This window comes from Schistocerca americana, chromosome 1, assembly GCF_021461395.2.
Source record: "Schistocerca americana isolate TAMUIC-IGC-003095 chromosome 1, iqSchAmer2.1, whole genome shotgun sequence".
Taxonomy (NCBI): Eukaryota; Metazoa; Arthropoda; class Insecta; order Orthoptera; family Acrididae; genus Schistocerca; species Schistocerca americana.
Genome location: NC_060119.1, coordinates 466,215,919 through 466,288,007, shown reverse-complemented (window position 1 = coordinate 466,288,007; position 72,089 = coordinate 466,215,919). Strand labels below are relative to the sequence as shown.

The following is a 72,089-nucleotide window of genomic DNA, read 5'->3' as shown; positions in this document are numbered from 1 at the left end:
GGAATGACCCAGAGATATTTCAAAATATTCGTGACTTCCTGCAGAGAGGCAATGGAGTATTTCATCATAATTCGAGGACGCCACATGCAAAACCGTCTTTAATACGCACGGGTGTATAGTAAATCATAGCATGTGACGCACTGGAGCAGTTTCACTATCCTTGACTTCCGGTTCTGCACTACAAAATCTGCGAAGTTTTCGCAGATTGATGTGTGATTGTACTGTTCACAATATTGCAAAAATTTCTACCTAGAAACATGATTCTGCACACCATCAATCGCATATATATATACTGTGGACTTTGCCTTCGTCTTTGACGTAGATACTCGGATCTCACTCCACTCGGCGCCGTATCACTCCTCTCGTAATTTCCACATCATCAACTTATCCAGCTTTAACATTTTATTTGTACGATCCGTCTCCTTTTACCTGGTCATCGCTAATAAATTTTTTGATGTTATTAGCAAGTCGCTGCGGCTGTCTGCGAAGTCATTTTCCGCATTCATTTTCCGTGCTGGGGTTGGAACACTTGGTCAGAGTGCCTCTTACTTGGGCATACCGTATTTCTAAAGAGCATGGGGCTCTCACTGGGATAAGCGACATTTCGCAGGTGACATACAGGCGCACTAAGAATTTGTTTCCTGTCTAGTAGCGTATCACAGCATGCTCTAGTCTACGACAAGTGTTACTAAAGGAATAATTTTTAATACATGTTGAAAGGTTGAAAAACTGCGATTAATTATTTTATTATGACGATTTAATTTGCCTTTACCAGTCTCAAGGTACATTGCCCACCTTGAGACGAGGCCTATGTTATGTTGTAATGTGACAGTTCATTGTGAGTTGGCTAAGCGAAGGAATGTGGAACCAGGATACCTCGTTGTGGTGACAGACTGACTGCTTGAGGTTCAGGTTATGTTGGAATGTGACGCTTGATTGTGAGTTGGCGAAGCCAATGAATGTGAAAGCAAAAAGTTACATAAAGTGTCTCGGGCTCCTCATAAATGTCATACCTCTGCACAGTGCCACTCCGCACAGCTGTCGTTGCAAGATAACAACGTGCACTGCTTTGAGCTGGACCGTGACCGTACTATAAACACGTGACCAGTCCGTTTCCCACTAAGTCCGTGCCTGTCCTGCACTTTCTTAAATAATTCGTTGATTCGATATAACTGAATGTTCCCTAAAGGGAAGTAGGTTGCAAATGACATAAAATGCATTCAACAATGCTGTGGTCCTTTGTGAAGAGGTACTTTGGGACAAATGGAAAGAGGATACGAATAAGTGAATGGTGGCTGCCGTAACTGTTACGTAATTTATGTATCTGACCATACATTTTCCTGAAATTTATTTGCTTACTCGTTGCAGGTTCGAGATGAAGTGGAACAAACAGGGTTATCACTGCACTGTCCTGCTACCTGCAGCAGCAGATCCACTGTCGCCGCCAGTAAGTATAGTACTATGTCTACTCTCGTCACAAGCTATGTTTCTTTACGCTTTTACGCTCTATCCCCCAATTATGTGATCAATTTTCATTATTAGATGTGGATTCTTTTGGAATGTATACCGTCATCCCGACAAACGAACTAATCTTTATCGTGAAAACCTACCTTACTGTAACTACTGATTATGCAGTTTTCTTTCTAATATTTTTCCAATGTGGTCGCTTATTTATGATTGTTTGTCGTATTTCTAACTAAGAAAAAACCTGTTTTAATGGTAGTCAGCTGTTAATATAGTCAGTGGAAACAGTTTCCTGAGAGCTCTTCCACTCTAATGATTTCTACAGTGATTATCGTGTCACTCATTGTGGATACTCTGATGGAAAAATCTCAACACAAAAAAAAAATAATGTAGAGTAATGAAATTTCGGGAATGCATTTGTCTGGGTAATATATCTAAGTGATCAGTATTGCAGGATCACAGGTTAATGTAATCGCAAGGTAAGCCACTGCAAACCTGAAATGCTGGTTCATTATTAATAACCGATGTAACCGCCATAATACTGAATGCGAACATGCAAATGTGCATGGATTGTGTTGTACGGGTGCCGGATGTCAGTTTGTGTGTTGGAGTCCCATGCTTGTTGCACTTGGTCAATCAATACGGTGACACTTAATGCTGTTTGTGGATGACGCCGGAGTTATCGTCCGATGATGTGCAATCTGTGCTCGGTTGAAGACAGATTTGGTGATCGAGCAGGCCAAGGCAATATGTCGACACTTTGTAGAGCATGTTAGGTTACAACATCCGTATGTGGCCGAGCGTTATCCTGTTGGAAAACACTCCATGGAATGCTGTTCGTGAATGACAGCATAACAGGTCGACTCACGAAACTGACGTACAAATTTTCAGTCTGGGTACGTGGCAAAACCACGAGAATGTTCCTGGTGCCATACGAAATCGCACCCCAGATCATAACAACAGGTGTAGGTCGAGTGTATCTAGCAAGCAGACAGATTGATTGCAGGCCCTCAACTGGTCTCACTCCAACCGAAACATCGACATCACTGGCAGCATTGGTAGAACCAGCTGTCATCAGAAAACGCAACAGACCTCACCCTGCGCTTGACACCACTGAAGTTGCAAATGGCGATGGTTTGGGGTCAGTGGAACGCATACTACAGGGCATCCGATTCGAAGCTGTCCCTCAAATAACAGATTTGTAACAGTTCGTTGTGTCACTGTGGTGCCAACTGCTGCTGAAATTGGTGCTGCAGACACAGTACGATGCGTCAGAGCAAAAGCCAAACATTATGGTCTTCCCTCTCGGTAGTGCCACGTGGCCTTCCAGACTGCGGTCTTCCTGCAACTGTACATTCTCATTACCGCCGCTGCCAGCAATCATGTACAGTGGCTTCATTCCTGTCAGATCTTTCTGCAATATCGCAGAAGTAACATCCAGCTTTTCATAGCCCGCTTACACGACTCCATCCAAACTTAGTGAGGTATTGATTATGGCGCCTTTGTCGCCTTAAAGCCATTCTTGAAGAACATCGACTCACCACGTCCAATCTCAAAGGTAACTAACGCTCTCGACCGTTACAGAGTGTATTTAAAACAAACCTGATTTGCATCCTCATAGTGGCACTACTAGCGCCACTCTTATGCGACTGGCGTGAATTTGTATAACATCATCTTTTAGATGTAGAAACTCTCCTACCAACTTTCTTTTATGTTGCACAATTCCTTCTTGGTGTTGCGATTTTCTTCTGTCAGTGTATTTCCTCGCCATATGATAAGCCTGGCCAAACACGTGGGCTGAGAGTTTAGTTACAGTATTAAGCGTGTCTCTGTGAAGACAGGATTCTGCGTTTGATGCATCACAACACTGGAACTGAGCATGCATAAGGATGAAATTTTGTTCAACATATCGCACAGGCATCGAAATACTGTAGTATCAGTTTGGTAGTAGATGCAGGCCACGACTAGAATAAGCAAAACAGACTACATATAATAATGAACATAGTACTTACGTAGAGAAGAAAAGATGCTCCAAGATAGGAGAACGAGGAGGACATCAACGAACGAGCGAGATGTTTGACGTGTTAAAAAGGCGAATGCCATAACCATATCTCTAAACACCGCCAAAAAAATTTCCACTTCAAAAGTATCAGCGGCAGCCAACATTACAAACACAGTCTAGCGAATGAACAGTGTCGACTCAGATAAACCCAGTTAACAATTCTCGGCTGAAAATGGACATACTGGAAGCTTTCTAGTAATCCCCTATCCCCCCCCCCCCCCCAACTCCCTGCTTAAGACCAAAAGTACCAAGCTATATGTTCCACAGATCATTTGAACGATTTATGTGGAACGAGTCAGTTTACAGGATATGCAATCATGAGTAGTGTTAACATAATGAACGCATTATTTTTTATTTTAGTCCTGTTCACGCCACTAAACTTAAAAACGAATTTTGTTTTTCCAGGCTATCAGATTTTAAATATAAATTCGTCCTTGGAAAATAATAAATTGTGCTAAAAAATTGTTTCAGGTTAGATTTAAAAATTTGATTGCTTTGCTCCTGTCATATATTTATGATCTTGGGCAAATGACCAAAGATTTTTGTTGCTACATAGTAGAATCCTTTCTGATCCGTTGACAGCTTCAGTAATGTGTAAGGAAGGTCATTTTTTCGTCTAGTGTTGTAGGTACTGATATTACTACACTTGTCACATTGTGATATAGTTTCATTAGCAAATATATATGTATCTTGTGGCGGAGTTCAAATGCCCAACTCCTTGAAGAGGTAGCTACTGGAAGACCACACGTGACCACCCCATATTATTATTAGTGCTCGTCTTTGTGCAGTCAGTACTTCCTTTCTAAAAGATGAGTTACCCTACAATGAATTATTCCGCAAGACATTACTGAATGGAAATAGCCAAAATATGTCAGGAGACTGATTCTCTTGTTTCCAAGACCAGCAATTATACGAAGAGCAAAAGTAGCTGCACTTAACTGCTTGAGAAGCTCAGTAAAATGCTTCTTCCAGTTCAAGTTTTCAGCAACAAGTACACCTAAAATTTTGGATCCTTTCATCCTATTTACTGACTCCTGTTCATGTGCTACATAAATTGTTGGTATAGCTATATTTACTGTATGGAATTGAATATAATATATTTTCTTCAAATTTAGGTATAGTCCATTTTAAGAGAACCAATTAGTAATTCTTTGAAAAGCGTCATTAACAATCTCTTCTATTGTTTTCTGGGTAATGAGATTTATTGTAACACTAGTATGGCCTGCAAAAAGTACAAAATCTACTTGCTGAATCTTATGTGGAAAGTCACTGACATGCATAAAGAATAGGAGTGGACCCAAAATTAAACTGTGTGGGACTCCCTTTGTGATTTCTCATCAATCACTAAAATTTTCTACCTTTCCAACATTGTCTAAATTTTTCAGCACAGTTTTTTGCGTTCTGTTTGTAAAGTATGATACAAACCGTTCATGTGTAAAGCACTCAGCTCCACAAAACTTAATTTTTCTACGAGTATAACATGAACTATACAACCAAACGTCTTGAAAAGATCAGGAAAAATAGCAACACGGGATATTTTACTATTTAGTATTTGGCGGGTAATTTTGTAAGTAGCATTCTTAGTTGAGTAATCCTCCCGGAACTAAAGTATGTCATGGTAGTTAAAAGATTTTTCTCTGACTCATGGGAGCAAGTACAGTTCTCAAGATACTAAGATTGGACAGTCAGTGGGGGCTGCCTGATCAATTTTTTTAAAGCGGATTCTTGTATGTTTCCTGATGACCAACTACCAGTTGTCATCTACAATAGCAGCAACGCTTATAACAAGTCCGTCAGCAGCCAGACAATTTGTGATGACGAAACGACGGCGCAGGCGACGAGGACGCGGAGCGCTCGGGCACATCGCCTGGCAGGGCGGCGTCGACGTCTGCGTCTGCCGCTGCGGCCGGTGGCGGGCAGGGCGACTGCGGCGCTGCGGCGGCCTGCACTGCTGGGGAGGACCGCCGTCCACAGAGGTCAGACGAACCGCCATACTGCTGCTGGTGCAATCGCTCTTATTCTCTGGTTATTTCTTCACACAACAGAGTAGAGCGGACACATTCTGTGCACTTCAAAAAAAGGTCGGGAAACGGCCCTGTACCCTAATTCTGGGACTTGCTCCTCAGGTAAGCGAGCGCATACAGTGCGCATAAAATACTTGAGCAGACGGGAGGAGAACAAGGGTAGTGGTGGAGGTTCCGCTGCAAGCCGACACCGCGCAGTACAGGATGTTCGATACAACAGCTGAAGACTCGACACAAATCTACGCATTGCATTCAATAAGTAATGCAACACGTTTTTCTTCTCAGCTAATGCGGAATTTGTTGCGGGGCATGGTGGAATATTCCCGCTTCAGTCACTATACTTTCATGAAGTTCCGATACGGAGCAGCGCTTTACATAGCCTTCACAGTGGCGTCTGTAACGGAGGTGAGTTCCAATCAGAGAGGTGTCACTGAGCTTCTTCTGGCGGAAGAACAAAGCATCACAGATATTCGTAGGCGCTTGCACAATGTCTAAGGAGACCTGGCAGTGAACAAAAGCACAGTGAGTCGTTGGGCGAGGCGTCTGTCATCATTGCAACAAGGTCGTGCAAACCTCTCCTATCTCCAGCGTGCCGACCGGCCGCACACAGATGTGATTCCTGCAGTGCTGGAACGCGCGGACACTCTCTTATTTGGGGTGATCGATGGATCACGAACAAATATCTCGCTGCTTAACTGGACGTCTCTGTTGGTAGAGCTGACACTTTCGTCCTCCAGTTGGAGTACTCAGAGGTGTGTGCCCGCTGTGTTTATCGCCGTTGCAGTGTTACGTGGCTTTATGCTTAATTACAGACTTACTATTTTATCAGTTGATTTGTTTTCACCACGTAACGCCCGCTGTTTACATCCTTCTTCGTTGCTGAGCGATGTATCACTTTTCGCTCTGACGCCGCAACTCTTCCTTTCATATATCTTTACTACTTTTTATCTATATAAATGATGAACTATTGGTTTTGCCGTTTAACAACTTTTTAATAACTGTGGAAGTATTACCGGCATCGGGTCCACCTAATGTGTCACCCGCCTATACGTTTTATATGAGCCTTTCAAGACTCTATCGATATGTTTACAAAGAGAAAGCAGAATATCTCTTCCTTTGACGTTGTCCAACAACGACCTAGGAAGCTCGACCCCCTCGCGGCCCAGGCTCTTCCATCGCTCGCGGTAGTTTGCAGCATTCGTTTTATTCCTTGCCCACTCGCCGCTACGTCGAACTTTCGTGGTGATCGTTGGGCAACGTCTTCCACGTTATCTGCAACATAAATAAACTTTCTTCCCACGGTACTTATGAAAACCCAAAAACAAACTTAAAGAACATAATAATAATAACTATTCTTACAATTATTCGTATAAGTCTTGGTCGATTTAATGAGGGGTGGGACAGGCCTAAGCCTTGTGACAGCACACCGTCTAACAGAAGATAATAAAGAACAACGAAGGACCATTTGTGAGGAATTGCTTGTGCGCTACGAGTCTGATAATGATAATTTTTTGTCGAACATCGTCACAGGGGATGAAACATGGGTTCATAACTTCGAACTGGTAACAAAACGGCAATCCATGGAGAGGCGCCATACTATTGCTCTTCCGAAAAATGTTCAAAGCCACACCCACAGACAGTAAAGTCATGGTGACGGTGTCCTAGGACTCTGACGGGGTTATTCGGTTTGATGTCCTCCTTGATGTTGCAACGATCAGCTGGGAACTGTTTTCTGCTACTCTCAGGATTTTGAACAAACGACTTGAACATGTTCTTTGCCACAAAAATGCAAATGATCTCCTCCCCCATGACAATGCAAGGCCTCACACAAGTCTGCACACGTGAGAGGAGCTCACAATCCTACATTATTGGATTGTTCTCCCTCATCTATCTTCAGTTCGGATCTCGCATCTTCCAGCTTCCATCTGCGTGGCCCAACGAAAGTTGCGCTCCGCGAGAAACAGTAAGTGGATGATAGGGAGTTTATTGTTACAGCAAGACCTTGGCTCCGACGTTGACCAGTGGAGTGGTACCATGGAGCTTATAGAGGCCCTCCCAGTAAGGTGGTGCAATGCCGTCGCACTGAACGGAGATCACGTTCAAAAATAGGGTTTTGTGGCAAAAGAGTAGGGAATACTTTGGTGTATTGGAATCCTGTATAAAAACAACCTTCTTTTTAAAAAAAATTTGCATTACGTATTGAACGCCCCTCTTACATCTCACAGAACGCCTAAACTACAGCTAAGGAGTCTGCAAATGATAGTATTAATAGGTTATGGTAGTGTGACCAACAACTCGACAAATGAGGACACTCAAAATCGATAGTCTCTCACTAGAAAACATCAACAACACAGACAGCCGTTTCTAACAGAAGAAGCATGCTGCTAAGCAAGCGACAGCCAACTCAGGCATTCGCCCCTTCGGAACATAAGTGTAAACTCACCAAACGTTCAGGATGAGAATGCGTTTCTGCTCATGGGCCAAATTATTTCCTGCGCGCTATACATATCTCTGGACAGTCAGTGCTCTACAGTTTAGAATCAGACAGATGTATGCAAGAGTTTCCATTCTCGTTTCAAGTCTTTGTTCGAATACATTTCCCCTTACGTTTACATTTTTTGTCTGCAACTTGAGGAGAGCGAAAGAAGATGCTTGCATTCAGTTATTGGTTCTGGTTCAATAGCAAAAGTGGACAATAAAACCAAAGAAAGCCAATTATTCGTCCCTAAAAATTTTTACGATGGCAAAATGGTGAATGGCGACACTGCAATTAGCGAAGTGCGTTCTGTACAAAGCTCAAGTGTTGTGGCTAATTTAACCCTCTGAATCGTTTGCTATTGTAGGTCATTATCATATACTGTCTTTTCCTTAAGCACTTCTTCTTCATCCTTCTTTCAGTTACAGCATTTAAGATAATAATTTAACTTACCTAAAATTTTTAATAAGTATGTAATACTACTTTTTAGCTTAACATGGCTACACCACTACAATATATCTTACTGAAGTGTTGTGCGGAGTGGCCAAGAGCAATTCGCAGGTCTGTTTCTGCTTGCAGGATCTGAGTAGGGAAGAACGTAGTACCGCGAGGATAGTGTTCCTAGGCACACATGATGTTTTCTGGTCGGTATTTCACTCTAGTGACCTTCTTTAGAATCACATGAAGGAAAGCACACTAGAGAAAGCTATAACATTTTCCGGAGTTTTCTACTGTTTTTCTTGTTATGAGATATGCGGTTATGTTTTGTGAAATGCGTGAAAATATTAACTTTTATATATTTCAGTGTTGTAAAATATATTACAGCTTTGTTGACGGTAATATTAGTTCTTCGGTTACAGAGTTTTGTTGTTACTAAAATTCTTTATGTTTTAAGAACTGTTTCTATAACGTGTGGTCGGTTAAGCCACACTTCACCAGTCGAGCTCAAACCGGTACCATGAAATGGAAGAAGGTCTTTTTACCATGGAACACGTGGTATTTGCAAATGAACTGAGTTTCTCTAACGTCTAAACAATTTTCCTAGTCATCAAAATGGAATTTTGTGTTAGTCGCTAACCGCTTCTATTTGAAAATGTTTTCAATTTGTAAGTGGTTTTTGGTAACACTTCTTCTTAAGATATTTAGATTACTGATTATTGGCGTATAGTAGAACGAAAATGTTACATACAGAGTACTTGATACGCTATTTCAAGATTTTCTCGATTGTAACACTTTTAAATTTGTACAGACTATTTGTTCTTAGGTACATGATCATACCGTGCCCTGGAATAGTTTTTCACTATTTGAAAACACAACATTACTTTTCTGGAGAAATTTTATAATTTCACGTAAAGACTGCAGCACACATCAAGTGGACGCTACGATTTCAAAATGGGATAAGAAGATGTATTAAACTTTTATTACTGGTGTGGCTCCAGGCGAAAGTCTGGGAAGTGTTCCAAGATACAACACTGTCCCCTACTAGCGGTAAGCGGCATTGGGCAAGTCATAGAGGACGGGTGTCGAGCAGGTAAAGTCGCGGAGTTTCTGTGAATTGAAAGGGTCGGGAAATAGTACGCAGTGTTGCCGTTATTTCCTATAGACCACTGAGTCCATATGAAAACATTCCCAATGTCACGTTAGTCGCAACATCCACTTAAGTAGTCTTATAGAATGTTTAATTACAACCAAGCAGTAAGGAATCATGTAGCTTACATTTTTATTTACTTAATTATTCTTTTTTAGTTCAGTATACTGCTGACAGAGCAGTAGTTTCGAGGAAGATTAGAGTTTAGCATCGTGCCGTCGATGAAATCATTCCAAATGGAGCACAAAATTAGTCAGGACAAGGAAAGGGAAGGAAGCCAGCCTTGTCCTTTTCAGAGGAACCATCCAGGCTGTGATCGATTTCAGGAAACCACGTTACCATATGTCAGGACGGTTGGACAAGAATTTAAACCGGCACTCATTCTCAATACAAGTCCAGTTTACTAATCACTGAGCCGTGTTATTCAGTATCACTGATTTCACCCTAGTTTATATACATCGATGAAAAAAGCACAATAATAGTGAGCAGTGAGAACACTTGGGTGTCGTACGTAATGAGGAGCCATAGAGTAGAACACAGTTCACATTGTAAGAATCAACGAAACGTTGTTTCAGTGAAAGAATTGCTCTGCAATTTAGAAAAATGACAGCATAGGTGTTATAAAAGCATATCTGTCAAGACCTCGAGGCCTTTCTTCTGCAAATTAAGATCACTGTACTTGTTCAGTACGTGATGAGAGGGATGCAAAATACCTCAGTAATTAGAAAAATTAATCCCGCTATCAGGCCCCAAGGAATACACGATGCTGAGCAGCCTCGATGTCAACTTCTGCCATATGAGAGCATGATACAGTATGGACGCCTATGGGGCCAGCATACCGCTCACCTAGCTATTGTCAGCTTTCTAACTTTCGAACTGCTGTTCCTCATTAAAGCAACTTCTCAACTGGCCACGCGAGGCTGAGTGCACCGCGCTCCAGTCCTCCAACGAAGGAAAAATCTCAGACAGTACTGGGAACCGAATCCGTGTGCTCTGTATGGAATGGAGTGGAAACATCGAATAGAGGAAATGGGACAAGTGAGGTATTGGAGCATCCATCTCTGTAGCTAAAGTCGACTCAGAGGTAGACAGTTATAATCGTAATGGTTGAAGAAATTTTCATGATCGGTATTTGGCCCTCAAAGAGGAAGAGGTGTTAGCCTAACGTTGCTCATCAAGAGGCTTCGTGTAAATGTCCCGGATTAACTTCCGAACCCGTGTGCAGTGTCCCATGGAATGCAGTCACGTAATACTGTTAATGGTGATCCGTTTATCGGACGTGGCTGTTAAGCTCTGCAGTCGAGATAAACAGACTGTATGCTGGTACTTGATCTCCCCCTCTCTCTTCTCTTTCATTATCATCAATAAGACAAAAGACGGCACTGAACTCCACACGCACTCTTCAAAGTCACTTACGGTATGCCTCAAAAGTTTTTTGTAGAGATGATAAATTCCGAAAATAAATTCTTTACGGCAAAATTTAGATGAAAGAGCTTAATTACCAAATGTTTATGATGTGTACTTTATTGTCTTGCACATTTTATGCAATTCTAATCTTTACATCAACAATAAAACACAAATAAAAAACTACATAGACTCAATAGCATTTTGCTAAAACTACACATAAGATAAACAGTAATGAATTCTTGATCCATGATGTTCTTGACTTAATACTTGATTGCATAGTCATTTGTGTGTATTATTGCAGCACACCTGGACGGCAAAGAATCCTCGAGTTTGGCCAGTCGCGCCTGAAGAACTCTCTTCCATTACTCACACAATTCCTTGTAGAAATACTTCTTGTTGGTGCAGTTTTGTTGGCGAGCATGTCTATCCAGTTCGTCCCAAAGATGTTCTACGGGTTGGACCTTGATTTAGCCACTCGAATGCCTTTAGTTTGTTCTGCTTCAGAACTGACTTGACGTGGCCGTAAGTGTGCTTCTTAGCAAACTGCAGGCTGGCCTTCCTATTTTTCGCACTTATCATAGGTTTTCGAGAAGGTCGCCTCCATTCAGATCTATAGCTTCTAGGCCACGTTTAACTGTCAAAACATGGACCTTCAACCCGTGTTTTACTTGTAGACGATCACGTATTGTCCGGGCTCATTTTTTGTGATAAGTAATCGATTGCTTTCGGTTGATCCTGTTTCCTTTTTGGTTGCTGTTTCGGGGCCGACCACTTGGTGCATTGTTCTTTATCGTCCCCCTTTTTTTTCTCTGAAGCCAGGCTCGGACACTCACAAGCAGTTGCGGGATGCCAACCACCTTCACAACGAAGGACTGAGTTCGCTCCTGCCTCAGTGCTGTTAAGACAGCCTATCTGAAATTTGGTGAATATCTTTTACTTTTAGGCATATCTGAGCGTACATAAAAATATTAGAATTAGATTTGCCTTATATAGTTAGGTTTGTTGCAGTCTTTCTATTCTACAAAATACTTATGAACCACTTGGAAACGCTGTTTCCGTGCTTAGCTGTACTCAGCAATCAATACACGTAACTGCATCGAGGTCAAGCACTCTTCTGTCTGAAAAACTACAAAATACTTTTGAGCAATACTGTACTTGTATAGTGGGCAGATACACATAAGACATAACACTCAAATCTAATGATGGTGAGGTGTCTTTCTGTGCGAGGATGAAAAGCCTTTTCAAGTAGGTCTTCCAGTCAACAGTTTTCAATTTTATGGTTCCGTGCCTCAATCTCAACGGAACCGTTATGACGTCGCTTTGTTGTCTGTCTGTCTGCCTGTCCGTCCATCTGTTAAGAACCCTTTTCCTCACGAACTAATAGACGTCGAATCGAGAACAACTGCCAACATGAGTAACGAAGAAGTAAATGTTCTCGGAGTAGTGAAGCAACTTTAATCACTTAATAAAAGCAAGTCTTCTGGTTCAGACTGTATACCAATTAGGTTCCTTCCGGAGTATGCTGATACATTAGCTCCATACTTAACAATCATATACAACCGTACGCTCGACGGAAGATCCGTACCCAAAGACTGGAAAGTTGCACAGGTCACACCAATATTCAAGAAAGATAGTAGGAGTAATCCACTAAATCACAGGCCCATATAGTTAACGTCGATATGCAGCAGGATTTTAGAACATATATTGTGTTCGAACATTATGAATTACCTCGATGAAAACGGTCTATTGACACACAGTCAACATGGGTTTAGAAAACATCGTTCCTATGAAACACAACTAACTCTTTATTCACATGAAGTTTGAGTGCTATTGACAAGCGTATTTCTGGATTTCCGGAAGGCTTTTGACACTGTACCACACAAGCGACTCGTAGTGAATTTGTGTGCTTACGGAATATCGTCGTCAGTTATGTGACTGGATTTGTGATTTCCTGTAAGAGAGGTCATAGTTTGTAGTAACTGACGGAAAGTCATCGAGTAAAACAGAAGTGATTTCTGGCGTTCCCCAAGGTAGTGTTATAGGCCCTTTGCTGTTCCTTATCTATATTAACGAGTTTGGAGACAATCTGAGCATCCGTCTTCGGTTGTTTGCAGATGGCGCTGTCGTTTATCGACTAATAAAGTCATCAGAAGATCAAAACAAACTGCAAAACGATTTAGAAGAAATATCGGAATTGTGTGAAAAGTGGCAGTTGACCTTAAATAACGAAAAGTGTAAGGTCATCCAGATGAGTGCTAAAAGGAAGGCGTTAAACTTCGGTTACACGATAAACCAGTCAAATCTAATCAACTAAATACCTAGGTATTACAATAACGAACAACTTAAATTGGAAGGAACACAGAAAATGTTGTGGGGAAGGCTAACCAAAGGCTGCGTTTTATTGGCAGGACACTTAGAAAATGTAACAGACCTACTGCCTACACTACGCTTGTCCGTCCTCTTTTAGAATATTATTGCGCGGTGTGGGAGCCTTACCAGATAGGACTGACTGAGTACATCGAAAAAGTTCAAAGAAAGTCAGTACGTTTTGTATTATTGCGAAATATGGGAAAGTGTGTCATAGAAATGATACAGGATTTGGGATGGACATCATTAAAAGAAAGGCGTTTTTCGTTGCGACGGGATCTTGTCACGAAATTCCAATCACCAACTGTCTCCTCCGACCTTCATAGGGAGGAACGATCACCACAATAAAATAAGGGAAATCAGAGCTCGTGCGGAAAGATATAGGTGTTCATTCTTCCCGCGTGCTATACGAGATGGGAATAATAGGGAATTGTGAAGGCGGTTCGGCCAGGCACTTAAATGTGATTTGCAGAGTATCCATGTAGATGTAGATGTAGATGTATCAAGTTCAAATTTACGTCACATATTAAGGTCTTTGGTTTCTTGCCGGTATAAAAATTGTAAGCTTCTTAGTCAATGGTATCAAAAGATACGGCCATTTATGTCACGTATCTTCGTACTCGAAGAGTCTCATCAGAACCTGTAGGATACTTCCCATTGACCTAGATCCACGAAATTTGGAAACAAGCAAGGTTTCACTGTATAAGTAAAGAAAAGAATCCGAAAATTGTTCATTTATAATTACGTAACATGAAAAAAATAATTTTTGTCATTCCTTAACAGTCTGTCTGTTTCTCAGTCCGTCTATTAAAACCCTTTTTCTCTGCAATAGTTCGGGATATCAAGTTCAAATTTGTGTCACATACTAAGGCCTACGATCCCTTGCCGATATAAAAATTGTACACTTCTTAGTCAATTCAGTAAAAAGATAGGCCATTTATGTTATATATATTGATACTTGGAAAATCGCTCAAGAAAACTGATATGGTATTTCCCATTGACGTAGAATCATGCAATTTTGCTGGAAGTAAGATTTTACTCTACAAGTAAAGGCAAAAATCCAAAGTTGTTAACTTGTAATCACATCAGACTAAAAAAATGTTTCTTTTGTCATTTGTTATCCGACTTCAAACTTGAAATTAAAACATTCTCGAAAGCCTTGGAATCCCTAGGACCGATATTTTGCCAGTATCAGTGTCGATAACTGGCAAAAATCGTCGAGACTCTCGATTCCCGCAATGGATAAACTGTCTATGTACGTAGTTGAGTTTGTACAGAAACGCCAGTGCACTAGTCCTACCCGCACATGGCAAATTTTTTAGCTACTGGAGTCTCTGCCACCGGCCCCGGTGACCGAGCAGTTCTAGGCGCTACAGTCTGGAGCTGCGCGACCGCTACGGTCGCAGGTTCTAATCCTGGCTCGGGCATGGATGTGTGTGATGTCCTTAGGTTAGTTAGGTTTAAGTAGTCCTAAGTCTAGGGGACTGATGACCTCAGATGTTAAGTCCCCTAGTGCTTAGAGCCATTTGAACCATTTTTTGAGTCTCTGCCCCGAATCACGAGATACGACACTGTCCCCATCAACAAACTTCCCCGGCTGTGCAGCGACTTTGCCGTTGCGGAAAAGAAGATGGATGGCGGCACGGCTTCGGCTTCGGCTCAGAAGGTGGCGGCCGCCGGCGGTGACTCGGACGTGGCGGTGCTGGACGCGCTGGTGCACGCTCTGCTGCGCAGGTACCAGCGCAAGTGGGACCACGACCGCAGGCACGGATACCCCGGCATCTCCCGTGACGTCACCGGCGCCGACTACGCGCGCTTCACTGAGGTGATCCTCCGAGACTGCAATTATGTATGTACAGTTGCATTCCACAAACACCGTTTGAAGTCTAGCAGAGGGTTCTCAGAGTCACTGGAACACCATTCGCCTTCCTGTTCCATCCGAGAGTGGCACGCGAAAAGTACGAACGTCGCTACCACTTCGTATGAGGAAGAAATTCGCTAATTATATTGCTGTGGTGATTACACGAACTGCACAAGGTGGTATTCAAAAGCCGCGCGGGATTAGCCGAGCGGTCTGAGGCGCTGCAGTCATGGACTGTGCGGCTGGTGCCGGCTGAGGTTCGAATACTCCCTCGGGCATAGGCGTGTTTGTTTGTCCTTAGGATAATTGAGGTTAAGTACTGTGAAAGCTTTGGGACTGATGACCTTAGCAGTTAAGTCCCATAAGATTTCACACACATCTGAACATTTTTGGTATTCAAAATTTCCAGAAATATACACTGAAGAGTCAAGGAAACTGGTACACCTGCCTAATATCGTATAGGGCCCCCGCGAGCACGCAGAAGGCCGCAACACGACGTGGCATGGACTCGACTAATGTCGGAAGTAGTGCTGGAGGAAATTGACACCATGAATCCTGCAGGGCTGTCCATAAATCCGTAAGAGTACGAGGGGGTGGAGATCTCTTCTGAACAACAGTTCCAAGGCATCACAGATATGCTCAATAGCGTTCATGTATGGGGAGTTTGGTGGCCAGTGGATGTGTTGAAACTCAGAAGAGTGTCCCTGGAGCCACTCTGTAGCAATTCTGGACATGTGGGGTGTCGCATTGACCAGCTGGAAACGACTGAAAATACGCAAAGAGGGAGTCCAGGTATTAAGAAAAAAGTCCAGCTAAATCTAGGGGAGGTCGCGCTGAGAAATAATTGTTAACAAAAAAATCCGATACGTTATACCGTTTCCGAATTATTTAGCATTAAAGTTACAAATCAGGTCGCGTGTGCAAATTCAAACACGTGCACGTGCTAAAATGTTATGACGGAAGACATCTGTGGGTCTGTGAGTTACCACTTGTTCTGATTTTCATTACAGTTAAAATTTGTCTCTTCAGAAGTGATAAATTTAAGCTAGATGAGCAAAAGCTATGTTTGTTTGGCTTGAAGAAACCAAATGAAGAACACATGTGGAGATGGTATCTGTTCTTTCAGACATGTCGGAAAGAACAGATGGTATCTGTTCTTTCAGACATGTCCGAAAGAGCAGATACCATCGGTGACCATGCAGCGTTCTAGAAAGAAATGATAATTAAATCAAGACCCTACGCTGTCGACAGGCGTTGATATACATCAACTGGGACAGTTGAAAATGTGTGCCCCGACCGAGACTCGAACCCGGGATCTCCTGCTTACATGGCAGATGCTCTATGCATCATGAGTGTTAGGGAAACATATTATTAGGATAACATTAAATACAACAAAATATAACATATTCTGTCTTCTTCCTTTTTTTATTTGCTCTTTTGTCGATGCATGAGAACGTGGATAAGGGTGTTGCATCATGTGACAGGTAGGCATGGCGCACCCCAACTTTGAGGAGGGTCAAGGAAGACGCTGCGGAGATAACCGGCAAAAGTTTCTCTGTAAGATAGTTTTCGGGTGAGGGTGCTGTGTGCGGTCACAACTTTGTAGCAGAAGTCAAGGACTGTATGCGGACCACTCTGAAAGAGGTATTCTAAAGCCTGTCCTCGAAAGCAGATTAGGGTATGGTGCTTAGCAAGAGGGTAGTGAAATGTCTGGGGCAACAACAGGAAATCCGGGGTTACCGTCGTTGGCGGGGCACGGAGGTAAAAGCCCACGATTCGTTGGAGAAGGAACCATACGTTTTGTTTCAGGGGGCACGTAAGACGGTGCTCGTCGGTGTCTTCGAGCTGACAGTCAGGGCAGAGTGGGGAGGTGGCCAGTCCTATGCGATAAAGTCGACTATTAGTCGGGAATTTGCCATAGACTAAAACATACCAGAGTGCAGACACAGACGACGGTAAAAAGGGTGCATGCATACACCCCCAAACCGTTCGCCAGTTAATGTCAGGATGCTGTAGCACCATGGGGTCGCAAGGGTTTGACAGCATAAACAAACGATAATAATCTTTTGTACGTGGAGGACGGGTGACTGGAAGATCGGCCCGAACGTAGGTGAGTTCTATTAAACAATTGGCGACATGGTACAATAATGGAGAAATAGGTGCCACATTGATCGGAGGATCGAGAGAAGCCGGTCGGAGGATATCTAAATCCATCTGAGCCACCGGGGGCTCAGAAGAGAGTGCGACTGCAGGGATTTATCTCTGGCACGCTCCCCGTGAGACTCACATTCCCAACTTACAGTCCACACACTACAGTTATAGTTCCCGTACCCACTACACTCATTACTCGCGGCAAACAATCTGACCGAGTCCCTTAAGAGTTCGGGCAATGCGTGTGCATCCGCACAGAATAAGAAGGTCAATGGCTGGTTAGCCTTAACTATATATGGAGATGGTACCTGTTCTTTCGGACAGGTCTGCCATGTAAGCAGGAGATCCCGGGTTCGAGTCCCGGTCGGGTTACACATTTTCAACGTGGATCTATATCAACGCCTGTCTACAGCGTATGGTCTTGATTTAATTATCAAATGAAGAACACGCATGGCGACACTGTCTCTGGCAGGCTGCTTGAATGTGCGCGTACAACGACCTGATTGGATACCTTCAATGCCAAATAACCCGGAAATGGCGCAGCGTATCGAATGTGTTTCTTAAGAATTATTTGTCAGCACAACTCGCCCCTGCAACACCCTTGCAAACTGTTCACAGTGTTTCTGACCGACCTGCATAACGCTTTTCTGTTTTTGCGTGTGGCAACCGCAGATGCTGCAGGCGGCGGAGCGCGGCTGCCTGCGGCGGGTGTTCCGCAAGTGGCGCAGCGTGTGCGAGCAGGTGCGCAGGTGCGAGGACGCGGAGACGCGCGGCGCGGCCGTGGCGCTGCTGCAGCGGCTGCTGCACAGGCACACTGCGGCCGCAGGCCGGCCCGCCAGGCGCGCGCACCGCCAGCCGCGCCGCCCACTGGACCTGGACAAGTGCATCGCCGACTACATCGCCGACGGCGAGGTCTGCCGCGCCGCACAGTGGCCGCTACTTGTAGACTAGCTTACCTAGGCAGGGGGGGAACACCACCAACACCGACTCAAAGGAAGGCCTCGGCGCTTGTTGGTCACCTCACGTCAGCTAGGCACGGCGAACGCCAGGTCTGCTGCAGGCAGAAACTCCTGGGCGTGCTTATCACTACAAATCTCTTATTTTTGGACAAAATGTTTGGTATTGTTTTGGATTCTGCAGTTTTATTTAGATGAAAGATTTGCTTACTATCGTAAAGCTACAAATGAAGATCATAGTTCTGTATTACTGCATCCTGTCGAAACAAACGTAGATTAATAAGAGAAGATGCTTTGCCCCATTGCAAGCTTCGGAAATTTTACATTCAAGTAACTATATTTACTTGATCCATTTTGTTATCGAAACTTACCCCAACCCCCTTACAATTAACTCGTTTCTTTTATTTATTTATTTTCGTTTGACATCGTCACTGGAAATGTGAACTAATTTACATGTGTAAATGTCCAACTGTTGGCAGTCATTAGATTACAGTCATTTTCAACGAAAGGAATTCTAAACAGGAAACAAAATAGCTTCATACATCGAAAATATTGCTGAGTTTAAACTCCTCCAACATGTACAATCGCAAGATATTTCATTTAACATTCAGTGCTTCTCACCCCATAGTCAACCAAGATACCAAAAGAAGAGCAGCAATATGTTCTGTTTCTAGTAAAAGCAACCCAGCACAAACGTAACTTCCTCAGATTTACAAATAAGGTAAAGAAGCACGAATTCTGTTGCTGCTGGACCATGAAGTTGTTTGTGTGTCAATCCTTAAAACAGGTGGAAATTTAAGTTCAGGAGTACACTATTTGTTAAAAAGTGCAATGAATTGCACAATTAATTGATTGCAGAAATCTCTCAGAACAATGTGTGTTGGTGAACTACAGCCAGTAGTTTCACATTTTCTTGTGTCAGGGAGAGAGACACCACCATTATGAGTATGCCTGCAACAGACCTGGCGTTCGTCGTGCCTAGCTGACGTGACGTCACGAACAAGCGCCGGGGCCTTCCATTGAGTCGGTGTTGGCACTACACTGTGTGTCGCAGTAAGCACTGGAGACATGGTGGCTCAAATAAAAGCGGCTGCAAAAGCGTTTTCGACATTTAGTGACAATGTAATGTACACTACTCGCCATTAAAATTGCTACACCAAGAAGAAATGCAGATGATAAGCGGGTATTCATTGGACAAATATGTTATACCAGAACTGACATTTGATTAAATTTTCACGCAGTTTTAACGCATAGATCCTGATAAATCGGTACCCAGAACAACCACCTCTGCCCGTAATAACGGCCTTGATACGCCCGGGCATTGAGTCAAACAGAGCTTGGATGGCATGTACAGGTACAGCTGCCCATGCAGCTTCAACACGATACCACAGTTCATCAAGAGTAGTGGTTCAAATGGCTCTGAGCACTATGGGACTTAACTTCTGTGGTCATCAGTCCCCTAGAACTTAGAACTACTTAAACCTAACTAACCTAAGGACATTACACACATCCATGCCCGAGGCAGGATTCGAACCAGCGACCGTAGCAGTCCCGCGGTTCCGGACTGCGCGCCTAGAACCACTAGACCACCGCGACCGGCCAAGAGTAGTGACTGGCATATTGTGACGAGCCAGTTGCTCGGCCATCATTGCTAGATGTTTTCAATTGGTGAAAGATCTGGAAAATGTGCTGGCCAGGGCAGCAGTCCAACATTTTCTGTATCCAGAAAGGCCCGTACAAGACCTGCAACGTGCGGTCGTGCATTATCCTGGTGAAATGTAGGGTTTCGCAGGGATCGAATGAAGGGTAGAGCCACGGGTCGTAACACGTCTGAAATTTAACGCCCACTCTTCAAAGTGCCGTAAATGCAAACAAGAGGTGACTGAGACGTGTAACCAATGGCACCCCATACCATCACGCCGGGTGATAGGTCAGTATGGCGATGACGAATACTCCCTTCCAGTGTGCGTTCACAGCGAAGTCGCCAAACACTGATGCGACCATCATGATGATGTAAACAGGACCTGGATTCATCCAAAAAAATAACGTTTTGCCATTCGTGCACCCAGGTTCGTCGTTGAGTACACCATCGCAGGCGCTCCTGTCTGTGATGCAGCGTCAAGGGTAACCGCAACCATGACCTCCGAGCTGATAGTCCATGCTGCTGCAAACGTCTTCGAACTCTTCGTGCAGATGGTTGTTGTCTTTCAAACGTCCCCATCTGTTGACTCAGGGATCGAGACGTGGCTGCACGATCCGTTACAGCCATGCGGATAACACGCCAGTCATCTCGACTGCTAGTGATATGAGGCCGTTGGGATCCAGCACGGCGTTCCGTATTACCCTCCTGAACCCACCGAGTCCATATTCTGCTAACAGTCATTGGATCTCGACCAACGCGAGCAGCAATGTCGCGATACGATAATTTGCAATCGCGATAGGCTACAATCCGACCTTTATCAAAGTCGGAAACGTGATGGTACGCATTTCTCCTCCTTACACGAGGCATCACAACAATGTTTCACCAGGCAACACCGGTCAACTGCTGTTTGTGTATGAGAAATCGGTTGGAGACTTTCCTCATGTCAGCACGTTGTAGGTGTCGCTACCGGCGCCAACCTTGTGCGAATGCTCTGAAAAGCTAATCATTTGCATATCACAGCGTCTTCTTCCTGTCAGCTAAATTTCGCGTCTGTAACACGTCATCTTCGTGGTGTAGCAGTTTTAATGGCAGAAATAACTCACCATAAAACGTTCCGAAATGACTCCGAACATGAGAAAACATTACTCAGAACGACGCATAATCACTACAGGCGTATCACAGGGATCGTATTGGGCCCACTGTTGTGGTGATTCCGCGATTATGCTACAAACTTTTAGGGATGATGAAGAAGGATAAATCTGTCACTTTGGGGTAAGAAATACTGGTCTGGAAACGACGGAGTTGAAATTTACAAACAAATACAGTGGAATATGTACTCTGGTACTGTTGTTGCTAAGATGGTAGGGTAGGCAACAGATCCCACTTGTTATTCATCAATAGATGTGGTTCCAACAAGATGTAGCCCCACAGTGCTTCGGTCTGAGGGTTAGTGAACACCTGGATCAAACATTCCTTAAAAAGTGGACAGGCAGAAGCGGTCCTCTTTCGCGGCCAGCATGATCACCTGATCTCACCCCACTTGATTTCTTCTTATGTGACCGTATGGAAAGTCTTATGTGCGAGATGCCTGTCGAGACTGAAGAGGATCTCCTGGCAAGAATTATTGCTGCCTGCGACAATGTTCAACTGACACTGGGTATGTTACAATCGGTACGTCAGACTTTGTACGACGATGCGTTGCGTGCATTGACGGTAGAGGACGCCGTTTTCAATAACTGTTGTAACTGTAGCAGCTCGTGAAACATGTGCAGGTAGATGGAATTCACTGTTACTGTACCATACCCTTGGGATTTCTTGTCTCTCTGACATCAAGTTTCGTGCGACATCCGTCAGCAGGGAGATTATCTGATGGTATTGGGGAGCATTCAGAGTGAATCTGTATGTCATGATCAGGATTCGGAATTTGGTGTTGAACCTGCAGCGTGCAAGGTAGGAAGATATCTCATGCATGCAGAGTTCAGAAGAGTGCAGCAATGCAGACAGTGATGTAATCAGACAATGATGACAATGTCGATTCCACTACACTCCCTGTAAAGGAAACTTCATTGCTAACAGAATTAGTGTACGGGTTCAGGCGTAGCTATATGTTAGCAAAAATGAAAATGTTAGGTTTTCGTTATTAAGGTTTATTTTTACTCTAAGCATGATTTCATGGCATAGCAATTTTAGCAAAATTACATGGAGTATGGTAAAATATTGATACCGGGTGTACAAAACTGTGAAGCGAATTCCTAACTATTATAAGGTTCTTTAATGATAAGATGGTTGATGACCATGTCTGGTGGTCGATAGAAATACAAAGAAATTAAATACAATTGGGCTAGAGGTATCAATTACTCTAAAATGCACAATGAATATACCCAATATTGAATGGGAGCCGGTAAAGAACAATCAAAAGGAAGTACAGAGTTAAAACAATTTAATAACTTCAGGGTATAAAGCACTCTACAATGGCTGATCAATTCAGATGGTTCAAATGGCTCTAAGCACTATGGGACTTAACATCTGAGGTCATCAGTCCCCTAGAACTTAGAACTACTTAAACCTAACTAACCTCAGGACATCACACACGTCCATGTCCGAGGCAGGATTCGAACCTGCGACCGTAGCAGCAACGCGGTTCCGGACTGAAGCGCCTAGAACCGCTCGGTCACAGCGGCCGGCTGATCAATTCTTTTCATTAAAAAGGATATCTCGCGTTTCCGCTTCAATTACACCCAACAGTCATGTATATGTTTGACTACAGGTCATGGTTTAATGTACAAAAATTAGGAGAGACAGAGACAACAGCAGTTCTGAGTATCAATTGAATATCAATTGCTCGCGTAGCACGAGCATGCATGTTTAACCTCTCGTCGGCGGTGGCAGTGGCTGCTGTCGGCGCGAGCTGTGAACCTGAGGGTCTATTCTAAATCACTCTCAACTGTTAAACACCAGTGAGATACATTTCCTATGTCTTTGGTGAAGCTAAGAGTCCTAGTTATTCCCTAACTAAGTTAATTGGCATGGTACTCGCTATTTGGCTGGAATAGCAAGCACATCGTTGCTATCAAATCGCTGCTAAGTATTAACTGTCAGTGCTCAGTGCGATTCTCTGTACTAGGAGACTTTGTGGTTTAATCCCTACGAGTTAAGCCTGTGAACAAGTGTTTACATAATGACTCTCCCAATCGTCTCAGCGTGGGGCGAGTAGCCTTGCTCAAACATTCGATGATGTTCTGCAAGAGAAGAAGCAAATTACTCTTTCTGCAATGTGCCTATATCAAAGCTACTTGCCACGCGTTTTCTTTCTGGTCAATCAGAGTGTTCGTACTTGTAATAATTCCACCCACTAGAGTAGCTGTAGCCTGCCACAAGCGCCATTTATTTCATAGGACAGAGTTTAACCTCTGCTAAGTAATACTGAGATAAACAGCTTTTTCTTTCATGCCAGTTTTAACATAGGTGGCTGCAGTGAGTCACCAATGTTTCGAGTTGGTTTTATCTGGACGTTTATCTGGCATCTCCGTGTTCCTGTAGAAAGACTTTCCGAAGGTTCGTCCTTAAAAGCAGGGACAAGGGCTGTTTTTGCCAGCGGTCTACACAGTGGCTCCAGCGTCTCATTGTGTCCGCTAGGTGTCCCACTGTGAAAGTTTCAGCCGAACGGAGGGTGGGCATTCCATCGTAAAAATTCCCCTTCCTTCAGAACTGCGTCTCGTAGCTTGGGTCTGGGAAATTACTTGCTTGCAGTTACCAGTGTGAGTGTTAGTGGTGTATATTCACGAAATGTCTATTCACTTTGCCTATCAATAAAATTCATACATTTTCACGTAACCATGTCATGTGACATATCGAGTTAACTGGAATTGTTTCAGGAACTAAATGTAAGGTGTGTTATTTGTTTGACATCTTACATACTGCACAAGGCTATACTCGTTTATACCTTTCGACTCAGTCGTTTCCAAACTTGGGTCCCTTACCTCAAATTGATTCATTTACCCTTCTACATCATCCATGAAAGTTTGTAACATCATCAGAGGACCACCCTGTTAATAAATGATCTGCCATCATATGTCCAAAAAGCTGAAATAGTTCTCTTTGCTGAAGATGCAAGTATTACAAAGAGGACTAATGGAGAAACGTCAGCAACTCAAAATATAAATAATATTTCCTTCAAAATTACTAAGTGATACTGTGCAAATAGAGCGTCACTGAACTTAGATTAAAAAACAGATCCAATTCTGCACTGCATAAGGCCTGTCCACACCATTAGAAACAGTGTGCGAGGTATATCAATAAATGAAACAGAATATACTAAATCCCTGAGTATTTTTACTGACAAGAACCTGAACCGGAAGTCACAACTTACAGATCTTCTTAAATGACTAAGAGATAATTATTAATCTCCTACTGTTCCAGACTAATGCAATTATCCAGGTAAGGTCATCAGTTACGCCTGATCATGAGACAAGATTAATTTGTCACAACTTTTATTCCAGCCAATAGTACACTGGTGCAACATTATTATACCTGTAATAATTGTAAAGTAAACATGTTTCATATGTTCTAATCTTATAAGTATTTTAATTTTATTAATGTTGTCTCTGTCGCATTATAATGCACATTACCGGCTGTAATTAATTAACCTAATGGGAAGTGAAAACCGAAGCATTTCTTAACAGTAGTTGAGGTGGTTTTTAAATATACCTCAAAGACAACTCGTCAGATATTCTCATTAGAATCTGGCAGTGGTGATCATCCATTTGCGACAACACACCCACAATTGCCTTCACTTGCTGTTCCTTTGCTGCTGCCACGAGAGCTGACAGAACGCGACATTGTCCTGGAACCAGTCATCACCCAAAACTCACTAGTTTGAATTCAGGAGGAACACAGCTCTGAAAATAAAAACTGCCAACGAACTCCCTGTTGCTGGATACAAGCTTCATTCCAATAATCAGGAGCGGACAAAGGGCAGGCGCGTAATGAGTGAGTAGATTTATTATGAGTGAATGAATTTCGCCAGCAAGAAATGGAATGGGTGCAATTACTATTATTTGAATTACTTGTTAATTACTTGGGTTCTAATACAAAATTCTTCCATTTCTTTTATGATCACCTCTTGTTATCTCAGAAAATACTTTTTTTTTAGTAGCTCGTTCTATCTGTTATCGCAATTTCAACCCAACTATTTGCTCAGCCATAATGTTCTGTTTCAGTTCTGTTTTCTTCAATTTAAGGAAATCTGGTGCTTCAAAAGTCTCTCACTCTTGTGTCGTAGTTGACAGTTCTATAGCAACGCTTTTAGGTTTTCTATTGACAGAACCTGTGACAAATCACCGAAACCATGTCCATTTTGAATCGGATCATCTGGATTTTTGCGAATATTATAATACTATCGGAAAGGGTAGATGTGACGACCAAGATTGTTGTGATTCTGCCGAAACAGATGTAATGAACTATGACGGGAGTGCTAGGAATGCGGGGATCCAAGAGTGGTAAACGACTGAGCTCACACTCAGCAGAAAAATTTTACAAATTTATTTCATCCAAACAGTTTACTTAAAGCACATACTGGTAACCTGAGAACACTTAATTATTAAGGTACTCATAAAATAATTATTAAATTGTCTGAAAGCACCAATAATTACTCCAGAAATAACAAACATAAAGACAGTTTAAAGGTGTCATCCAAATTTATTTAAAGCGCAGATGAACAAACAGAAAATAGTTTGAGTATGCTGATAAGCAAATCAAAACAGATACTAAAGAATTCCATTGATCTGAACTTAGTAAGTGGCAGAATTACAATAAAAGAGTTAAATTACAACCTACAATTTACAGAAGACAGGTAACCAACGAAGAAAGTCAAGGCCTCGTCCTGAAAAACTTTGTTCAGAAGCTAGTATGAGCATATTCACACTCGCTACAGGTCCCAACCAGCCTTCTTATCGGATTTAAACAGGTACAATAAAACAATTGGGTTTTATAGATCGAAAGCAGAAAAAATGCAGCATTGCCACACAAACCGTAACATCTTAAAACAGTTATACATTATTTAAGAGAAGGTACCAGTTTTGCGCCTTTCCCACAATTTAATGAAGTCTAGTTTTCAGTACTCACTTAACTGCACGGCCCCTTTAGCCGAGTCACACACTGAAACTGAGTGCCAGATTGCAAAGTCCAAGATGTATGAGAAAGTGAAATCAAACTGAGTATGAAATTAAGCAAGAATCAGACACACCCTTGAGATCCTGTGCTGAATTTAATGTTCGCAACGAAATTACTAACGCTATCGTTTATTTGCCGTAGCAGCGAATCTAATGGTTAGGGACTGACATAATATTTATCATTTAAAAGAAATGCTTGCCGTAATAAACTCGAGATTTAAGTAACTCTCAGTGTTTTATTATAGATAACACATAAATAATAATGCAACAAAATACAGTTGTGTGGACAAGAACTTTCCATAAACGGTTCCTGTAAGAACTGCAAACTAAACGTCTGAGCTGACGAAATTACTGAAAGAGATGAAGTTGCATAAAATCTCGCACCTAGTTCTCTGAAATAGGTACAGTATCCCATGACAATCACAATGATTGCTTGTCTGCAGCCAGTACCGAGGGAGCCAAGAGATATTTATCTGTCTAAGTATATCACTTAACAATCTCCTACCGCCTACGTTCCGCTGACAGACAGTGGGGTGTTGAGTGTATTGCACAGGAATAGGGTGTTCACTTTGTGACAAGAGAAGAGGGTTTTCACATTGCCACTAACTTTCTAGCTTCTGGAATGAAGGCTTTTTTATCTCAGCTGTCCGCAGACCATGCTATAAATGGACAATGGCTTGTCTGCTTGCTCTCCGTGCAGCAAAGCGACTTCTGCCCCCTGGCAAGGAGATGGACAGCCTAACTACTGTTTCTTCTCTCTCTGTTCCAGCAAAGGCCGATGCACTTATAGCGCCCTGTGACTCGTTCCACAGGGCCTTGCAACGCGTCGCCTGCCTCATGTTCACACTTCCAAAGTTAGCCCCTAAAGCAAACGATTGCATCGGAACCATATTATACCACAAGAGCTTAAGAAGAAGTTAAATCAGCTCACACAATCATCGCGACACCATGAACCCCCCCAAACTAATTCAACTCCACTCAACTTGTGTTACTAATCCGCAACAAAAATGAAAAGAGGCTAGCTGAAGCTCTTGCTATGTTTCAAGCTTAGGCAGCTCAACGCAAAAGCCACTTACAGTGAGAAAATACAATAGCTAGAAATAAATTTCAATCACAGAAGCACTCAAGTCACAGCCGTCAGTCCCTTTGAAATCTTAAATAAAAGGAACACACATATCTGACACCTATTTCAGTGCTTAGTATCTAAATTCTCGACGACGAAAGTAGGAACAGAAACGTTTATAATGACAGCCAAGCTCCCACGCGCGCTAAGAGACTAACATGAGTAGTGTGTTCACTCGCCTTTGACACAACAAAGTCCCGTTAAGATGTGATACACAGATGAGAGCTCATCATTAACTTCGATTTACCTTACCTTATCTTTGTGACAGAATTAAAACTGAGATTCACTGCATGGAAATGTACCAAAGCAGCAGAAGAAATACCACGATGGACACGACGAGTTTATACCCTATGTGATCAAAACTATCCGGACACCCCCCAAAAACACACGTTTTTCATATTAGGTGCATTGTGCTGCCACCTACTGCCAGGTACTCCATATCAGCGACATCAGTAGTTATTAGACATCATGAGAGAGCAGAATGGGGAGCTTCGCGGAACTCACGGACTTTGAACGTTGCCGGGTGATTGGGTGTCACCTGTGTCATACAACTGTAAGCGAGATTTCCATACTCTTAAACATCCCTAGGTCCACTGTTTCCGATGTGACAGTGAAGTGGAAACGTGAAGGGGCACGTACAACACAAAAGCGTACAGGCCGACCTCGTCTGTTGACTGACAGAGACCGCTGACAGTTGCACAGGGTCGTAAAGTGTAATAGGCAGACATCTATCCAGACCATCACACAGAAATTTAAAACTGCATCAGGATCCACTGCAAGTATTACGACAGTTAGGGAAGTTGGAATGCATGGTCGAGGGGCTACTCATAAGCCACACATCACGCCAGTAAATGTCAAACGATGCAACGCTTGGTGTAAGGAGCCTAAACATTGGACGATTGAACAGTGAAAAACGTTGTGTGGTGTGACGAATCACGGTACACAGTGTGGCGATCCGATGGCACGGTGTGGGTATGGCGAATGCCTGTTGAACGTCATCTGCCAGCGTGCGTAGTGCCAACAGTAAAATTCGGAGGCGGTGGTGTCATGAAGGGGTCTTGCACCCCTTGTTTTGTGTGGCACCATCACAGCACAGGCCTGCACTGGTGGTTTAAGCACCTTCTTGCTTCCCACTGTCGAAGATCGAGCACTTGTTCATAACGCACGGCCTGTGGCGGGTGGTTGCACGACAATAACATCCTTGTAATGGACCGCCCTGCACAGAGCCCTGACCTGAATCCTATAGAACACCTTTGGGATGTTTTGGAGCGCCTACTTCGTGCCAGGCCTCACCGACTGACATCGATACCTCTCCTCAGTGCAGCACTCGGTGAAGAATGGGCTGCCATTCCCCAAGAAATCTTCCAGCTTGCGAGAGTGGGAGCTGTCATAAAGGCTAAGTGTGGGCCAACACCAAATTGAATTCCAGCATTACCGATGAAGGGCGCCACGAACTTTTAAATCATTTTCAGCCAGGTGTCCGGATACTTTTGATCACGTAGTGTATGTGACTCCCCATCGCCTCCGAAAAGGAAAGCCTGCTACCTTTCCAAGTTGGCACTCGTCACTGTCCTCGACAATCTTGACTTGCTCACCATTGCCAGCTGCCTGGCTGCCCAACGTACTACTTTATACCCTCTCTTCTGTACCGAGTTTGCGCACCATCTTAACACCAGTACACGAGGAAGTCGAATCTTGCAGCAGCATGCCAAGAAAACTAGACACACTCAAAGTCAAGGCACCGCTGCTAGGTTACCAAAATATTGAACAGAATGTACTGAGCAGTGCTGCATTGTCGCTGTTATTAAAATGTGTATCTGCCTCTTTCTGTAACAAATGTAAACGGTTCAGAGAGTGTTTTGCTCAGGTATTTTAACCTCTGTCTGATTACGCCTTTGCCCGCAGGAAATTATTGCCTGTGTACTGAAGGTAAAGGTAAACCTGTATTCTCAGTGCATCTCGTTAGAGAGCAATGTGTCTCCAAAATTAGCTGGCTTCTGTGCACTGCGCAGCCTGTCAGCATGCCTCGAGTAGTCATTTGAAACTTACGAGTAGAGGATATGTGAGCACGAGGTGTTGTCCGTTGAATTAATATAGCTATGATGAGTTGCGGAACAGTGCAAATCTGCCTCGTAGCAGTCGCATTTGGCCAACAACACCAGCTAATGATCGCTACTGCAAGTTACTGCTTGCAGCAATCGGAGAAGAACGCAACAGAACTGCATGGTACTTGATTTGAAGGCAACTGTTTTTGCTGTATTGATCCAGACTGTACCCAATTGTCTTCACACGTTCAATTCGTCCTCTTGTCCAAACAACAGCATGAATCATCAGTACTGTGGTGCTCTGACGAATAGACAATGGAATACATGGAGTGGAAGGTAGATCAATGGCTTTAGACTATTTTCACCTTGCTCGATTTATTCTGCTGTCTGATGATATTTGTAGAAGAGCGTGGATGCAGCCAGGTAACAATACACCTCTCAGGTTCCCAGTCCCACGAACACACCCGGCAGGTGGGTGAAAAATGTTTTGAGCCACTTTTATATAGGGATTTCTTGATGCAATAATTTACCAACAGCCGTATTTATTGTAGAAATTTATTTTATAAGACTTCTTATGTGCTACCCGTTTCGGCATTACATTGATGCCACCTTCAGGCCCCAAACGTCATAGTCGTAAAATCGCTATAACGGAAGGAACCATATAACTAGATCCGTGAATCAAATCGTTATGCACAGCTCTTGCGTCGCCTGGCACGTATGGCTCCTTCCGTGTATAGCGATTGTGCGACTACGACGTGTGGGACCTGAAGATGGCATCAATGTAATGCCGAAACTGGTAGCACATTAGAAGTTCATAAAATAAATTTCTACAATACATACGGCTGTTGGTAAATTATTGCATCAAGAAATACATGCCAGCTGTTGTCCCAGGGTCCATAGTGGACTAACGAAGATTATATAGGAATGTGGGACATCTCACATCATTATCAATTTTTAGCACTGTGCAGTATTACGGTAGGATCCTCCAACCCAACCTATTCTCCAGCCATACATTCCATGTTTCGGCAATGGGTTAGTGGTTCAAGATGTATACTGTGCACGCCTCATTAACACAGTCCTGCAAGAGGTATTAATCAGCTGAATGTAATGGCTGATGGTATCTGTTGACATGAAACCAATGTCTAGGACCAGCTTATACTTGAACAGTCTTTGTTACAGGAACTCTTCCTACATGTTGGATGTCCTCCCTGGGAGAGGGGGAGCGCCGTCGAAGAGCGGGACAGCTTGATCATCAACGCCACCACCACCTTACAGAGTACGAGATGGAGCAACACAGTATTGATTGTTACGCGGCAACAGATTTGTGTTTTGCAAATATGCAGTTCAGAAAAATCTGCCTTTACCTCGATTGATTTTTTGCTTTTGTTTCACGGGAATGTTACTTATTACTTTAATAAGATCTATCCTATCACTCCTTGCTCCCCTTGAATCTAAGCCCATACACATTCGCAGATATTCAGCTGGCGCACAACTTTTTTTGAGCAGCTTATTTTGCATTACGGCAGTACCTTCCTGTGTATTAAATAACGTAAGTCTTGACATACCTGTGTTCAATTAGTGTATTTTTACCTATGCTTATCAATGATGTCTAACGAATGTTATTATCATATTTAAGAATGAAATTTTAAGGCATAGGTTGAGCTCATAGTTTCTGCAGCAATAATAAATGAAGTAAAGCAATTGTATCATGTATAATATTAAACAAAAGACGCGATTAATGAATCAAAGGGACGCTGAAGTCGGCAGCATCCTGAAGTTTGCCTTCCTTTCAGGTCATACCTACCCATAATATTACGCAATGCCAGTACCCATACATCATTCACATATAATGGCAAAACACCCTCAAATAGACCTTGCCCTTCATAGTAGCACATCACTGTAGCAAAGCAGACGCTTATTTGAATGTGGGGCAAATTCTGTCATTTTATTGTTGATAATTCAGCTCAGTATCTCGCTGAATATTTTGCTAAGGGGATGATCGAATAATTCGAACATCGAAAACAGCAAACACTTCATCTTGATCACCGGTTGCCCAGTATGGGCAAGAACATAGCAGCACACATTATCTTGACCGCTGTCAGCCTTCACCTTTTCTCCCAAAATGTTAGCCCATGAGATCAGTTCATTTCAGAGTAATCTCCAAGACTTGAGAGTGGGACAGAGGGCTTTCCAAATAGGAATATCAGAATAGGAGGGGATTTCCAGTTCTGGCACTTGCCCTACAAGCAAGGAAAATCTCTCAAAACGTGGTAGCAACCGAAATATTGGAACAGTTTTCAAATTATTTCTGAGGCAATGTTGTCGGTTGTCCTAGACAAAAGTATAAAATAAATTCTCTCTAATCTCTTGCTGCTGCTTGCTGAGAAATACGCCCAATGACTGTGTGATGCTGACGAGACGCTAATCCATCTTCTGCCTAACATTGGAAGCCAGCATCCATATGCAATGCACCCGGCACTCCATTCTGCCTGCCATTAAAGTCGGCTCTTCAAAACTACCTCTACAAGTCGCTCCTCATGTAACCCCATAAATATCAGCGGAGCCATCATTGTCAGCAGTGGGGATCGAATCCAGGTCTTTCATGTGGGAGTCTCATGATAAAATAATCTCTCTGTCACGTAGCAAATAATACTACTTCACAATAACACAAATATAAAATAACATCACACAAGACTCATCTAAGTCATCCAAACGATGCAAAAAAAACCTGTCATGCTATGGTGAGGCAAGAAAAAGGGCTGTGCCTCAGCACATCAGTCTGTGCAATGTCTTAAAGTTCAACCTAATGATTGGGCATTCCTCTTTAGATTACTACTATACCACATTGAGCAGGGGCATTTGTCTGTAGCCGAGCTTTCAAGAACGGACACTGACAAATTCTCTCGTATGTCACAGGTACCAAATCAACCAGCTACTCGCAACCACACTGGTCGATCGCAAAGTACCGGAAGTGGCTCTGACAAGGGCGGCCATGGACTGGCGCCTGGTGGTACGTCATCACCAGAGGTAAACCGGAGGCAGCCAGAACGAGCACCCGCTCCCGTGGACAGCGCCTCAGCAGTGTCCAAGACGCAGCACGTCCAGCTGCAGCCACAGCGTGCGCACCAAGACACGTGTGTTCAGCCGCCGCCGGGCTTCTCACCGCATCACCAGCACACGCCGTCTCCACCAGCAGCTGAATCGTATGAACACACTGTGATCATTCTCTTATGTTCAGTTTTCATGCTGGTACAACTAAAGTGTACATACCCTTACTTTCATACACTGCTAAACAACCGAGTCAGCAGAAACTTGGCCAAAAAAGGGATACAAAATTCTATAATTTCGATTTTTCATATCAGATTGAAGCTGTGTCCTACTGTAAGAAGGATCCACTTAATATATTATCCAAGTACATTACTTTTATGTCTAAAAGATAATATATATTTCATTAGTGTACACAAAGTACATCATTTTATACACTACCAGAAAAAAATTAGTACACCTGGAAAAATGAAGTCGATTTTGGTCTGATGATGATAATGCCACCTGGGGTATAGTATATGCACTGCTCATGGCTAGAACGACGTCCACCAACAGATAGCGTGGCAGTATACCTACCGGAGCGCCACCTGTGTCTACCCTTTAATAGGAAATGCTCACAGCCCAAAGGCCCCACCCCCCCAATTTTATAAGTCCCTATAGATCCTCGAGCGCCGTGCGCTCTGCCTCGCCTTCCATATACGGCTCCCACCCCCCCCCCCCCCCCCCCCCCCACGTGGATCCTCTACATATCCGAGTGCCGAGTGCTCTACACCTCCCGCCGACTTGATCCCCCCCATCCCCTAGTTGCTCCTCTCCCCTCCAACCTCAGCCCACTGCCACACCTTCACTGTTGTGTCCCCCCACCCTCCACCTCTACATCCTTCATCTCCTCTCCACCCTTACACCCTGCTTCGTTTTACGTGCCTACCCTCTCTTTGACTCCTTTCTCTCCCCCGAGTCCTTTTGCTTTCACCTCAACTGCCTTCCCCACTCCTCGCGTCCACCCTGCTGCCCCCCTTTTCTGTGTCCGCTCCCTCCATCGACTCCCCCCTTTTTTTACTTTTCCTCTCCTCCCCCCTTTTCCCCCCTTATCTGTCTGGGTCCTCCCCCTCCTCCCCCCCCCCATATGCATTTGTACTCTACAGTGCAATGTTTTCCGTGAGCGTTCATTGTTGTGCGTCCCTCTTTTTAAGTGTTACGAACAGAAACCAGACTGTCGCTTTGTTTTTTAATTGTACCTGTCTAATTACTATGTGTTTTAATCAGCATCGGCCACCCTTTGTGTAAACTGTACTTGCATTAAAAATAGTTGCTTTGGTTGCATAGAAGCACAGAAGTTACGCAATTAACTAATTTTTATTACTCATTAAATGCAATGTATAGGTTGTAAGAATATTAAATACACAATAGACTAACAGTGAACGACGTGCGGTTCTAGTTACGTGCAAAACAAACAACCAAAGAAAAACAGAGAAGTAGTCGTTCCCATGTGTCTAACATGCAGACAGTTTGGTTGCAGGCTCTGAACTGGCTTCCTTCTGACCAACACACGGCCGTCACTGACATCGAGGCAGAGCCAGCTTTCATGAGAAAACATACAGACCTCTACCCTGCCCTCCAATTAGCTCTTGCTTGACACGGCGGTGCTTTTTGGGTCAGTGGAATGCATGCTATAGGGCATCTGGCTCGGAATTGTCACTGAAGTAACCGATTCTTAACAGTACGTTGTGTGACTGTGCTACCAATTGCTGTTGAAATATGCTGCTGCAGATGCGGTACGATGCGCCAGAGCCATACCCGAAACACGGTGGTCTCCCCTCTCGGAAGTCTCACATGGCCAATCCGGAGCCTGGTCTTTGTGCGACCGTACCACTGCTGCCAACAATCACGTAGTTGCTACATGCCTGCCAAGTGTTCCTGCAATATTGCGGAAGTCGCTTTCTTCTGCCCCGTACAATTCCATATCTTAGCAGTAGATTTGATTGTCCGACTTATTGTTTGTCATAGTTCGCCAATTATGCTCTCACAGTTGCTTTGATCTGCTATTTACAGCTCCAGTGCGAAACGAGAAAATTCTAGGGAAACGTGAGTGCAAACATCACATCCACATTCAAAGCAAGAAACAGACGAGAAAATCTTATCGTTGGCTATATTTTAACGAAAAAAAAACACACACACACGTTTCAGTAGTTGCATACACAGTACCAATATCATTGAACTATTGCTACAGCAATCGCTGATACCATGCAAATAAATAGAGTGTTGGACCGACTTCATTTTGGAAACATCAGTGCACTAAAGACGTGAAATGATTTCATACACACTGATGGAAAAGAAATCGCAAACCAAGAAGCTGTCGTGCGACATAAGCGAAAGTTGGTAGGCGTGTTTCTACATCTGAAAGATGATGTCTATTCACATTTTCGCGCCACTCGCAAAGACAGGCGCTAATAGTGCCAATATGAGGATGCTAATCAGGTTGCCAGACGCTGTGACCGAGCGGTTCTAGGCCTTTCAGTCCGGAACCGCACTGCTGCTATGGTCGCAGGTTCGAATCCTACCTCGGGTATGGATGTGTGTGATGTCCTTAGGTTAGTTAGGTTCAAGTAGTTCTGAGTCTAGGGGACTGATGACCTCAGATGTTAAATCCCATGGTGCTCAGAGCCATTTGAACCAGCCATTTGAACCAGCCATTTGTTTCCAATAGAGGCTGTAACGATCGTGAGTGTTAATTACCTTTGACATTGGACGTAGTGAGTTGATGTTAGTCAAGAAAGCCTCTAAGATGACAAAAACACCATTATCACCACTACACTGAGTTTGTAACAGGCCTACGAGAAGTTGGATGTTCTTTCTGTGATACAGTAGAAACACTTGGCAGGGATGTACCCATTGTGCGTGATTACTGGCACCGTTGGTCACGGGAATGTGCAGTCGCAAGAATACCAGACTCCAGATTGTCAAGTGGCATTTCCAGGAGGGAATACCATCGTGTTCGGCCTATGGCTCTGGTGCATCGTACTGCATCTACAGCAGCAATTTGAGCACCAGTTTGCACCACAGTGACAGAACGAACTGTTATGAATGGCTTACTTCAAGGACAGCTGCAAGCCAAACGCCCTGCAACATGCATTCCACTGACCCTAAAACACCGCCATCTGTGACTTGAGTGGTCTCAAACGAGAGTTCATTGGAGGGCAAGTTGGATGTGTGTTGCGTTTTCTGATGAAAGCTGGTTCTGTCTCGGCACCAGTGACGGCCGTTTGTTGGTTACAAGGAGACTAGATGAGGGCCTACAACCAACTTGTCTGTGTGCTAGACACACTGGACCGACACCTGGGGTTAGGATCTGCTCTGCGATTTCGTATGATAGCGGTAGTACGCTCATGGTTATTCCACGCATCCTGACTGTAAAACTGTATGTCAGTCTGGTGATTCGATCTGTTGTGCTGCCATTCATGAACAGGATTCCAGGAATGTTTTCCAACAGGATAACGCTCGGCCACATACCGCTGTTGTACCTCAACACGCTCCACAGAGTGTCGACATGTTGCCTTGGCCTGCTTGATCACCAGATCTGTCTCCAATCGAGCATATATGGAACAACATCGGATGACAACTCCAGTGTCATACACAACCGCCATTAACCGTCCCTGTATTTGCCGATCAGTGCAATAGGCACGGAACTCCATCCCACAAAATGACATCCTCCACTTGTTCAACAGAATGCATGCAATTTTGCATGCTTGTATTCAACGTGCTGGTTGTCACACCAGTTATTAACGTACCAGTATTTCATATTTTCAGTGTCTTATTTCGCGCTTAGATTAATCTGTGATTTTGTAACGTTAATCACTTAAAAATGTTACCTAGACAAACGTATTCCCTAAATTTCATTACTCTACATTAATTATTATTTGGCGCTGCGAATTTTTTTCCGTCAATATATTTACCTCGGTCAAGCCTCTTCAAGTCAATCACTGTTAGATGTTTCACGCCATGAAATTGGTTTTAGAAGAGTATGGACTGTCCTGTCCAGGCCTCGTCAATCGACTTGCAATCTCATTGATGCTGTGTGCATTCTTCTCACTGTCAGCCGCGGACAGTGGGTGCACATGTCGCAGGGATAATAGCCTCATGTGGACTTAGTTCGGCTCAGGCTCATTACAGGTCAAGTGACACTTAATACAAGGCCCACCATGCCCTCTATCTGGTAAACAATTATGACTGCACAGATTTTTTCCGGTATCCCTACCAGATCAAATCTGTCAATGGCTGTAAATAACGTTTGGGATCCCCAACTCTATATCTTAACACTGATAATACTGGATACTTTCAGGACAACAAGTCGCAATGTTTTCTGAGTTGCATCTATTTGAGCTTTCAGGGTATTACAAATTAACAGACCTTACACTGTTATGTTTTATTGTGAACATTCTTTCACAAATAACGTTAAAAACAACGCCACCACTTTCAGCGCAATGGGAAGCTGCATTGCTAATAACAGCTATAGTGGCTGACACGAAAATAGGGCTTCAAGGTCATCTCGCCCTCTTACAGCATTGCTAGTTTTTTGTAGTGATGATTTCAAATGATCGTAAAAGTTCAAAAAATATTGGGCAACTCTATTTTTAGTCTACAATATAATGTAGTACTTTCCAAAAGAAAATTCTTACTAGCTACTAGGAAAAAGAATGGAAACTAACGTTACAAGAAATTTTGGAGGAAAATATTTTTTTACTTCAACCTGTGGTAGCAACAGAATCGCTAATGTAGTTGGACTAAAAATATATGACCATCCTCAAAATTAACAGACGCATATGCTGTGTTTTTTATTAATTTCGAAAACACAAAAATACTCTGATATAAAAAATAAAATATTATAAGAGGTGTAGCGAAAAATGTAGTCGCTGATGAATTTTCGTTCTGTAGGACCGCGAAGAAACTTTCCGCGAGAAAGTTGTTAAGATAACTACAAAATTATTTTTGCTAACGTTTCAGACATCATTATTGTATCGTATCACGTACCGAGGCAAATTACTTCCGCGATATTCCGTGCGCAGCAGCGCTCGAGTCGTTGTAGGCAGTCGGCAAGAGTTTTGTTCGGACGGCTCGCTTTAATATGACCGAGAATATTGTCTACTCCCCGAAAATATTTTAGTGGCTGCTAATACATAGCCTTCGTCATTGCATCCATCACTCAAAACACCAATATACGCTATGCAAAAGTAATTGTTATTTTGAAGCCAATATTTTCACTGAAGTTGAGCAAAATATTTATTCGAATGGTTTTGTGAAACCCAAGTTTTATCTAAATTTGCTGTAAGCCTATTATTCTCAGCACGCAGTACGTGCTTGGTACACAAAAACCTCGTTCTTACTACTGCAATGTCCCTGCCTTGTGTTACAAATTTCGTCCATCATCACAGTTTCTGAATTAAAAACCAAGTGGGCGGAGAAGACAGTGCATTGAAGTGACTGGCCACAATAATCAGTTTTATCACGGACATTACCCTGTATTTCTCTAGCCATCGGATACTATCCTCTGTCATACTAAAGGAATACAATTCCGCGTTCTAGCTTTTTGTAAAAGTCTTCAAATATTATAGATTCCTACGCTCTTCTCGGAGAATCAGAATAGGTGCTGGGACTGTTCTGATGTTACTGCACTGTTTACACGAGGGTTGGGACTTTAATAGTGGCAACTATTTATTTACAGCTCGTACAAAATAGATACGTATTTCAAAGTTTTACTGACCTTCAAAGTAGTCACCAGCATTGTGTATAACCCGTAGCCAGCGATGTGGACGTCTAGTTCATTTCTGGAACACAACCTACGACAAGCTTAGAGACAGAAGTGATGATACTTTCTTCAGGACTTTGCCATCATTTTGCAGGACAATACTAAGGCACAAACAGTGCAAGCTGTTACTGATTTGTTTGACTGATGGGGCTGCTAAGTGCTATACCACCTACTGCACTCCCCTGACTTAAGCCCTCGTGAATTCAACTCTGTTTCTAAACTGAAGGAAACACTTCACGGCATTCGCTTCAGAACTGCTACAAATTCGTCGGGCAATAACCCGTGCCTCTCGAATTGTCAACACAACTGGCACTGCTAAGAGTATCCTACAACTTGCACATCGCTGGTAACGGGTTATGTACAATTCTGGAGACTACTTTGAAGGTCAGTCAAACTTTGAAACACATATCTATTTTTTACGAGCTGTAAATTTTATGTCTGACTGGAATGGCAGACATAAGTTGGAATTGGTAGCAGGACGTGACCGAGGTGTGACGCAAGATCTGATGGCCGAGAAAAGATTAGTCTCAAAGTAGAGTGCCAGCGATCAGGAAGATGACTTATCTTTATTCTACACACTGAAGCAGGCACCGTCTATTGCTCTCATAGCAAGTAGCCACGCAATTAAGTTAATACAATTCACAACTCCACAGTGCAATCCAAATCGTAACTAAGTTCTAAGTCCAAGGTTGTCATATAAGATCTACACAATGACACTTCGATATTAACACAGCTAGCGAGCAAGAGCGAGTGGCCGTGGCGTCAGGTCTGTGCTCCCGTTATATGTTGTGGCCATAGAGGGAGCTGAAGGCAAGAACTATGGAATGGCGCGACGTGTTCAGCCGGAGATAACGCCATGAACCTCCGGCGGCCGCGACGTGAAGCTGAGGCCGACCACCGAGCGTGTGCGGCCGGGCTGAGCGACGGCAGGGCGCGCGTGATTCGGTTAGGTCCGGGGACATAGCAGTAAATAAATAGTTGCCACTATTTAAGTCCCAACCCTCGTATATACAGCCGATACAGAAGCACAACAACTTTTTGTCCTTTTTTGAACTGCTTTACCCTTACTACGAAACAGCCAGTAAATCCATCTATGAAGAAAATTAGTTAAATTTCGAATGTACAAGTAAACCGAATGCAGTAAGATTATATGCGAATGTAAAGACATTCGATACAGGTTTTTAGGAAAAACTGTTGTTAATTAATGCAGAATTGACAGTCTTATTTTAATTGACAGTTACTGCCGTGTAAACTAATCGCCACCACTTGTGATAAATTTATCAGACGCCTACTGTAAGGGAGAAACATTCGCAGTATGTCCTCTACAACTGAAATGAATAGACAAACATTTAAATCAAGTCAACTTTATACGTAGACGGCCCTTACCTAAACTGAAGGATATTGTGGCTCCGTGTCTCCAGCTTCACTATAGCTTGTTTCAGCCAGGTGTTTCATCACAGATGTTTCAGCCAGGTGTCTCTTAAACCCTGGTTAAAGAAATCAGCCTCTTGCAATGCTTCTGCGTGTTTTACGCACCTCACCCAGTCCTGCCGAGTAACATTGCCAAGAGCTTCGTATGTTAGCTTTTCGACATCAGCAAGTTTGAAAGTAGTATTTCTTTTCGCTACTTCTCGTTTCACTTGGGCCCATATCAATTCATTGGGATTATACTGCCAGTGACACAGTGGTAGACGTACCACTTGGTGTCCCATTTCGTTTGCCAGTTAATCTAATTCGTAAGTCTTTTTGGCACCTACGATTTCTTCCTTATACAGGAGTTCAGCCTTCGTTTCATCGACTGAAAATAAAAAATTCTTTCTCTTTAATCACTCCATAATATCTGCCTTGCGCCAATTTGAACGTGGCAGCTTTTCTATCTGAATGGAGTGGTAGCTAGCGTTATCCATCACGACAATTGACCCTTCTTCCAGCGCAGACAACAGCCGAATAAACCAATTCTTAAATACTTCTCCATTCATTTCTGAATGGTAATCGGATTGGCAAGAACTTTTCCCACCACAAAAAACAAGTTTGGCCTCTGGTATGAAGCCTGTGGTTAATGAACCAGCGTGGGCGGTGATTAATCGGCCACCTCTAACTGTAGGCACTTTCAAACCGCCGTTTCCTTTGGAGTCGTGCCATATATACTTATTGGTGTGGTTCAGTGAAACCCAAGTTTCATCCAAGTACAGTACGGGCCTGGTGTCTTCTGCACGCAAGAAGTGCATTGTACATAAAAACTTCGCTCTTGCAGCTGCAATGCCTCTGCGCTCCATTAAGAGTTTCCGTCCGTCATTACACTTCTTGAATCGGAAGCCAAGGGAGCGGAGAATACGAAGAACAGATGTCTCTGAGCCCGAGCAATTAATTTTTTCACGGAGGCCAGCCTAATTTTTTTAGCCTTTGGATACTCTCTTCTGTTGTAATATCTACGAGCTCTTTGTGAAAATCGTCAAAGTCAGTTGATTTCCATTCACGTTTGTATCCCTTTCTTGGAGAATCTAAACACTCATTCATGCCCGAAGATTCTGCCAATAACACAGATTTGCTAATAGGCCTACAGTTGACTTGGAGACACCACACGCTTTAGCAGTAAGTTTATGAATTTGCTCAAAATTTAAGTTATTCCTCGCCTCTTCATTGTCGGCCAGATCACTACAAAACTTGAGTACATTCGATGTGATAACTTTCGATTGTTTATGTATGTCTTTCCGCCCTTTACGCACACCGACCGGAGGAGTACTCCAAGTAGGCCGTTGCTCCTGCATTGTTGTTCACCACCGAACACACGCCAAAGCAATTTCCTAAAGACAGTAAGACACTGAGATCAGACGTGAACACTCGATATAGCACACTGAGCTTTCAGCTCCTCTTACCTCCCGCACAGCTAAAGGTACCAACATGTCAACAAAGCCGAGAGGCAGGCAGCAGCCATGACCTTCAGGACTCTACTTTCATGCCAGCCACTATAGTGCATACGTTCTTCTTTAACATCCACATGAGTATTCAAAACGTGACATAGCAATTTATGTTACTTCTTTTTAACTTTTTGCCTTAGACTTCACTTTTTAACCGAGCTCACAAACAATAATTTTTGGAACAGCACTGGTGGCCTTTTGGCCATGCAGTGACACCAGTACAAAAAAAAAAAAGAACAATGCCTGGGATAGGATCCACTGAGGTACTGCGTCACTGGTCATTAGGATTGTGTAGTGTCTCCATTCACCGATTACTGCCAACGAAATATTCTCCAAAAAATCCAGCGAACGATTCTGCAGGAGCTGCAGATATCATGCACCATTAAGATGGTTGCCTACAAAGACTGAGCCGCCCGTTGTTAGTTATAAATTCCGTGGGTCACTTTGCACAATGAATCGTAATAGTATGGAGCGAGTCAGTTCACAGCGTATAAACAGAATTGGTATCAGTACCAATATGTTTCAAAATGCCGAAGGCAAAAACGTGATGTTTCGGGGGGTCATATCTCGAGTTCTGTTTATCGCAGAGATAAGGGGCCAAGTGTTTTGGGTAGCCCTTGGCCTCGTGACAATTTTTGTACCTATAGGAAGAACACACTGTAGCCACCCTACAGTACAGGGTCAAAATAGAAACATTACACACTTCCTCCACCCCAGGCAAATTAAACAGATCGGTTTATTCTTTTGCATTATGTGTGGTCTTGATGGAGTTTAGGCACCTTACGAAACCACCATTTGTTCATGTGCTCAAATGTGTGTGAAATCTTATGGGACTTAACTGCTAAGGTCATCAGTCCCTAAACTTACACACTACTTAACCTAAATTATCCTAAGGACAAACACGCACACCAATGCCCGAGGGAGGACTCGAACCTCCGCCGGGACCAGCCGCACAGTCCATGACTGCAGCGCCTCAGACCGCTCGGCTAATCCAGCGCGACATTTGTTCATGGATGGTTTCTCAGAAAAACCATAATTTTTTGGTACAAATAGCAATAATTGTGGGTATGGTTACGTCCATAATTTCTGTTCCTGGCAAATCGTCGAAAGTTTTATAGTATCTTCTTAAGACAATGTTCTCGTGGAACCCTCAAACTTTTTTCGATATCATTATACGTTACCGAGATACGGACGTTCAAAGTTACGTACTTATGTATGTAAAATATGCACGTAATATAAGGTCTGCAGCATAAATACAGTTTTAACTCATGCAGTGAATACATGGTAAGGGTTCTACGGTCATCACAAGGGTTCTGGGGTCAACAAACTATGTTTTTAGTCAGCATTTTTCACCAATAAAACTTAATGACGCGCTGTCTCTGTATAATGGGCACTTCACAACAATACAAATATGCCCAAAGTGCTATTGCAGTGACAAAAAATGAGATAAAAAGGATAATAACATGCCTGAAAAGAACAAAAAACGACTGCTAAAAACTGTGTAATACTGTAACGACTGCAATTGCTTACTTGTAAAATTTCACTCTTTTAAAGTATAAATCGTAAGGTAGGCGTTTTCACTGAGTTGCGATCGATGAGCAAAGTATCCAGAAAAAAATGTAAAGCAAACGATTTTGTATTACCCTTTTACACACATCAAAAAATAGTTTTGCATCACCTTGGTTCCTACAGTTCCGGAAACTGTACAGAAAATTGGAATAGAGATCAACATAAGCATCATTTCCGCCCTTTTTATTGCTCATGAAAACCACACATTGCATGTTGTACCACCATTCAGTGAGACCTTCAGAGGTGGTGGTCCAGCTTGCTGTACACACCGGTACCTCTAACACTCAGTAACACGTCCTCTTGCATTGATGCATGCCTGTATTCGTCGTGGCATACTATCCACAAGTTCATCAAGGCCCTGTTGGTCCAGATTGTCCCACTCCTCAACGGCGATTCGGCGTAGATCCCTCAGAGTGGTTGGGGCGTCACGCCGTCCATAAAAAGCCCTTTTCAGTCTATCCCAGGCATGTTCGATAGGGTTCATGTCTGGAGAACATGCTGGCCACTATAGTCGAGCGATATCGTTATCCTGAGGGAAGTCATTCACAAGATGTGCACGATGGCGGCGTGAATTGTCGTCCATGAAGACGAATGCCTCGCCAATATGCTGCCGATATGGTTGCACATCGGTCGGAGGATGTCATTCACCTATCGTACAGCAGTTAAGGCGCCTTCCATGACCGTCAGCGGCGTACGTCGGCTCCACATGATGCCACCCCAAAACATCAGGGAACCTCCACCTTGCTGCACTCGCTGGACAGTGTGTCTAAGACGTTCAGCGTGACCGGGTTGTCTCCAAACATTTCTCCAACTATTATCTGGTTGAAGGCATATGCGACACTCATCGGTGAGCAGAACGTGATGCCAATCCTGAGCGGTCCATTCAGCATGTTGTTGGGCCCATCTGTACCGCGGTGCATGGTGCCGTGGTTGCAAAGATGGACTTTGCCATGGCCGTCGAGAGCGAAGTTGCGTATCATGCAGCCTACTGCACACAGTTTGAGTCGTGACACGAAAAGCATTATTCAACATGGTGACGTTGCTGTCAGGGTTCATCCGAGCCATAATCCGTAGGTAGCGGTCATCCACTGCAGTAGTAGCCCATGGGCGGCCTGAGTGAGGCATGTCATCGACAGTTCCTGTCCCTCTGTATATCCTCCACGTCCGAACAACATCACTTTGATTCGCTCCGAGACGCCTGGACACTTCCCTTGTTGAGAGCCCTTCCTGGCACAAAGTAACAATGCGGGTGCGATCGAAAAGCAGTATTGAGCGTCTAGGCATGGTTAAACCACAGCTAACATGAACCGTGTACCTCCTTCCTGGTGGAATGACTGGAACTGACTGGCTGTTGGGCCCCCTCCATCTAACACGCGCTGCTCATGCATCGTTGTTTACATCTTTTGGCAGGTTTAGTGACATCTCTGAACAGTCAAAGGGACTGTGTCTGTGATACAATATCCACAGTCAACGTCTATCTTCAGAAGTTCTCTGCATGCTTATTTGTTGGTTATACAGGGCATACAAGTATAAGTGCAGACATTTTTATATGTGGTACCTTAATATGTTCTCGCATCACGTCCCACAAACACGACACAAACTGATGTTGTCTGGATGGTCGTTAGTGCACCACAACGTGTACTACGCCTGTCAGTATGGACTAATCGTTTTGCGTCCATGCATCCACTCTTCAGTACCTGACCTGCTGCCCAGGGGAAAATTATCATTAATGGCTTACTCTTACCACACGTAGTTTGAGATACTAAACCTAAAAACACCGGATTTGTATTAGCTATAGCTGTTAGTCTGCAAATGATATAAAAACTAAGGTAATGTTGCTCAGTACACCATCGTCCGTCACTAATAGAAATATCTACTCTTATAACAGTTATATACTGTATTTGTCACAATGTATAAATCCGTCGAAGCATGCAGAGTACTTCAGCTGCACCTGCTGATCGATTTTATGTAACCCGCAATGCCTTCAAAAAACCACATGAAAGATTTTCATATTCTCTCACATGCTATGCACAAACGCGTTTGAAGGTCACTTTTGTATGTTTTTCTTGATAATTATAAAACTACGGCCTCTAGCGAAAGTATATCCCAGTACGAAATTCAACTACAGTAAATTTCCTACAACAAGGTCCTATCCATTATTTCGGTGGGACTAATACCTTGGGCGTAGCAAATGGTAGATGAAAATCTTGCGTGTGGTATTTGAAGGTGTTGCGGGTTGCATAAAACCAATTGGTAGGGGTAGTTGAATCACTTGGTATTTACAAAAAAAAAAAAAAATTGCTACACCAAGAAGAAATGCAGATGATAAACGGGTATTCATTGGACAAATATATCATACTAGAAATGACATGTGATTACATTTTCACGCAATTTGGATGCATAGATCCTGAGAAATCAGTACCCAGAACAACCACCTCTGGCCGTAATAACGGCCTTGATACGCCTGGGCATTAAGTCAAACAGAGCTTGGATGGCGTGTACAGGTACAGCTACCCATGCAGCTTCAACACAATACCACATTTCATCAAGAGTAGTGACTGGCGTATTGTGACGAGCCAGTTGCTCGGCACCATTGACCAGACGTTTTCAATTGGTGAGAGATCTGGAGAATGTGCTGGCCAGGGCAGCAGCCGAACATTTTCTGTATCCAGAAAGGCCCTTACAGGACCTGCAACATGCGGTCGTGCTTTATCCTGCCGAAATGTAGGGTTTCACAGGTATCGAATGAAGGGTAGAGCCACGGGTCGTAACACATCTGAAATGTAACGTCCACTGTTCAAAGTGCCGTCACTGCGAACAAGAGGTGACCGAGACGTGTAACCAATGGCACCCCATACCATCACGCCGGGTGCTACGCCAGTATCGCGATGACAAATACACGCTTCCAATGTGCGTTCACCGCGATGTCGCCAAACACGGATGCGACCATCATGATGCTGTACACAGAACCTGGATTCATCCGAAAAAATGACGTTTTGCCATTCGTGCACCCAGGTTCGTCGTTGAGTACACCATAGCAGGTGCTTCTCTCTGTGATGCAGCGTCAAGGGTAACCGCAGCCATGGTCTCCGAGCTGATAGTCCATGCTGCTCCAATCGTCGTCGAACTCTTCGTACAGATGGTTGTTGTCTTGCAAACGTCCCCATCTCAGGGATCGAGACGTGGCCTCACGGTCCGTTACAGCCATGCGGATAAGATGCCTGTCATACGACTGCTAGTGATACGAGGCCATTGGGGTCCAGCACGGCGTTCCGTATTACCCTCCTGAACCCTCCGATTCCATATTCTGCTACAGTCATTGGATCTCGACCAACGCGAGCAGCAATGTCGCGATACGATAAACCGCAATCGCGATAGGCTACAATCCGACCTTTATCAAAGTCGGAAAAGTGATGATACGCATTTCTCCTCCTTACACGAGGCATCACAACAATGTTTCACCAGGCAACGCCTGTTAACTGCTGTTTGTGTATGAGGAATCAGTTGGAAACTTTCCTCATGTCAGCACGTTGTGGGTGTGACCACCGGCGCCAAGCTTGTGTGATTGCTCTGAAAAGCTAATCGTTTGCATATCACAGCATCATCTTCCTGTCGGTTAAATTTCGCGTCTGTAGCACGTCATCTTCGTGGTGTAGCAATTTTAATGGCCAATAGTGTATATAACCTGCACACCCTGTTGAAGCAGGGAAAAGAAGGGTACCAACGGAAAATGCTCCTTTTCTGAGCACAGAAAAGGCAAACATGTTTCTGTTTAAAACACTCTGACAGAAAAATGGGGAACCATCTGCCTCTGTCCTCAATCCGCCTTCCTCAACAAAACTGCTGCTATGAAAACATATTTGCGGTTTTTTGTGCTGAAACAGGATAGTAGAGAGACAGCGACGGGGGAAGAGAGAGGAGACAGTGTCAGAGGGAGGGAAAGAGGGAAGAGGTAGTAGAATGAAAAATAGAGATGAGTGGAGACCATAAATAGGTGTGTCAAAAATTTGAATCCTCCTCTGTCCAGGGACATGCGCACTGAATCTCTTTCTTTCATACACTGAAGTGACAAAAGTCATAGGATACCTCCTAATATCGTGTCGGACCTCCTTTTGTGCGGCGTAGTGCATCAGCTCGACGTGGCAGCGCACAACACGTCCTTGGAAGTCCCCTGCAGAAATATTCAGCCATGCAACCGTCCATAATTGCGAAATGTTGCCATTAGTGCAGGATTTTGTGTACGAACTCACCTCTCGATTACGCCCCATAAATGTTTGGCAATCTGGGTGCCTAAGTTATTCGCTCTAATTGTCCTGTATGTTCAAACGAATCACGGACAATTGTGGCCCGGTCACATGACATCGTTATTTGGAAACATGAAGTCTGTGAATGGCTGCCAATTGTCTCTAAGTAAACGAACATAACCATTGTCTGTCAATGATCAGTTCACTTGGATCAGAGGACCCAGTCTTTGCTTGTAAACACTGCCCATACCGTATAGAACCACCACCAGCTTGCACAGTGGTTTATTGACAAGTTGGGTTCAGGGCTTTGTGTGATCTGCGCTATACTCGAACCTTGCAATCAACACTTGCCAACTTAAATCTGGACTAATCTGACCAGGCCACAGTTTTCGAGTCATCTAGGGTCCAACCAATATGGCCACAACCTAAGAGGGACGCTGCTATCAAAGGCACTAGCGTCAGTAGTCTGCTGCCCTAGTGCACTAACGCCAAATTTCGCTGCACTTTCCTAACGAATACGTTCGAGGAACATCCCATAGTGATTTCAGCGGTTATTTCACGTAGTGTTGCATGTCTGTTAGCACTGACAGTTCTATATAAACGCTGCTGCTCTCGATCGTTAAGTGAAGGCCGTCAGCCACTGCGTTGTCCGTGTTGAGAGGTAATGCCTCGGCACATTCTTGACACTGTGGATCTCGGCATATAGATTTCCCTAACGATTTTCGAAATGAATCGTCCCATGTGCCTAGCTCCAACTATCATTCCACGCTCAAAGTCTGTTAATTCCAATCATGTGGCCAAAATCACGTCGGAAACCTTTCCACATGAATCACCTGGGTACAAATGACAGCTCCGTCGTTGCACTGCCCTTTTGTACCTTGTGTACAAGATAATATCGCCATCTGTACATGTGCATATTGCTATGCCACGTCATTTGCCATCTCAGTTTAGTTTGTCTGTGTTAAACAATTCAAATTTGTTCATACTTCTTGAATGTGGCAACGGCCTTGCCGTAGTGGGTACACCGGTTCCCGTCAGATCACCGAAGTTAAGCGCTGTCGGGCGTGGCCGTCACTTGGATGGGTGACCATCCTGGCCGCCATGCGCTGTTGCCATTTTTCGGGGTGCACTCAGCCTCGTGATGCCAATTGAGGAGCTACTCGACCGAATAGTAGCGGCACCGGTCAGAGAAAACCATCATAACGACCGCGAGACCGGTGTGCTGACCACATGCCCTTCCTATCCGCATCCTCAGCTGAGGATGACACGGTGGTCGGATGGTCCCGATGGGCCACTTGTGGCCTGAAGACGGAGTGCATACTTCTTGAATAACCAGGTATAAATATGACATTTAGGAATCTGATGAGTGCTGCAGGACACCATGAACAGAAAACCTCCATTGGTGTTGGTGGTTCGAGCAACCCAGCCAGCTTTAAATCAGATTACAGCGGAGAGAGGCCCACGAGAAAGACAGGCCTTGGCGTGTACTTCACAGCACGTGACACTGCAGGTCTTAAGAGTGTCAGCAGTCATAACATGTAAGCTTTCACGGCCGGCGTCTTCATTAATTAAAACTTCCGTGCTGAATTGCCGTGGTCCGTATATAAAACTGCTTCTCCTTCCTGACGTTTCGTTGCCTACTGCGGGCAACATCTTCTGAGGTGAGTCGGCGATTGTCAATTTGTCCCAATCTACAAGAAAATTAGTGAAACTTTAAGATCGGTGAAAGACGCACGACACCCCTTAGCTATCCCAGGTGTGTATAAAATTCCGTGTAGCTGTGGCATGGTTTATATTGGAACAACTAAAAGGAGTGTTAATACCCGCCTAACGTAACACAAAAGGAACTGTAAATTGGGACAAATTGACAAATCAGCTGTATCGGAACACGTTTTCAAAGACGGTGATCACGAAATAAAATTTAGTGAGACAAGCGTGATAGCTAGGACCTCACATTATTATACTCGCATGTATAGAGAAGCTATAGAGATCTACAAGCACGAAAATAGTTTTAATAAAAATGAAGAAGGATTAAAACTAGACAAGATATGGGGGTCGACTCTGTACCGACGAAGTGACTATCGATTACCTATAATCGAGAGAGATGGCACTAGCCAGAGAGAGTTTTAAAGTCGAAAGCACGTGATGAGTGGTGGCGCCATCTAAGCGCTCTATATAAGCGGGACCTCCAGCGCCTAGCAGCCAGTCGCCGACTCACCTCAGAAGATGCTGCCCGCAGTAGGCAACGAAACGTCAGGAAGGAGAAACAGTTTTATACGAGGCCTGTCCAGAAAGTAAGTTACTTACGATCAGTCGCGAAATGGAAACGACTATGAAAATCCGATAAAGCTTTGCAAAGATGTGTTGGGCAGTATCTCTAGTATGACTCTAGGTGGAATTATGTCGCTCTTTTCATTCCTGAGCTCTTAGTGAGCGCGTAAAGATGTTATAGAAAATAGTGTATCCCGCCAAGTACGAGGGCCTGGTGAGAATTTTCCCCTGAAGCTATGCAACCAACATTACATAACTGTCGTACGGTTTCTTCTTCAAGACAATTCTCAGCCTCATTCTGCAGGGGCAATGAAGATGTTCCTGGATCGTTTCAATTGGAAATGTTTGGTTACCCACAATACAGCCCGTAATTGTCTCCCACTGGTTTCATCTCTGCTCAAACGAACCGCTCACTATGAAGACAACATTTTGGCACAGACAACGAGCTTTAGGCCAGCGTAGAGAATTGGCGGAAAGCACTGGCGGCTGCCTTCTATGATGAGGGTATTGGAAAGTTGGTACAACGCTACGACGAATGTCTGAGTCAGAACGGCGACTACGTAGAGAAGTAGCTGAAAGGTGTAGCTAACTGTTACAAATGAAACATTTCTGATTTTCACTGTGATTTTCTTTTCGCGATCAATCGTAACTTACTTTCTGGACAGCCCTCGTATATGGACCATGGCAATTCAGCCCGGAAGTTTTAATTAATGAGTGTCAGCAGTCTTCTCTGGCGAGGATCGCACGACAGAATTAAGACCTTCAGTGGGTACCTTTTCACTGACATATTGTTTCCTGTGGGCCCTGCATGGAGCCGAGCGTTCAAGAAGTATGGCGGCCAAACTGACTAGTGACGTCACAAGTTCGTTGCGGGTCACGTTTTTCTTGTGGGCCCCGATAGGGAGATTGTCGGAAATATCGGAATGCGAAAATGGCACCTCGGGTGCAGGTGAGTTGGTTTTTCGCAGGCTGGGGCGGTGGCGCACGGCGCTGCGCGCGCTGTCTTCGCTGCCGGCGGAGCAGGCCCAGCTGCTGCACCACGACGACCTGCTGCTGAGCGGGCCCGCCTCGCGCCGCCGGTTCATGCTCGCCTGCTGCGGCGCCTTCGGCCCACTCGAGGTGGGGCTCCGGCTCAGCAGCGGCGGCGGCGCCGGCGGGGCCCTCGCCGTCAAGCGCCTGCCCGCCCTCCTCGGGTGAGCACGGCTGAAGCCAGCCATTCACAGGCCGACGAGTCGGCCAAGCCCCGCCCTCCCCCCACACCCCCTCTGCAGAGCGGCTCGCTGATTCATCTGACTGTGAGTGGACACACTGCAACTCCGTGGCAGACCCTATGTCCAGTCGCGTGGCAGTTTTCACCGTGCAAAAACAGAAAGGAAAAGGACGGAGTGTGGGGATGCAGGTAGAGGTCGGGACTATAGGAGGTGGCGGTGCGCCAGTGGAGCCGACGCACTGGGACCCTGGGGACTGCGGTGAAATCGAACGTGTCAGGGGAGACTAGCTCGGCAGGGGGTATTGGCCAACTGGTCAGCCTGTGAACGGGACGTGCCCGAATGGGCGTCTTTCCAACATTGCCTGTCTGCCACAGCACTGTAACCTCATCATTGCCCGATTCGAGGCTCAAACTGCCAGAGTGTTTCTTCTGGCGTTTGAAACATTCCTTCTGTCTCTCACGTACAGCTTTCATAATGTCATGCCAAGTCCCATTTGCGGTCATGATCAGAATTTACATATTCTTAAGGGGAATTGCAGTGAGACGGCCTTGGCCACATGTGCTGTGTTCAAATGGGAGAGAGTGTCACAGAAATGATACAGGATTTGGGCTGGAAATCATTAAAAGAAAGCGTTTTTCGTTGCGACGGAATCTTCTCACGAAATTCCAATCACCAACTGCAGTGTTACGTGGCTTTATGCTTAATTACAGACTTACTATTTTATCAGTTGATTTGTTTTCACCACGTAACGCCCGCTGTTTACGTCCTTCTTCGTTACTGAGCGATGTATCACTTGTCGTTCCGACGCAGCAACTCTTCCTTTCATGTATCTTTACTACTTTTTATCTATATAAATGATGAACTATTGGTTTTGCCGTTTAACATCTTTTTAATAACTGTGGAAGTATTACAGGCATCGGGTCCACCTAATGTGTCACCCGCCTATACGTTTTACATGAACCTTTCAAGACTCGATCAATCTGTTTACAAAGAGAAAGCAGAATATCTCTTCCTTTGACGTTGTCCAACAACGACCTAGGAAGCTCGACGCCCTCGCGGCCCAGGCTCTTCCATGGCTCGCGGTAGTTTGCAGCATTCGCTTTATTCCTTGCCCACTTGCCGCTACGTCAAACTTTCGTGGTGGTCGTTGGGCAACGTCTTCCACGTTATCTGCAACATAAATAAACTTTCTTTCCACAGTATTTCTGAAAACCCAAAAACAAACTTAAAGAACATAGATAATAATAACTGTTCTTACAATTATTCGTATACGTCTTTGTCGATTTAATGAGGGGTGGGACAGGCCTAAACCTTGTGACACCACACAACTTTCTCCTCCGAATGCGAAAATATTTTGTTGACACCGACCTACATAGGGAGGAACGATCACCGTGATAAAATAAGGGAAATCGGAGCTCGAACGGTGAAAGATATAGGTGTTCATTCTTTCCGCGCGCTATATGGGATTGGAATAATGGAGAATTGTGAAGGTGGTTCGATGAACCCTCTGCCAGCCACTTAAATATGATTTGCAGAGTATCCATGTAGAAGTAGAAGTGGCTCTAACCACTATGGGACTTAACTTCTGAGGTCATCAGTCGCCTAGAACTTAGAACTACTTAAACCTAACTAACCTAAGGACATCACACACATCCATGCCCGAGGCAGGGTTCGAACCTGCGACCGTAGCAGCAGCGTGCTTCCGGACTGAAGCGCCTAGAACCGCTCAGCCACACGGCCGGCGATGTGCTGTGTGACAGTAGGCCCTGTCAGAGCACCTGTAAAACAGCACTCGTGTAATGCAACTTTTCAGTGGCAGATCTGTAGCTGTGCAACAGCATCGACACAACGCGCAGCAGCAGATCTTTGGGGATGTCTTTCCCAGTCTGTCTGTGGGTGTAAGTCGCTTGGGGTGTACCTCCAAGTAGGTATGGCAAAAAACCGACCAGTTAAAACTGGTACTGGTATTTTACTTTTAAATAACCGATTTTTTTCGGTACTGACTTGGCTTCAGTTATAACAGGTTTATTTATTTTTCACTAATAACCAATTAAAATAACCAAAATATCAATTAACCACAGCAGCAGTGCTAAAACTGGATTTTAAATAACTTCTTTTAGAGAACGAGTAACTTTTATTCAAAAAATTTGCATTGTTGTGAAATATTGCATGGTAATAGGAAATGAGGAAAGCATTCAGTGCTATTTTAATAACAATACCGACAGAAAAGAGCAACAAACACTTGGCAAAAGAATTGGTAGAGCATTGCTGGGACAATAATGTATCTTACCGTGTGCCGTGGCCTATTAGATGGTATGCATGTACATGCAATGCGCAAGACTTGCCCCTTCTGGTCTACATGGTAGTTTTTCACTGTCATCGCCGAACATCCGTTGGATTAGATTGTTTGGGGGAAGAGACCAAACAGCGAGGTCATCGGCCTCACCGGATTAGAGGACGGGGAAGGAAGTCGGCCGTGCCCTTTCAAAGGAACCATCCCGGCATTTGCCTCGAGTGATTTAGGGAAATCACGGAAAACCTAAACCAGGATGGGTGGACGCGGGATTGAACCGTCGTCCTCCCAAATGCGACTCCAGTGTGCTAACCACCGCGCCACCTCGCTCGGTAAACATCCGCTGTACTTCAGAATGGCACCAATCGTAGTCTAGAGATATTTTACGATGTGTGCTATCAGTGAAGCACAATGTTCAATTTGCTTTAACACACAACAAACTTACGACACCACATGAGGAGAAAACTTAACAATTCATTCATAGTTTATCGTAAAAATAGAAAGTAGTTGATCTGTTGCTCGTGTCTACGTAATATACCTTCATCTGCTTGTAACCCTTGTAAAAGACACAAATGAACACAAAAAATAGAGTTCTTCAACCTCAGTTTCGACCCAATACTACCAACTATTCGTAACACTAAAATAGTGCAATAATCTCGATAACAACGTGATGTCTGATCAGAGTTTTAAAAAAATTTGAATCAGTAGGAGAATACTGTTGATTTTTTGTACTATTCAACCACTTGTCAGTTTTGAGAAAACTAGCGAATGATGGACGGACTGAGTTTTCTTTTATTTGTCTATTTAATTTAATATTCTGATTCTGTGTATCTTGAAACTGAGAAGTCAAAATTTTTCAATCTGTATATCCTTTTCTGCGTTTATTACAGATAACAAGGAAAACCAGAAGTCGGTTATTTCAAAAACCGGTTGTTTTGAGCGGTTTTGACAGTCAGGCTAAAGTGAAGTTAAAAAAATATATATATAACCGAAAATCGGTTGTTTCAGCCTACCTCGTAGTGCTCCGCCTTCTTGACTTGTTTTCATTGACTTCTCTCATTGGTTAGCGAATGATTTGCTGTTGGCCTTAAATCAGAACAGGCATGATGGATATTGCACTCCAGTTCACTGGAGCAGAAGTCAGTAGGATGACGGCTTTCAGTTATTTGCATTTACGACTAGTGTATTTATTTACATGTACACACTTTTTTTTAGAGTAAAGGTGTTGTTGTTGTTATTGTTGTGGTCTTCAGTCTGAAGACTGGTTTTATGCAGCTTTCCATGCTACTCCTTCTTGTGCAAGCATCTAAGTTAGGATATTTCAGTGGCGCGTCTGAGTAAGGACATTTGGCCATATTTATCTATTTGGCAACGAGTTCACACTGATCGTATGTTTTAAGAGACATGCAGTGATTTTAATGTATGGACAAGTGATCCCCAAGAAAACTTAACACAGAGCCTGCAAAAATATTAACTCACAATCAAAGGATGGAATTTTCGCGCTTTTGGTATCATTTTAACCTCGAATACATAACCCATACCATCTAAAATACTTTTGACTTACAATCTAATTATGGAGCTGGCTCATTTTGTGATAGAGGTTTTCACGCAGGTCACATTACCCAGGCCCTCCAATTATTTTGACTTACAATCTAAGGGTGGAACGTGCGCACTTCGTTGTAGTGGTTTTATCCTAGGACAAATAACACAGACCCTCTGAAACACTAACTTACAATCTAGCGGTGGAATTTGCTCATTTTGTGGTAGTGGTTTTAACCTAGGATACATAATTCAAACCCTCCAAAGTATTTTCACTTGCAGACTAAGGGTGGCACGTGCTTACTTTGTGATAGTGGTTTTACCTGTGACACACAGCCCAGACTCTCCAAAATATTTTTCTTACAATCTAAGGGTGGGACTTGTACATTTATAGCCTGAAAGGCACTGTGAAGTGCCTGGCAGAGGGCATATCCTTTTGTATCAGTTATTAGCACTTTTTTTCGTTGTATTTTGTGCACGTGAGCTTTTTTCTGTTGACTCCAGATTCCATGCAACCATACACATTCCGATCAAAGGAGCCACTAATTTCAAATGGAACTGCTTTAATTACTACCTGTCTTGGACATGCAGGTTAATTAAAAATATCTTCGATATTTTGGTAATCTAGTGTCGTCTCTACCATCGTACCATTACAGTTGAAGTGAACATGTAAAAGCTAGTTATAGACCTACATAACTACTTACGGTCATTGACCAGTACGAATGCTTATATACTAGACTGCGTTGTTCTACAGGACGTGTGAATTCTGAAGGTGCTGGCAGCTAATTACATATTGTGCTTAGCGTCACAACAAAAAACAAAATTCAGACACTGTGTGAGATGTCTCCATATAAGACCATTTCAGCAGTCTTGCTGGAAGGACAAGCCATTAGCCGGCCACTGTGGCCGAGCGGTTCTAGGCGATTCAGTCCGGAACCGCCCTGCTGCTACGGTCGCAGGTTCGACTCCTGCCTCGGGCATGGCTGTGTGTGATGTCCTTAGGTTGGTTAGGTTTAAGTAGTTCTAAGTCTAGGGGACTGGTGACCTCACATGTTAAGTCCCATAGTGCTTAGAGCCATTACAAGCCATTACCTGTGGCTGTACAACATTGTAAAAGTTGAAAATAAACGAAAGATCTCGATGCAAACTTAAATGATTAATATAGGTATTTACTTAGCGATGACATCTTGTGACTTAACACATAGGTTTCGATTAAAGCTAAGTATCCCACATGGAATATCGTAAATATCAACGCGTCTAATGCCACAGTGCTCTTCTCTGACGAAATATTAAAAACTGTTAAAAAAATAAATTTTTCCAGCGACAAAAACTAAAATTACCTCCATACCTCGACGGATAAAGTTTCGAGTATTAATCATACAACAAAATACGCACCTCTTTCCGTGCTACCATTTTGCCAAAACCTCGTTCCGTTGCGATGCCTTGAATTGTTTATGTTTATACAGCGGGTGTGACGACAGCGTGGTTTGCGTTGCGCCTGGACAGAACAGGGCGCGATGCGCACGACCCAGCTGTACACATATAAGCCAATATCTCGACTGTGGAGATAAACAAACGTGTGCACTTTAACGTGTGTATTACCTGCATGCTCATGATAGTTAATAATTAAAAATACACTCCTGGAAATGGAAAAAAGAACACATTGACACCGGTGTGTCAGACCCACCATACTTGCTCCGGACACTGCGAGAGGGCTGTACAAGCAATGATCACACGCACGGCACAGCGGACACACCAGGAACCGCGGTGTTGGCCGTCGAATGGCGCTAGCTGCGCAGCATTTGTGCACCGCCGCCGTCAGTGTCAGCCAGTTTGCCGTGGCATACGGAGCTCCATCGCAGTCTTTAACACTGGTAGCATGCCGCGACAGCGTGGACGTGAACCGTATGTGCAGTTGACGGACTTTGAGCAAGGGCGTATAGTGGGCATGCGGGAGGCCGGGTGGACGTACCGCCGAATTGCTCAACACGTGGGGCGTGAGGTCTCCACAGCACATCGATGTTGTCGCCAGTGGTCGGCGGAAGGTGCACGTGCCCGTCGACCTGGGACCGGACCGCAGCGACGCACGGAAGCACGCCAAGACCGTAGGATCCTACGCAGTGCCGTAGGGGACCGCACCGCCACTTCCCAGCAAATTAGGGACACTGCTGCTCCTGGGGTATCGGCGAGGACCATTCGCAACCGTCTCCATGAAGCTGGGCTACGGTCCCGCACACCGTTAGGCCGTCTTCCGCTCACGCCCCAACATCGTGCAGCCCGCCTCCAGTGGTGTCGCGACAGGCGTGAATGGAGGGACGAATGGAGACGTGTCGTCTTCAGCGATGAGAGTCGCTTCTGCCTTGGTGCCAATGATGGTCGTATGCGTGTTTGGCGCCGTGCAGGTGAGAGCCACAATCAGGACTGCATACGACCGAGGCACACAGGGCCAACACCCGGCATCATGGTGTGGGGAGCGATCTCCTACACTGGCCGTACACCACTGGTGATCGTCAAGGGGACACTGAATAGTGCACGGTACATCCAAACCGTCATCGAACCCATCGTTCTACCATTCCTAGACCGGCAAGGGAACTTGCTGTTCCAACAGGACAATGCACGTCCGCATGTATCCCGTGCCACCCAACGTGCTCTAGAAGGTGTAAGTCAACTACACTGGCCAGCAAGATCTCCGGATCTGTCCCCCATTGAGCATGTTTGGGACTGGATGAAGCGTCGTCTCACGCGGTCTGCACGTCCAGCACGAACGCTGGTCCAACTGAGGCGCCAGGTGGAAATGGCATGGCAAGCCGTTCCACAGGACTACATCCAGCATCTCTACGATCGTCTCCATGGGAGAATAGCAGCCTGCATTGCTGCGAAAGGTGGATATACACTGTACTAGTGCCGACATTGTGCATGCTCTGTTGCCTGTGTCTATGTGCCTGTGGTTCTGTCAGTGTGATCATGTGATGTATCTGACCCCAGGAATGTGTCAATAAAGTTTCCCCTTCCTGGGACAATGAATTCATGGTGTTCTTATTTCAATTTCCAGGAGTGTATTTTCATATGAATTTAGTACCTTCGTTGATCGTCCTGTGTATGGTTGCATGATATTTGGAGCACGCAGAAAAACCTGCCCTGCAAAAAATTTTCAAGCGGAACGGAAAAAACTCCTGATAACTGGTATAATGGGATATATCCTCTGCATGTACTTCGCAGCGGTCCGCAGGGTGTAGATATACAGTAGTGCCATTAATTCTAGACACTTTGTAGAGATTCATTGAATATTGGATTCAGGAGTTTATTTTAGTTGAAATATACAATATAATTCACTACCAATTTTCAGAAAACATGCCTTAATGTTCTCTATTTACAAATTAAAGTTGAAATACAGAAATTTAATTAAATACTTCAAAAATGAAACAAAATACTCACAACCCAACAATTTCAGAAAGTTGCGAATTACTTGGCGCAAAAGTTACTGCAATATTTCTTAGTATTTTGTGGGATATTCTTTTGATTTAATCACTGCCTCTACTCTGTGCGACATCGAGTCCACGAGATGTCGAATATCTTCTGGTTTGATCAATCTGAACCACGAACTGACGATGGCCTCCAGGATCTCCATCTTGTTCTTGGAATTCGGTCGTGAAATCATGAATTTAAGCCTTGACCACAAGTTCTCAGTTGGGTTGAGGTCGGGATTATTGTCAGGGAGAAGCAGCACGCTAATTTGAGGTCATCGAACTATTTCTTATTGATTTTCGCGATATGACATGGTGCACTGTCTTGCTTAAAGATGCACTGATTGTTGTTACCTTCAAACAAACCGCGGATAGAGGGCAGCAGTTTCAACAAGGAGTATTATAGAAACTCTGTAACACTACCAGATATCCAATGCCATGACTTGCCATGCAGCGCCACGCCATGACACTGATGGGATGCTTCGTAGTGGCAGTGGTGCAGTAGGGTAATCAGTCTTCACCTAGTCGACGACGAACGAACTTAAATCCACCGCCGGCCTGGGTGGCCGAGCGGTTCTAGGCGCTACAGTCTGGAACCGCGCGACCTCTATGGTCGCAGGTTCGAATCCTGCCTCGGGCATGGATGTGTGTGATGTCGGTTTAAGTAGTTCTAAGTTCTAGGGGACTGATGACCTTAGAAGTTAAGTCCCATAGTGCTCAGAGCCAAATCCACCACTTCCAAAGATGCTGATCTTAGTTTCGTCACTCCAAATGACTCTAGCCGAGTCTCCTTGCGTCCATTCCCCGTGAGCTAATGCCCATTGCAAACGTTTCTGCCTCTGCAGTTTGTTCACATGAGGCTTCTAACTTGGAGTCCTCGCTTGCAAATCATATGCGCAAAGTTGCTGTCTGACGATCCGATCAGAAACTTCAACCCCTGAAGTCTTCAAGATGCCATTTATGTGTTTTGCAGAACGCCGACGATCTTGCAGAGAAAGGCAGAAGATTCTACGACAGTCTTGGTTTTCTGCCGGTTCTTGGAGTAGTTTTGATTGACTTAGTTTCTTTATACCGATTGCAAATTTTGCTCACGTCCGACTCTGTGGCGCCTCTATCCAACCTCTTTGCTATTTCTGCATACGTACAACATTCTTCACGGTGTTTTACTGCCTTAGTTTACTTGGAGACCAACCAGCACGCTCCGGAACAGGAGACATCGTTTTCAATCCCTCATCTGTCTCATCTCACACGAAATAAACCTTACACTTCAACAGCAACAACAATGAATTAGTACTGCCGGAGTTACAACAATGATCAGAACGTTTTTTCTCGCCGGATACAGCAATAATAACAGGCTTACATTGATTGATATGTCGGAACAGAACAAATTACTAACAGTGGCACAAACATGTAAAACAGTGAAATTTTTATAAACGCTACTGGCCATTAAAATTTAAACACCGAGAAGAAATGCAGATGATAAACGGGTATTCATTGGACAAATATATCATACTAGAACTGACATGTGATTACATTTTCACGCAATTTGGGTGCATAGATCCTGAGAAATCAGTACCCAGAACAACTACCTCTGGCCATAATAATGGCCTTGATACGCGTGGGCATTGAGTCAAACAGAGCTTGGATGGCGTGTACAGGCACAGCTGCCCGTGCAGCTTCAACACGATACCACAGTTCATTAAGAGTAGTGACTGGCGTATTGTGACGAGCCAGTTGCTCGGCCACCATTGGCCAGACGTTTTCAGTTGGTGAGAGATCTGGACAATGTGCTGGCCAGGGCAGCAGCCGAACATTTTCTGTATCCAGAAAGGCCCTTACAGGACCTGCAACATGCGGTGGTGCATTATCCTGCTGAAATGTAGGGTTTCGCAGGGATCGAATGAAGGGTAGAGCCACGGGTTGTAACACATCTGAAATGTAAAGTCCACTGTTCAAAGTGTCGTCACTACAAACAAGAGGTGACCGAGACGTGTAACCAATGGCACCCCATACCATCACGCCGGGTGCTACGCCAGTATGGCGATGACAAATACACGCTTCCAATGTGCGTTCACCGCGATGTCGCCAAACACGGATGCGACCATCATGATGCTGTAAACAGAACCTGGATTCACCCGAAAAAATGACGTTTTGCCATTCGTGCACCCAGGTTCGTCGTTGAGTACACCATAGCAGGTGCTTCTCTCTGTGATGCAGCGTCAAGGGTAACCGCAGCCATGGTCTCTGAGCTGATAGTCCATGCTGCTACAAACGTCGTCGAACTGTTCGTGCAGATGGTTGTTGTCTTGCAAACGTCCCCATCTGTTGACTCAGGGATCGAGACGTGGCTGCACGATGCGTTACAGCCATGCGGATAAGACGCCTGTCATCTCGACTGCTAGTGACACGAGGCCGTTGGGATCCAGCACGGCGTTCCGTATTACCCTCCTGAACCTTCCGATTCCACATTCTGCTAACAGTCATTGGATCTCGACCAACGCGAGCAACAATGTCATGATACGATAAACCGCAATCGCGATAGGCTACAATCCGACCTTTATCAAAGTCGGAAATGTGATGGTACGCATTTCTCCTCCTTACACGAGACATCGCAACAACGTTTCACCAGGCAACGCCGGTCAACTGCTGTTTGTGTATGAGAAATCGGTTGGAAACTTTCCTCATGTCAGCACCTTCTAGGTGTCGCCACCGGCGCCAACCTTGTGCGAATGCTCTGAAAAGCTAATCATTTGCATATCACAGCATCATCTTCCTGTCGGTTAAATTTCGCGTCTGTAGCACGTCATCTTCGTGGTGTAGCTACTTTAATGGACAGTAGTGTAGTTGCCAGTTAAGTCTATTTACTCGTTTTTAATAAAAAGTATAACATGACATTCTCTAAATGTGATCAATATTCAGTAGACAACACCATAAACAAAAATAAAAACTTAATTTATTAATTTAGTGTACGAAAACTAACTTACATCACGTGATTTTGAAATGAATGAACATTTCAACAGTGTGTCCAGAATAATGCAACTGTTGCAGATGTACACCACGTTATTGAAGAACGGTGATCAAAAACTTCCGAAATCGTAACTTGGAACACAAACCTCCAACCGCGTCCACTTCGCTAGAAATTATTAGACCATCCGACAGCTCCGCTTCGTCGCATCGCGCGTCGCGCGCGTGCGCGTGCGCTTACAATTCACCCGCTGACGACTGTTAGCACCGCACTGCGTTTGCAACAGTAGGACGACGCCGAAGCCACAGCTAGCGAGTCTGCAAACGATCGTATTGACAACTTTTGTCAGTACGACCAATGATTCAACGAATTTAGGCGTACAAAGACATTAGTATCTCTCTAGAGCACCGGAAACGAAGTAGTTGCATAAACAACATACACTACACGGTGCCAGAAGAAAACTTCACCAAACAAAAAGGGGTGAAAATGCAGCGTAACGGACACTGTCGCTTACTATGATACCGGCAGTGTAAAATAAAGCACATGTATCACTTGAAAATTGTGTCACAATCCTGACCGCCTGTTCAGCAATATTATTCAAAAACATTATTTTCTTTCTTCCGCCACTTTCCTCTGCACTGAAGCCTTGGGAAGTACTTATAGATCTACTATATTCTCTTTTTTTGAGCGACTGGAATAGCTGGCAGTTCCTGCAACTCTCCAAAGCGCACTTTTTAATGAGATTTTCGCTCCCCGTCTATCTACTGCGCCAAAAATTTGATGACATTGCATATAATCGCATGTGCCGGATTGTGAAGAGCGTTCCCAGCACCTATGGCGAGTGAAGGCTATGATACACAGTAAAGAGATAGCAACGACTCCTCATTTCGCGAGCTCGAAATAAAACCCACATATCTGCCTGTGTCTGTATATGTGCGGATGGATATGTGTGTGTGTGCGTGTGTGCGAGTGTATACCTGTCCTTTTTTCCCCCTAAGGTAAGTCTTTCCGCTCCCGGGATTGGAATGACTCCTTACCCTCTCCCTTAAAACCCACATCCTTTCGTCTTTCCCTCTCCTTCCATCCTTCCTGATGAAGCAACTTCGGGTTGTGAAAGCTTGAAATTTGTGTGTGTGTGTGTTTGTGAGTTTTTTATTGTGTCTATCAACATACCGGCGCACCCCTCATGCTGCAATGCTATTATAAGTGTTGTAGCGCAGATGTTAAGAAAATATTTTAATATTTGTTTCCCTGAGATAATAAAGGCCTCACTCTCACCACAATCCTCCATTGCAACCTAACAGTGCACATTACTGGCGCATCACCCCAGGTCACTTCAATTGATGTCAGAAGATTCAATCACCATTTAGCAAATCACATCCCAGCAAATCACTCCCAATTTAATCACTCCCTTTCCTGGCAAGCCAGCTGAGGATATATTGTATTTCTTGTGTGACCTGAAATGGTCAGCAAACATTGGAAGATGGTCAGAAGACCATTTATTGCAGTAAACAAAATTACAGCTGTTAGGGGAGATGAACATGTTTGCCAGATGTGGGGAGGGATTGAGAAATGCACAGGCATTTGATCAGCTGAAACAAGACTTCCTGAATTGATATAAGAAACAAAATAGCATGAGGGTTTTCTGTGAACAATTAAGTAGTGTTATGAAGAGACAGTGAGACAGCAGCACATTTTGCAAATAGAATTTGCAACATTAATGTGCAAATGTTTGAGTTGGGAGGGGGACATTGATGACACAAATAGGATTATACTCCTAGAAGCCAAACATAAGACATTAGACACCTTCCTGAGGGGCCTGTCACCCAAAATTCCTAGAACAGTTCACACAGCTACCCTGAAAGACCTGTATGCTGCTGTACGGTTGGCTATGAAGTTTGAAGAAACTGACATGACATCAGGGACGTGTGATAAGCTAGGAATGTTTTATGCCAATGTATGGGGTATCAAATTACATTTGTGACTGAATTGAGGACTTTTTGATAGGAGGGATGCAGCATGTTATCTCTGATGGAGAGTCATCATCAGATGAAGTAGTAACTTCAGGTATACCCCAGGGAAGTGTGTTGGACTCATGCTGTTCATGTTGTATATTAATGACCTTGAAGATAGTATTCATAGTAATGTCAGACTTTTGTAGATGATGCAGTTATCTATTATGTAGTACTGTCTGAAAGAAGCTGTGTAAATATACAGTCTCATTTTAATAATATTCCAAAGTGTTGCATAGAATGGCAACTTGTTTTAAATGTTCAAAAATGTAAATTTGTGCACTTCACAAAATGAAAAAACCTAGTATCTTATGACTATAATATCAATGAGTCCCTTTTGGAATCAGCCAACTCATTAACAGCTGGGTATAACACTTTGTATGGGTATGAAATGGAATGATCACATAGGCTCAGACATGGCTAAAGCATGAGGTAGACTTCAGTTTACTGGAAGAAAACTGGGGAAGTATGATAAGTGTACAAAAGAGATTGCTTACAAATCACTTGTGTGACCAGTTCTAGAATATTGCTCAAGATGTATGGGATGCATACCAAATAGGACCAACAGGCAGTATTAAACATATGAGGGTAATCCCAAAAGTAAGGTCTCCTAGTTTTTATAGGTACATAGACCTGTTTATTTCTACAATCGTTTACATCAGTTTACAGCTTGAACATTTAGCTATTTTTTGACATAATCACCATTTCTGTCGATGCATTTTTGTAGACGCTGTGACAGTTTTTGTATACCCATGACATACCAGCTCACCACCATGCTGTTCAGAAAGTTATGAACTTCTTCTTTCACCTCATCGTCGGAGCTGAATCACTGGGACCACAATTAACACTGACAGGTACTGTGAGACTCTGAAAAATCTCAAACGGGCAATTCAGAACCAGAGAAGAGGAATGTTGAGCAAGAGCATACATATTCTCCATGACAACGCTCGCCCACAGATCACTCGGCAAACCGTTGCTCTCCTGCAACAGTTTCAGTGGAACATAATCACCCACCCACCCTATAGTCCTGACTTGGAGCTCAGTGACTATCGCCTGTTCCCTAGGTTAAAAGAACATTTGGCCGGAAAGCGATTCAGCTCTAACGACGAGGTGAAAGAAGAGGTTCATAACTTTCTGAGCAGCATAGCATTGAGGTGGTATGACATGGCATACAAAAACTGCCACAGAATCTACAAAAATACATCACAGATATGGTTATTATGTCAAAAAATAGCTAAATGTTCAAGCTGTAAACTGATATAAACCAATGTAGAAATAAACAGGTCTATGTACTTATAAAAAAAATAGGAGACCTTACGTTTGGGATTACCCTCGTATGTGAAGAAGGGCAGCATGAATGGTCACAGGTTTGTTTGATTCATGGGAGAGTTTTGCAGAAATACTGAAGGAACTGAACTGGCAGACTCTTGAATATGGACATAAACTCTCCCAAAAAAGTTTCAAGAACCAGCTTTAAATGATGATTCTGGGAACATCACTTGCACAGGGATTGTTAGGATAAGATTAGAATAATTACAGTATGCACATAGGCATTCAAACATCATTCTTCCCATGCTCCATATGTGAATGAAACAGGAAGAAACCCTAATGACTGGTACACTGGGATGCTCCCTCTGCCATGCACTTCATGGTGGTTTGTAGAGTATTGATGTAGATGTAGATGTAGATGATGTAGATGTAGATGTGGATTTAGATATAGATGGGGGAAAGGGGTAGATGTTAAATACAAAAGCGAACCCAAATCTGCCGAGCAGTGTTCCCATTAAATTTTGTTCCTACAGATATGTATGCAGGGGCAGAATGTGGTATAGTGGGCATTGCGGGAGGCAGAAAACATAAATTTTCTTTTGGGCACAGGGGTGCTGTGTCAGTGACAAATGTGGACCTTGTAGGCCAAAAGGAGTTGAACCCACCACACTGTAGGTTGTGTAGTCTGGGAGACAGTGATGTTAAATCATTAGATTCAGTGATATTAAACTTTCAGGTTGGTGTAGTTTAATTTATGCAGTGTGTAGAAGTAGTGCCTCATGTAAGTGAATGTTACTGTATGATCCTAGGATTAGACTTTCTGGTAGAACATCACACCAACACTGACCTTTGGTGACATACAGTGGAACTTAGTGTGACAACATTCCAAGTAGGGAAGACTGTCACTAGTGAAGTAGTGAAACAAGGTTCATCTGTCATAACAAGAGAACCAGTTAAACTGTGAACAAAAACATGAAGACTTGACTCACATGGTACTTTTCCAGGAGGCACCAGAAAGTAGCTTCAGGTGAATGTAGGACTGGAGCTGCCTGTTGATATGCTGTGTGTAATAGAGCCCCAAGAGGAGAATGATGTACTGAACACATCATGTTGTTTTGTCAAAAGAAGCATTGTATGCATACAGGAGACTGTTGGCAGAAACGCAGTACCCATGAATTTACGTAATGAGGTAAAGCTTGCAAGCTGACCATTACTAGACATCCTAGAGGAGGACGATTGGGACACATCAAATGTCAACCATGATCAGACACAAACCATTGCAAAAATGCCTTACATAGGAAGGTACAGGATATTAAAGGAACAGAAAAGGTTGCTCATAGAGTTTAAGGATTTATTAAAAGATGGAAAATCCAGGATGTAATGAAACAATATTTTGAAAAGGATAGTTGCTAGTTGCTAATCACCATATAGCGGTCATGCTGAGTCACAGGTAGACACAACAAAAAGACTGTCACAAAATAAACTTTCAGCCAACAAGGCATTTGTCAAAATAGATGACACACACACACACACACACACACACACACACACACACACACACGACTACAGTCTCTGGCACCTGAGGTAATGAGCAGCAGCAGCAATGCGTGTTGGGAAAAGCAACTGGGTGGGGATAAGGAGGAGCTGGGGTGGGGAGGGCAAGGGATACGAGGGTAGGGGTGGGGCACAGTGATGTGCTGTTGGGGAGTGTGCAGGGATGATGTGGGGAGGAGATAGGGCAGCTAGGTGCAGTTGGGAGGTTAGGCAGGGGGCAGGGGAGGAGTGGGGCACACAGGGGGTAGAGGAAAAGGGGAGATATAAGAAGACTGTGTGCTTTGGTGGAATAGAGGGCTGTGTAGTGCTGTAATGTGAACAGGGAAAGAGCTATGTGGGTGAGGACAATGAATAATGAAGGTTGAGGCCATGAAGGTTACAGGAATGTAGACTATGTTGCAGGGATAGTTCCTGTTTGCACAATTCAGGAATCTGGTGTTGGTGGGAAGGATCCATATGGCACAGGCTATGAAGCAGTCATTGAAATGAAGAATTTCATACTGTGCAGTGTGCTAAGCAATAGGGTGGTCCAGTTGTTTCTTGGCCACAATTTGTCAGTGGCCATTCATGTGGTCAGACAGCTTACTGGTTGTCATGCCCATACAGAATGCAGCACAGTGGTTGCAGCTTAGCTTGTAGATCACGTGACTGGTTTCACAGGTAGCCCTGACTTTGATGGGGCAGGTGATGTTTGTGACCAGACTGGAGTAGGTGATGGTGGGAGGATGTATGGGAAAGGTTTTGCATCTAGGTCTATTACAGGGATATGAGCGACGAGGTAAGCGGTTGGGAGTAGGGGTTGTATAGCAGTGGATGAGTATATTGTGTAGATTCGGTGGATGACGGAATACCACTGTGGGAGAGGTGGCAAGGATAGTGGGCAGTAGATTTCTCATTTCAGGGCACAAGGAGAGGTAGTCAAAACCCTGGCAGAGAATGTAATTCAGATGCTTCAGTCCTGGTTGGTATAGAGTTACAACGGGAATGCTCCTCTGTGACCAGACGGTGAGACTTTGGGGGATGATGGGTGACTGGAAAGATAAGGCATGGGAGATTTGTTTTTGTACAAGTTTGGGATGATAATTACAGTCTGTAAAGGTCTCAGTGAGATGCTTGGTATATTTCAAGATGGATTGCTTGTGACTGTGAATGCAATGACCATAGGTGGCTAGGCTGTATAGAAGGGTCTTCCTGGTATGGAATGGGTGGCAGCTGTCGAAATGGAGGTACTGCTGCTGGTGAGCAGATTTCATATAGACAGAGGTGCTAATGAAGCCATCTTTGAGGTGGTGGTCAACATCTAGGAAGGTGCTTGTTGGGCTGAGTAGCACCAGGTGAAGTGAATGGAGGAGAAGCTGTTAAGGTTCTGGAGAAATGTGGATAGGGTGTCCTCACCCATGATCCAGATCACAAAGATGTCACCAGTGAATCTGAACCAGGTGAGGGGTTTAGGATTCCAGGTGTTTAGGAAGGATTTCTCTAGACGATCCACAAATGAGTTGGCCTCGGGTGGTGCCATGAGAGTGTCCGTAGCCATACCCAGGATTTGTTTGTAGGTAATGCCTTCAAAGGAGAAGCAATTGTGGGTGAGGATATAACTGGTTGTTTGTTTGGAATCTGTCAAGCATTGGGAAAGGAAGTGTTCAACAACAGTAGGCCATGGGCATTAGGGATGTTAGTGTAAATGGAGGTGGTATCAGCAGTGACAAGTAGGGTGCACCTTGTGGTAAATGGACAGCAACTGTGGAGAATCAGTGGAGGAAATGGTTGTTATGTTTTATATAGGAAGGTAGGTTATGGGTAATAGGCTGAAAGTGTTGGTATACGAGAGCAGAGATTCTCTCTGTGAGGGCACAATAACTGGCCACAATGGTGCATTGTCGGTGGTTGGGTTTATGGACTTCAGGAAGCACGTAGAAGGTAGGAGTGCAGGGATTGGTAGGAGTGAGGAGGGAGATGGATTCTGGGGAGAGGTTCTGTGATGGGCCTAAGGATCGGAGGAGAGACTGGAGATCCTGCTAGATTTCTGGAATGGGGCCCGGCAAAATAGCCTACGTTCCCATGACCCTCATGGCCTCATTGTTGTTGTTGTGGTCTTCAGTCCTGAAACTGGTTAGATGCGGCTCTCCATGCTACTCTATCCTGTGCAAGCTCTTTCATCTCCCAGTACCTACTGCAACCTACATCCCTCTTAATCTGCTTAGTGTATTCATCTCTTGGTGTCCCCCTACGATTTTTACCCTCCACGCTGCCCTCCAATACTAAATTGGTGATCCCTTGATGCCTCAGAACATGTCCTACCAACCGATCCCTTCTTCTGGTCAAGTTGTGCCACAAACTTCTCTTCTCCCCAATCCTATCCAATACTTCCTCATTAGTTATGTGATCTACCCATCTAATCTTCAGCATTCTTCTGTAGCACCACATTTTGAAAGCTTCTATTCTCTTCTTGTCTAAACTATTTATTGTCCATGCTGCACTTCCATACATGGCTACACTCCATACAAATACTTTCAGAAACGACTTCCTGACACTTAAATCTATACTCAATGTTAACAAATTTCTCTTCTTCAGAAATGCTTTCCTTGCCATTGCCAGTCTACATTTTATATCCTCTCTACTTCTACCATCATCAGTTATTTTGCTCCCAAATAGCAAAACTCCTTTACTACTTTAAGTGTCTCATTTCCTAATCTAATTCCCTCAGCATCACCCGACATAATTCAACTACATTCCATTATCCTTGTTTTGCTTTTGTTGATGTTCATCTTATACCCTCCTTTCAAGATACTATCCATTCCGTTCAACTGCTCTTCCAAGTCCTTTGCTGTCTCTGACAGAATTACAATGTCATCGGCAAACCTCAAAGTTTTTATTTCTTCTCCCTGGATTTTAATACCTACTCCAAATTTTTCTATTGTGTCCTTTACTGCTTGCTCAATATACAGATTGAATAACATTGGGGATGGGCTACAACCCTGTCTCACTCCCTTCCCAAGCACGGCTTCCTTTTTGTGCCCCTCGACTCTTATAACTGCCATCTGGTTTCTGTACAAATTGTAAATAGCCTTTCGCTCCCTGTATTTTACCCCTGCCACCTTTAGAATTTGAAAGAGAGTATTGCAGTCAACATTGTCAAAAGCTTTCTCTAAGTCTACAAATGCTAGAAACGTAGGTTTGCCTTTCCTTAATCTAGCTTCTAAGATAAGTCGTAGGGTCAGTATTGCTTCACGTGTTCCAACATCTCTACGGAATCCAAACTGATGTTCCCCGAGGTCGGCTTCTACCAATTTTTCCATTCATCTGTAAATAATTCGCGTTAATATTTTGCAGCTGTGACTTATTAAACTGATAGTTCGGTAATTTTCACATCTGTCAACACCTGCTTTCTTTGGGATTGGAATTATTATATTCTTCTTGAAGTCTGAGGGTATTTCACCTGTCTCATACATCTTACTCACCAGACGGTAGAGTTTTGTCAGGACTAGCTCTCCCAAGGCTGTCAGTAGTTCTAATGGAATTTTGTCTACTCCCGGGGCCTTGTTTTGACTCAGGTCTTTCAGTGCTCTGTCAAACTCTTCACGCAGTACCGTATCTCCCATTTCATCTTCATATACATCCTCTTCCATTTCCATAATATTGTCCTCAAGTACATCGCCCTTGTATAGGCCCTCTGTGTACTCCTTCCATCTTTCTGCTTTCCCTTCTTTGCTTAGAACTGGGTTTCCATCTGAGCTCTTGATATTCATACAAGTGGCTCTCTTTTCTCCAAAGGTCTCTTTAATTTTCCTGTAGGCAGTATCTATCTTACCCCTAGTAAGATAAGCCTCTACATCCTTACATTTGTCCTCTAGCCATTCCTGCTTAGCCATTTTGCACTTCCTGTCGATCTCATTTTTGAGATGTTTGTATTCCCTTTTGCCTGCTTCATTTACTAGATTTTTATATTTACTCCTTTCATCTATTAAATTCAATATTTCTTCTGTTACCCAAGGATTTCTACTAGCCCTCGTCTTTTTACCTACTTGATCCTCTGCTGCCTTCACTACTTCATCCCTCAGAGCTACCCATTCGTCTTCTACTGTATTTCTTTCCCCCATTCCTGTCAATTGCTCCCTTATACTCTCCCTGAAACTCTGTACAACCTCTGGTTTGGTCAGTTTATCCAGGTCCCATCTCCTTAAATTCACACCTTTTTGCAATTTCTTCAGTTTTAATCTACAGTTCATAACCAATAGATTGTGGTCAGAGTCCACATCTGCCCCTGGAAATGTCTTACAATTTAAAACCTGGTTCCTAAATCTCTGTCTTACCATTATATAATCTATCTGATACCTTTCAGTATCTCCAGGATTCTTCAATGTATACAACCTTCTTTTATGATTCTAGAACCAAGTGTTAGCTATGATTAAGTTAGGCTCTGTGCAAAACTCTACCAGGCGGCTTCCTCTTTCATTTCTTACCCCCAATTCATATTCACCTACTATATCTCCTTCTCTCCCTTTTCCTACTCTCGAATTCCAGTCACCAATTACTATTAAATTTTCGTCTCCCTTCACTACCTGAATAATTTCTTTTATTTCATCATACATTTCATCAATTTCTTCGTCATCTGCAGAGCTAGTTGGCATATAAACTTGGACTACTATAGTAGGCATGGGCTTCGTGTCTATCTTGGCCACTATAATACATTCACTATGCTGTTTGTAGTAGCTTACCCGCACTCCTATTTTTGTATTCATTATTAAACCTACTCCTGCATTGCCCCTATTTGATTTTGTACTTATAACCCTGTATTCACCTGACCAGAAGTCTTGTTCCTCCTGCCACCGAACTTCACTAATTCCCACTATATCTAACTTTAACCTATCCATTTCCCTTTTTAAATTTTCTAACCTACCTGCCCGATTAAGGGATCTGACATTCCACGCTCCAATCCATAGAACACCAGTTTTCTTTCTCCTGATAATGACGTCCGTCTGAGTAGACCCCGCCCGGAGATCCAAATGGGGGACTATTTTACCTTCGGAACATTTTAGCCAAGAGGATGTCATCATCATTTAACCATACAGTAAAGCTGCATGCCCTCGGGAAAAATTACGGCTGTAGTTTCCCCTTGCTTTCAGCCGTTCACAGTACCAGCACAGCAAGGCAGTTTTGGTTAGTGTTACAAGGCCAGATCAGTCAATCATCCAGACTGTGGCCCCTGCAACTACTGAAAAGGCTGCTGCCCCTCTTCAGGAACCACAGGTTTGTCTGGCCTCTCAACAGATACCCCTCCGTTGTGGTTGCACCTACGGTACGGCTATCTGTATCGTTGAGGCACGCAAGCCTCCCGACCAACGGCAAGGTCCATGGTTCATGGGGGGAAGCTCATGGCCTCAACCTTCATTAATCATTGTCCTCACCCACCTAGCTCCTTCCCTGTTCACATTACAGCACTACATAGCCCTCTATTCCACCAAAGCACACAGTCTTCTCATATCTCCCCTTTTCCTCTACCCCCTGTGTGACCCACCTCTCCCCCACGGCCCGTCTAACCTCCCAACTGCACCTAGCTGCCCTACCTCCTCTCCACATCGTCCCTACACACTCCCCAGCAGCACATCACTGTGCCCCCGCCCTACCCTCCTATCCCTTCCCCTCCCCACCCCAGTCCCCTCCTTATCCCCACCCAGTTACTTCTCCCATCACGCATTGCTGCTGCTGCTCATTGCTTCAGCTGCCAGAGACTGTAGTCATGTGTGTGTGTGTGTTGAATTTGTGTGAGTGTGTGTAAGTGTCTGTTATATATTTTTGTCAAAAGCCCTGTTGTCTGAAAGCTTATTTTGTGACAGACTTCTTGTTGTTGCTATCTGCAAATCCGATTCTCTGCTACATGGTGAGTAGTCTAAGGATCTATTTTTTTCTTGCAGTAGAGAATGAAGCACTGTTATAATAGAAACCATATCATGTACCTCAGCATTTACCGCCAGTTACGGAGGATTTAATTAACCAGCAGCTAGCTGCTGGAATAATGGAGGAGAGCACTGTCCATGTGGACTGCCATCATGCTTGTGCCCAAGAAGTAGCAGACAGCTCCAAAAAATACAGATTCTGCTGTGACTGTCAAAATGTTAATAGTAAAATGACAAAAAATGTGTACTCAATACCCCGTGTCATGGAGGCCTTTGATAACTTGGGACAGTACTGGCACGCCTCGATTATGGTTAAAGGAATGCCTACCATCAGTCAGAGATGGTTCCAAAGGACTGGATAAAGACAATGTTCTTGGTCCCCTGGGATCATTTCCAATACCGGAGGATGACAATTCAATTAAAAATTACTAGCAACATTTCAGCAGTTGTTGGATAGAGTACTAAGGGGGTTGAAACCTCGCCAATGTTTGCTGTACCTTCAGGATACAATTGTGTCCTCGAGGGATATGAGGGAGCATACACGACAGTTGAGAGAGGTTTTTAAAAGGTTGTATGCTGCAGATCTTATGTTGAGCATGGATTAATGTCAGTGTGCCTAGGAGGAAGCTGGATACTGGGAGCGCATAAATTGTGAAGACAAAGTAAAGATGGACCTGATATTGGTACTAGAAGTATGGG

The 72,089-nt window shown here is 43.9% G+C and overlaps 1 pseudogene; it reads left to right on the top strand.

Annotated features, from left to right (window-relative positions):
* Positions 1-47,912: 47,912 nt before the first annotated feature.
* Positions 47,913-48,030, top strand: LOC124556423 (annotated as a pseudogene).
* The last annotated feature ends 24,059 nt before the right edge of the window (positions 48,031-72,089 follow it).